We start from the raw sequence: 56,893 nt of genomic DNA on the forward strand, positions 1-56,893 counted from the left end.
TCCATTAACCACCTATTATTCCCCTATTAACCACCCCATTATTCCCCATTAACCACCCATTAAACCCATTAACCAATCTATTATACTCCCCATTAACCACCCCATTATTCATTAACCACCCCATTATTCCCCATAACCACCCCACACCCCATTAACCACCCCATTATTCCCTTTAACCACCCCATTACCTCTATTAACCACCCCATTATTCCCCATTAACCACCCCATTATTTCATTAACCAACCATTATTCCCCATTAACCACCCATTATTCCCCATTAACCACCCCATTATTCCCCATTAACCACCCCATTATTCCATTAACCATCCCATTATTTCCATTAAACCCCATTATTCCATTAACCACCCCATTATTCCATTAACCACCCCATTATCCCCATTAACCACCCCATTAACAAAACAATGACTTGAGAAGAAAACAAACTTGGCTCACAGTTAAAATTATTAACACAAAAAGAAGAAAGTTTAGAAAGTAATGAATTGTAGAGAGAATACAGGTACAGGTAACGAGCTACAGTATACAGGTAACGACACAGATACAGAACGTTACAGTATACAGGTAACGAGCTACAGTATACAGGTAACGAGCTACAAAATAACACTAGTACAGGTAACACGTATACAGGTACAGGTAACGACTACAGTATCGATACAGGTAACGAGCTACAATATACAGTACAGGTAACAGCTACAGTATAGGTAACGAGCTACAGTATAAGAATGCAGTAAGGCTACAGTATACAGGTACAGGTAACGAGCTACAGTATACAGGTAACGGGCTACAGTATACAGGTAACAAGCTACAGTATACAGGTAAACGAGCTACAGTATACGGGTAACAGGCTACATGCACGAGTAAACGAGCCACAGTATCGGTACAGTGCGCACAATGGGGCACGTATACGAGAGCTCACAGTAACGGGCTACAGATACATACAACTCGGTATACATAACAGCTACGGTATACGGTAACGAGCTACATATCAGGTATATAACGAGCTACAGTATGCAGGTACAGGTAACGAGCTACAGTATAGAATTAACGAGCTACAGTATAAAGGTAACGTGCTACAGTATACAGGTAACGAGGCTACAGTATACAGGTAACGAGCCACAGTATCAGGTAACGAGCTACGGTACATACGTAATACGGTAACAGCTACAGTATACAGGTAACGAGCACATATACGGTAACAGGCTGTATACAGGTGAGACAGTATACAGAGCTACATTACGGTAACGGCTACATATACGGTAACGAGCTACTACAATACAGCTACATTATACGGTAACGACGTATACGGTAACGAGCTACGTATACAGTAACGAGCTACGTTACAGAACAGACGTATACGGTAACAGCTACGTATACAGAGGAGCTACAGTATACAGGTAACGAGCTACGTATCACAGATACAGCTACATATACGGTAACAGTACTACAGTACACTACGTATACGGTAACGAGCTACATAATGTAACGAGCTACATATATGACTCATATACGTAACAGCTAATGCAGGTATGAAACAGCTGTATACGGTAACACATAAGGTAACAGCTACGGTATACAGGTAACGCACATATACGGTAACAGCTACAGTATACAGGTACGGTAACGGCTACAGGTAACGAGCTACGTATCAGTACGAGCTACAGTATACAGTAACGAGCTACAGTATATAGATGCTAGTATAAAGGTAACAAGCTACAGTATACAGGTAACGAGCTACAGTATACAGGTAACGAGCTACAGTATACGGGTAACAGGCTACAGAATACAGGTAACGAGCTGTAACAGGATGCAGGTAACGAGCTACAGTATACGGCTACCGTAACGAGCTACGTATACGAATAACAGCTACATATACAGGTAACAGCTACGTAAGTACAGTACAGTATACAGTAACACAATATACGGTACAGTAACGAGCTACGTCCACCAACAAAACAAACCAAACCCAACCCAGAGGTAACGCTACGTATACAGGTAACGACTACAGTATACAGGTAACGGCTACAGCATAAAGTTAACGAGCTAGTATACGTAACGAGCTACAGTATACAGGTAACGAGCTACAGTATACAGGTAACGAGCTACAGTATACAGGCTACGTATACCGGATACGTATACGGTACAGGCTACGTATACGGTACGAGCTACAGTATACAGGTAACGAGCTACAGTATACAGGTAACGAGCTACAGTATACAGAGAAACGAACTGATATACAGATAACGAGCTACAGTACGTGCAGGTAACGAGCTACAGTATACAGGTAGCAGCTGGTATACAGGTAACAGGCTACAGTATACAGGTAACGAGCTACAGCTATACAGGTACAGGTAACAGCTACAGTATACAGGTAACGAGCTACAGTATACAGGTAACGACTATAACGGTACGTATTACAGGTAACGAGCTACAGTATACAGGTAACGACTACAGTATACAGGTAACGGCAGCTACGGTATACGGTAAACGAGCTACAGTATACAGGTAACGAGCTACATACAGGTACAGGTAACGAGCTACAGTATACAGGTACAGTATAGGATGCATTAACACAGTACGGTACAGTACGTATACAGGTAACGAGCTACATCAGGTAACAGCTACAGTACAGGTAACGAGCTGCAGTATACAGGTAACGAGCTACAGTATACAGGTAACAAGCTACAGTATACAGGTAACGAGCTACAGTATACAGGTAACGAGCTACAGTATACAGGTAACGAGCTACAGTATACAGGTAACGAGCTACAGTATACAGGTAACGAGCTACAGTATACAGTGACATATACAGGTAACGAGCTACAGTATACAGGTAACGAGCTACAGTATACAGGTACAGGTAACAGCTACAGTATACAGGTAACGGGCTACAGTATACAGTAACAGGCTACAGTATACAGGTAACGGGCTACAGTATACAGTAAAAACGAGCTACAGTATACAGGTGACAGGCTACAGTATACAGGTAACGAGCTACAGTATAGGTACAGGTAACGAGCTACAGTATACAGGTAACGAGCTACAGTATACAGTAACGAGCTGGTATACAGGTAACGAGCTACAGTATACAGAATGATATACAGTATACAGGTACAGATGACATACGTATACAGGTAACGAGCTACTATACAGGTAACGAGCTACATTATCAGGTAACAGGCTACAGTATACAGGTAACGAGCTGCAGTATACGACGACTCATAAAGGTAACGAGCTACAGTATACAGGTAACGAGCTTATACAGATACGGCACAGTAAAGGCTACAGTATACAGGTAACGAGCTACAGTATACAGTAACAGGCTACAGTATACGATCGAGCTACAGTATACAGGTAACGAGCTACAGTATACAGATAACATACTACGCTACGGTAACAGTGTCCAGACGAATCAAGCATAAGGTAACGAGCTACAGTATCAGGTACAGGCTACGGTACAGATACAGCTAACGGTTACAGCACAGTATCAGTAACAGCACAGTATACAGGTAACGAGCTAATATACAGGTAAGGCTACGTATCAGATACAGCTACATATACGTAACGCTCATAGACGATACAGTATACCAGGTAACGAGCTACAGTATACAGGTAACGAGCTACAGTATACAGGTAACGAGCTACAGTATACAGGTAACGAGCTACAGTATACAGGTAACGAGCTACAGTATACAGGTACAGCTACAGTATGCAGGTAACGAGCACGTATACAGGTAACGGCTACAGTATACGGTAACGAGCTACAGTATACAGGTGCAGGTAACGAGCTACAGTATACACAGGTAACGAGCTACAGTACCATACAGGTAACGAGCTACAGTATGCAATACAGGTAACGAGCTACAGTATACAGGCACAGGCTACAGTATACAGGTAACGACTCAGTATACAGGTAACGAGCTACAGTGTACAGGTAACGAGCTGCAGTCATAGGTGGCTACAGTATACAGGTAACAAGCTAGTATGGTGACTACATCATACAATGACAGCTACAGTATACAGGCTGCAGATACAACCAGTAGGTAACCAGCTACAGTACAGTGCACATGGCAGGCTATATACAGGTAACAGGCTACAGTATACAGTACAGGCTACAGTAAACAAGCTACAGTACAGGTGCAGGTAACACTACAGATACAGGTAACGAGCTACAGTATGCAGGTACAGGTACAGATACAAACAGATACAGATACAGGTAACGAGCTACAATTATTCAGAACAGGTAACAAGCTACAGTATACAGATAACGCTACAGTGTATAGAGTAACAGGCTACAGTATACAGGTAACGAGCTACAGTATACAGGTAACGAGCTACAGTATACAGGTAACGAGCTACAGTATACAGGTAACGAGCTACAGTATATAGGTAACGAGCTACAGTATACAGATGACACAGTATAACGAGCTACAGTATACAGGTAACGAGCTACAGTACAGGTAACGAGCTACAGTATACAGTAGGTAACGAGCTACAGTATACAGGTACAGGCAGAATGAGAGCTACAGTATACAGGTAACGAGCTACAGTATACAGGTACAGGTAACGAGCTACAGTATACAGGTACAGGTAACGAGCACAATATACAGGTAACGAGCTACAGTATATAGGTAACGAGCTAAGTATACAGGTACAGGTAACGAGCTACAGTATACAGGTACAGGTAACGAGCTACAGCATATAGGTAACGAGCTACAGTATACAGGTAACGAGCTACAGTATACAGGTAACGAGCTACAGTATACAGGTAACGAGCTACAGTATACAGGTACAGGTAACGAGCTACAGTATACAGGACAGGTAACGAGCTACAGTATACAGAGTAACGAGCTACAGGTAACGAGCTACAGTATACAGGTAACGAGCTACAGAATACAGGTAACGAGCTACAGTAGCACGCTACAGTATACAGGTAACGAGCACAGTATACAGGTATAGGTAACGAGCTACAGCAGGTACAGGTAACGAGCTACAGTATACAGGTAACGAGCTACAGTATACAGGTAACGAGCTACAGTATACAGGTAACGAGCTACAGTATACAGGTAACGAGCTACAATATAAGTAAGGTACAGGTAGAGCTAAGCATACAGGTACAGGTAACGAGCTACAGTATACAGGTAACGAGCTACAGTATACAGGTAACGAGCTACAGTATATAGGTAACGAGCTACAGTATACAGGTAACGAGCTACAGTATACAGGACAGGTAACGAGCTACAGTATACAGGTAACGAGCTACAGTATACAGGTAACGAGCAGTGTATACAGGTATCGAGCTACAGTATACAGGTAACGAGCTACAGTATACAGGTAACGAGCTACAGTATAGGGGTAACGAGCTACAGTATACAGGTAACGAGCTACAGTATACAGGTAACGAGCTACAGTATACAGTAACGAGCTACAGTATACAGTAACGAGCCAAGGTATACAGGTAACGAGCTACAGTATACAGGTACAGGTAACGAGCGCTACAGTATACAGGTAACGAGCTACAGAAGCAGGTACAGGTAACGAGCTACAGACACAGGCACAGGTAACGAGCTACAATATACAGGTACAGGTAACGAGCTGCTGTGTATATAGGTAACGAGCTACAGTATACAGGTACAGGTAACGTGAGCTACAGACAGGCTGGGTAGTGCTGGTGTAACGAGCTGGCTGTGTATATAGGTAACGAGCTACAGCATACAGGTAACGAGCTACAGCATATACAGGTATCGTGCCAGTATACAGGTAACGAGCTGCCAGTATACAGGTACAGGTAACGAGCTACAGACACAGGTACAGGTAACGAGCACAGTATACAGGCACAGGTAACACAGTATACAGGTACAGGTAACGACACAGACAGGTAACGAGCTACAGTATACAGGTAACGAGCTACAGTATATAGGTGCACGAGCTACAGTATACACAGGTAACGAGCTACAGTATACAGGTAACGAGCTACAGCATACAGGTACACGAGCTACAGTATACAGGTACAGGTAACGAGCTACAGTATACAGGTAATAGGTAACGAGCTACAGCATACAGGTAACGAGCTACAGTATACAGTGTAACGAGCTACAGTATATAGGTAACGAGCTACAATATACAGGTAACGAGCCACAGTATACAGGTAACGAGCTACAGTATACAGGTAACGAGCTACAGTATACAGGTAACGCAGTTACAGTATACAGGTAATGTGCTACAGATACACAGGTAACGCATACAGGTAACGAGCTACAGTATACAGGTAACGAGCTACAGTATACAGGCACGAGCTACAGTAACGAGCTGCAGAGGCAGGTAACGGAAAGCAGCATAGCAGGTATGAGCTACATTATACAGATAACGTGCTACAGCAGGTACAGGTAACGTGCTACAGTATACAGGTAACGTGCTAGCAGTATACAGGTAACGAGCTACAGTAGGAGGTAATGAGTTGCCAGGTGACATACAGGTAACGTACTACAGTATACAGGTAATGCATTACAGCATAAAGGTAACGAGCTACAGCATACAGGTAACGAGTTACAGTATACAGGTAATCGCGACACAGCATAAGCAGTAACGAGCTGGCAGTATAAGCAGGCAATTTGTTTCAGTATACAGGTAACGAGCTACAGTATACAGGTAATTTGCATAAGCAGTAACGAGCTACAGCATATGCGTAACGTGCTACAGCATACAGTAACGAGCTGCAGTATACAGGTAAATTGTTTCGGCGGTATACAGGTAACGAGCCAGCAGCATATAACGAGCTGGGCATACAGGTAACGAGCCACAGCATACAGGTAACGAGCCAGCAGTGGCGGCAGGTGTTAGGTAACGTAAGCAGTATACAGGTAAATGAGCAGTATACAGTAACGAGCTACAGTATACAGGTAACGAGCTACAGTATACAGGGGTAACGTGCTACAGTATACAGGTAACGAGCTACAGTATATGGTGCACTGAGCTACAGAATGAGCTACAGTAGGTATGGTGTAATGTGCTACAGTATACAGGTAACGAGCTACAGTATAGCAGGTAACGAGCAGTGGCTATGAGGTAACGAGCTACAGTATACAGGTAACGAGCTACAGTATACAGGTACAGGGTGAATGAGCTACAGTATACAGGTAACGAGCTACAGTATATGGTAAGTAACGAGCAGCATCAGGTAACGAGCCAGCAGTATACAGGCAGGTAACAGAGCTGGCGGCGGCTACAGGTACAGGTAATGATGCCAGCATATGCGGGTAACGAGCTGCTGCGGCGTGGTGCACGCAGAGCTGCAGCATACAGGTACAGGTAACGAGCCACAGTATGCTGGTAACGAGCTGCTGGTATACAGGCAACGCGAGCTGGCTGCATACAGGTAACGCAGCGCTGCTGCGCAAGCAACGAGCTGGGCAGTATACAGGCAACGAGCCAAGCAGCATACAGGTAACGAGCTACAGTATACAGGTAACGAGCTACAGCATACAGGTAACGAGCTACAGTATACAGGTAACGAGCCGTGCATAAGCAGGCACAGGTAACGAGCTACAGTATAAGCAGGTAATGAGCCAGTATACAGGTAACGAGCTACAGCATACAGGCAACGAGCCACAGCATACAGGTACAGGTAACGAGCCAAGGTATACAGGTAACGAGCTGGCAGTATACAGGTAATTGCCGCAGAAAGGTGGTGTAACGAGCCGCAGTGACAGGTAACGAGCTACAGTATACAGGTAACGAGCTGCCAGCATGCGGTGCGTAACGAGCAGCATACAGACAACGTGCCGCGTATGCAGCGCTATGCGTAACGTGCCACAGTATACAGGTAACGTGCTGCGATACAGGTAACGAGCTACAGTATAGAGGCAGTAACGAGCTACAGAGCAAGGTAAGTAACGCAACAGCATGCGCGGCGTACCACAGCATAAAGGTAACGGAGCTACAGTACAAGCAGGCGTAACGAGCTGGCGCATACAGGCAACGCACATGTTAGCAAAGGCAACGAGCTACAGTATACAGCAGTAATGAGCCATAGTACAGGTAACGAGCCACAGTATACAGGTAACGAGCTACAGTATACAGGTAACGAGCTACAGTATACAGGTAACGTGCTACAGCATACAGGTAACGAGCTGCTATATACAGGTAACGAGCCACAGTATACAGGTAACGAGTCACAGAAGGCAGGTGTAACGAGCCAGCATACAGGTAACGGAGCCGCCAGCATACAGGTAACGAGCTGCTGGCGGTGCGTTGCGGTAACGTGCAGAAGGCAGTAACGAGCTACAGTATCAGGTAACGAGCTACAGTGCATAAGGAACGTGAGCTATGGTGTATACAGGTATGAAAATGTGTTGGTTGAAAGATACAGGGTAAATTTGTTTCAGTATAGCAGGTAAGAATGAGCTACAGTATACAGGTAACGAGCCACAGTGTACAGGTGTAGCAGGTAACGCTACAGTATACAGGTAACGAGCTACAGTGCATACAGGTAACGAGCTACAGTATACAGGTATCGAGCTGCTGGTATACAGGTAACGAGCTACAGTATATGAGGTACAGGTAACGAGCTACAGTATACAGGTAACGAGCGCAGTATATAGTAATGTTACAGCATACAGGTAACGAGAGCCACAGTATACAGGTACAGGTAAATTGTTTCTGGCAGTACAGCGGCGCAGGCAACGGTTACAGTATACAGGTAACGAGCCACAGCATACAGGTAACGAGCCACAGTATACAGGTACAGTGTAACGAGCCACAGTATACAGGTAACGAGCCAAGCAGCATACAGGTAACGAGCCGCTGGTATACAGGTAACGAGCTACAGTATACACAGGTAACGGTTTTCACAGCATACAGGCAACGAGCTGCTGGTGCATACAGGTAACGAGCTGCAATGGTTTCGCCAGCAAGGTGTACAGGTAACGAGCTACAGCATACAGTAACGAGCCATGCGGATACAGGTAACGGAGCCATGTATACAGGTAACGAGCTACAGTATACAGGTACAGGTAACGAGCCAGCAGTATACAGGTAACGAGCTACAGTATATAGGTAACGAGCTACAGCATATGGGTAACGAGCTACAGTATACAGCAGTACAGGTAACGAGCCAGCAGTATACAGGCATAGGTAACGAGCTACAGTATACAGGTAACGAGCTACAGTATACAGGTAATCAACGAGCTACAGTATACAGGCACAGGTAACGAGCGCTACAGCATAGGTAACGAGCTACAGTATACAGGTAACGAGCTACAGTATACAGGTACAGGTAACGATACAGCATACAGGTAACGAGCTGGCGGTATACAGGTAACGAGCTATGTGTATATACAGGTACAGGTAACGAGGGTAACGAGCTACAGTATACAGGTAACGAGCTACAGTATACAGGTACAGGTAACGAGCTACAGTATACAGGTACAGGTAACGAGCTACAGTATACAGGTAACGTGCTACAGTATACAGGTAACGAGCCAGTATACAGGTACAGGTAACGAGCTACAGTATACAGGTAACGAGCTACAGTATACAGGTAACGAGCTACAGTATACAGGTACAGGTAACGAGCTACAGTATACAGGTGGTAACGAGCTGCAGTATACAGGTAACGAGCTACAGTATACAGGCAGGTAACGAGCTACAGTATACAGGTAACGAGCTACAGTATACGGACAGGTAACGAGCTACAGTATACAGGTAACGAGCTACAGTATACAGGTACAGGTAACGAGCTACAGTATACAGGTAACGAGCTACAGTATACAGGTACAGGTACAGAGGTACAGTAAACACCCCTCACCGCCATTTTGTAAACCAACATAATCAACAGTAACACAGATGAATGTTTACACGAGCCGACTTACGTACACACACACACACACACACACACACACTTCACTCAAGTCTCTGTGTCATTCATACGCCATTTATAAAGTCGCCATCTGAGTGTATGTTGAGGGGGAGGGAGAGGTGATGAGAGGGATGAAAGAGGATGAGAGGGAAGGGAAAGGTGATGAGATGGAGAGAGGATGAGAGGGAAGGAGAGGTGATGAGATGGAGAGGATGAGAGGGGAAGGAGAGGGATGAGATGGAGAGAGGATGAGAGGGAAGGGAGAGGTGATGAGATGGAGAGAGGATGAGAGGGAAGAAGGTGATGAGATGGAGAGAGGATGAGGAAGGAGAGGTGATGAGATGGAGAGAGGATGAGAGGAAGAGAAAGGTGATGAGATGGGAGAGGATGAGAGGGAAGGAGAGGTGATGAGATGGAGAGAGGATGAGAGGGGAAGGAGAGGTGATGAGATGGAGAGAGGATGAGAGGGAAGGGAGAGGTGGGATGAGATGGGAGAGAGGATGAGAGGGAAGAGAAAGGTGATGAGATGGAGAGAGGATGAGAGGAAGGGAGAGGTGATGAGATGGAGAGAGGATGAGAGGGAAGAGAAAGGTGATGAGATGGAGAGAGGATGAGAGGGGAAGGAGAGGTGATGAGATGAGAGAGGATGAGAGGGAAGAGAAAGGTGATGAGATGGAGAGAGGATGAGAGAAGGGAGAGGATGAGATGGAGAGAGGATGAGAGGGAAGAGAAAGGTGATGAGATGGAGAGAGGATGAGAGGGAAGGAGAGGTGATGAGATGGAGAGAGGGATGAGAGGGAAGAGAAAGGTGATGAGATGGAGAGAGGGATGAGAGGGAAGGAGAGGTGATGAGATGGAGAGAGGATGAGAGGAGAGGAAAGGTGATGAGATGGAGAGAGGATGAGAGGGGAAGGAGAGATTTAGAGACATTGAGAGATAACATTGATGGAGAGACACTTGTCCCCTCACTGATGATGACCCTTAGTGATGACCCTTAGTGATGACTCTTAGTGATGACCCTTGGTGATGACCCTTAGTGATGACCCTTAGTGATGACCCTAGTGATGACCCTTAGTGATGACCCTAGTGATGACCCTTAGTAATGACCCCTTAGTGATGACCCTTAGTGATGACCCTTAGTAATGACTCTTAGTGATGACCCTAGTGATGACTCTTAGTGATGACCCTTGGTGATGACCCTAGTGATGACCCTTAGTGATGACCTGTTTAAGGGTCACTGGTTCACGTCTGGTGACCCCGGCTTCACCCAGTTGGTTATGTGCATTCGACTTTACAGTTGAGTGACAAGAAGACTAGTGCAGTGCTGGCCATGCTGCCTCTTGTGTACGGTCCCTAACTGTAAAAGTATGTATGTATGTATGTATGGATGTATGTATGCATGTATGTACAGTATGTATGTATGTATGTATGTATGTGCACTAACCCAGGGTATGTTTCTGCCACGAATTGAACACGATTAAATTGATTAAGGAGACGTTTAGAACACGTATAGACACGTCTCCAACACGTTCAGAACACGGTGTGGACACGAGGGGCGGCTGGTGTCCACCTTGTCAGGACACGGGGCTGATAAGGGAGCGCGGGTCCATACCCTGACCACCAGACCTGATAACTTACTACTGCGGGTGTCAGCTGATCGGGGGGCGGGGGTGAGGAGAGTGATGAGAGGGAAGGAGAGTGATTGCCAGGTGGAAAGAGGCCGGTTCTCAAAGGCTAGTTTCGTGGCCGGTTCTCGCGCCGGTTTCAGCGGCAGGTTCTGCTGCTATTCAAGTGGCCGGTTCTCAAAGGCCGGTTTCCGAGGCCGGTTCTCAAAGGCCGGTTTCAAGAGGCCGGTTCTCAAAGGCCGGTCAAGAGGCCGGTTCTCGGCTGCCAGTTTCAAGTGGCCGGTTCTCAAAGGCCGGTTTCAAGTGGCCGGTTCTCAAAGGCTTTCAATGGCAGGTTCTCGTGCTGCTGTTTCGCGGCCGGCTCAAAGCTGGTTTCGCGGCCAGTTCTCGTGCCGCCGGTTTCAAGAGGCCGGCTCTCAAAGGCCGGTTTCAAGTGGCCGGTTCTCAAAGGCTGGTTTCAGCGGCCGGTTCTCAAAGGCCGGTTTCAGGTGGCCGGTTCTCAAAGGCTGGTTTCACTGGCCGGTTCCCAAAGGCCGGTTTTAAGTGGTTGATTTCTAAAGGCCGGTTCCAGGTTCTCGTTCCAGAGTTGGTGGTTCCAGGTAACTGATTCTGACAGCCAATCCAGGCAGCCTCGAAAAAATCCTTGACCCTTCCTATATCACTCTTGCGTGTGTGTGTGTGTGTGTGTTTAAAGGTGATGAGGTTCACATGATAAATCTTAAGGTGCAAATGCGCCATAATTGACAGTGTTGCCATGGTAACTGGTCGTTGTCATGGTAACACGTGAGGTAGTTCTGGTGTTAAAGACAACGAGGATACGAGACAGTCTCCAGCGGGGACTATACTAACTCACAGCGTCACCCGGCCATGTGTGTGTGTGTGTGTGTGTGTGTGTGTGTGTGTGTGTGTGTGTGTTTACTTTTAATGGTTTAATTATTTTGTACTACAGGTGTGGAGAATATATAGAGAAATGAGAGCTTACACCTCTCTCTCTCTCTCTCTCTCTCTCTCTCTCTCTGAGCGAATGTGAGCGTCTTCAAGTCTTAAACCAAGACTTTTCGTGGCATTTTTTTACTACATATAGAACGATTTCTGTTTCCCGGTGTGTTTTAAGGTCGGAAGGTCCCCTCGCCCCCCGAACCAGAGGGGAGGATAAGGAGAGGGGATAGGAAGGGGGGTGTTTCCAGACAGCTGGTTTCAAAGAAAGTCACAAACACTGGTGTGGGTCACAGCTGGTGCGTGTTGGGGAGACGTCTGAGAACCATACCACCTGTAGCCACTGTTCATCTCCCTCCCCCCCTGTTCTCAGATCCAGGAGGTGGAGTCTTTTGTGATGGAAACCCCTACCTTTTTCGCTTCACTTTTGAGATAGTGATGTTAACGCCCCCTCTCTCTCTCTCTCACAATATCGACTTCCCTTACAGAGGTTTCTACTCTTCCTCCTCCTCCTCCCTCCTACAAATTCCTCTTTCTTTTCCTCTTTTCCTATCCCTCCATCATCCACTCCTTTCACCCCTCCTCCTAAATGGGGTAGTTGTAAAGCACATTAACCACTACGACTCATCACACGCCTCTAACATACACCGCACTCAGCAGCAGCCAACAGTACCCCCACAGCAGCAGCCAGCAGTACCCTACAGCAGCAGCCAACAGTACCTCACAGCAGCAGCCAACAGTACCCCACAGCAGCAGCCAGCAGTACCTCTACAGCAGCAGCCAACAGTACCCCACAGCAGCAGCCAACAGTACCCCACAGCAGCAGCCAGCAGTACCTCTACAGCAGCAGCCAACAGTACCTCTACAGCAGCAGCCAACAGTACCCCACAGCAGCAGCCAGCAGTACCTCCACAGCAGCAGCCAACAGTACCTCACAGCAGCAGCAGCAGGCAGTACCTCTACAGCAGCAGCCAGCAGTACCCCACAGCAGCAGCCAGCAGTACCCCACAGCAGCAGCCAACAGTACCTCTCACAGCAGCAGCCAACAGTACCTACAGCAGCAGCCAGCAGTACCTCTACAGCAGCAGCCAACAGTACCCCACAGCAGCAGCCAACAGTACCTCTCACAGCAGCAGCCAGCAGTACCTCTACAGCAGCAGCCAACAGTACCCGCCAGCAGCAGCAAGTACCTCTACAGCAGCAGCCAGCAGTACCTCTACAGCAGCAGCCAGCAGTACCTCTTACAGCAGCAGCCAACAGTACCCCACAGCAGCAGCCAACAGTACCTCTACAGCAGCAGCCAGCAGTACCTCTACAGCAGCAGCCAGCAGTACCTCTACAGCAGCAGCCAACAGTACCTCTACAGCAGCAGCCAGCAGTACCTCTACAGCAGCAGCCAATAGTACCTCTACAGCAGCAGCCAACAGTACCTCTACAGCAGCAGCCAACAGTACTCTACAGCAGCAGCCAGCAGTACCTCTACAGCAGCACAACAGTACCTCTACAGCAGCAGCCAACAGTGCACCTCACAGCAGCAGCCAACAGTACCTCTACAGCAGCAGCCAGCAGTACCTATACAGCAGCAGCCAACAGTACCTCACAGCAGCAGCCAGCAGTACCTCTACAGCAGCAGCCAACAGTACCTACAGCAGCAGCCAACAGTACCCTACAGCAGCAGCCAGCAGTACCTCTACAGCAGCAGCCAGCAGTACCCCACAGCAGCAGCCAACAGCACCTCTACAGCAGCAGCCAGCAGTACCTCTACAGCAGCAGCCAACAGTACCCCCACAGCAGCAGCCAACAGTACCCCACAGCAGCAGCCAGTACCTCTACAGCAGCAGCCAGCAGTACCCCACAGCAGCAGCCAACAGTACCCTACAGCAGCAGCCAGCAATACCCCACAGCAGCAACCAACAGTACCTCTACAGCAGCAGCCAACAGTACTCCCACAGCAGCACAGCAGTACCTCTACAGCAGCAGCCAGCAGTACCTCCACAGCAGCAGCCAAAGCGCCTCTACAGCAGCAGCCAGCAGTACCTCTACAGGCAGCCAACAGTACCTCTACAGGCAGCCAACAGTACCTCTACAGCAGCAGCCAGCAGACCTCTACAGCAGCAGCCAGCAGTACCCCCACAGCAGCAGCCAACAGTACCCCCACAGCAGCAGCAGCCAACAGACTCCCACAGCAGCAGCCAACAGTACCTCCACAGCAGCAGCCAACAGTACCCTACAGCAGCAGCCAACAGTACCTCTACAGCAGCAGCAGCCAACAGTACCTCTACAGCAGCAGCCAACAGTACCTCTACAGCAGCAGCCAACAGCACTTACAGCAGCAGAGCCAACAGTACCTCTACAGCAGCAGCCAACAGTACCTCTACAGCAGCCAACAGTACCTCCCCACAGCAGCAGCAGCCAACAGTACCCCTACAGCAGCAGCCAACGCACCTCTACAGCAGCAGCAGCCAACAGTACCTCCACAGCAGCAGCCAACAGTACCCCCTACAGCAGCAGCAGCAGCATGCAGCACCTGTACAGCCAGCAGCACCTCCTACAGCAGCAGCCAACAGTGCCTCACAGCAGCAGCAGCCAGCAGCACCTCTACAGCAGCAGCCAGCAGTTCCTCTACAGCAGCAGCCAGCAGTACCCTACAGCAGCAGCCAACAGTACCTCTACACCAACAGCAGCAGTACCTCTACAGCAGCAGCCAGCAGTACTTCTACAGCAGCAGCCAACAGTACCTCCACAGCAGCAGCAGCCAGCAGTACCTCTACAGCAGCAGCCAGCAGTACCTCCATACAGCAGCAGCCAGCAGGTACCTCTACAGCAGCAGCAACCAACAGTACCCCACAGCAGCAGCCAGCAGTACCTCTACACCACAGCAGCAGCAGCAGCAGCAGCCAGCAGTACCTCTACAGCAGCAGCAGCAGCAGCAGCAGCAGCAGCCAGCACACCCCTACAGCCAGCAGTACCTCCACAGCAGCAGCAGCCAGCAGTACCCCACAGCAGCAGCAGCCAACAGTACCACAGCAGCAGCAGCCAGCAGTACCTCTACAGCAGCAGCCAACAGTACCTCTACAGCAACAGCCAACAGTACCTCTCACAGCAGCAGCAGCCAGCAGTACCTCTACAGCAGCAGCAGCCAGCAGTACCTCTACAGCAGCAGCAGCCAGCAGTACTCCTACAGCAGCAGCCAACAGTACCTCTACAGCAGCAGCCAACAGTACTCTACAGCAGCAGCAGCCAGCAGTACCTCTACAGCAGCAGCCAGCAGTACCTCTACAGCAACAGCAGCCAGCAGTACCTCTACAGCAGCAGCCAGCAGTACCTCTACAGCAACAGCAGCCAGCAGTACCTCTCACAGTAACAGCCAACAGTACTTACAGCAGCAGCAGCCAGCAGTACTCTACAGCAGCAGCCAGCAGTACTTACAGCAACAGCAGCCAAGACCTCTACAGCAGCAGCCAACAGTACCCTCTACAGCAGCAGCCAACAGTACCTCCTCCAGCAACAGCCAACAGTACCTCCCACAGCAGCAGCCAGCAGTACCTCACAGCAGCAGCCAACAGTACCTCACAGCAACAGCCAACAGTACCCCACAGCAACAGCCAACAGTACCCCTACAGCAACAGCCAACAGTACCCCACAGCAGCAGCAGCCAGCAGTACCTCTACAGCAGCAGCAGCCAGCAGGTACCTCTACAGCAGCAGCCAACACCCCACAGCAGCCAACAGTACCTCTACAGCAGCAGCCAACAGTACCTCTACAGCAGTACAACAGTACCTCTACAGCAGCAGCCAGCAGTACCTCTACAGCAGCAGCCAACAGTACCTCTACAGCAGCAGCCAACAGTACCTCTACAGCAGCAGCCAACAGTACCTCTACAGCAGCAGCCAACAGTACCTCTACAGCAGCAGCCAACAGTACCTCTACAGCAGCAGCCAGCAGTACCTCTCACAGCAGCAGCCAACAGTACCTCTACAGCAGCAGCAGCAGGCAGTACCTCACAGCAGCAGCCAGCAGTACTCCTACAGCAGCAGCCAGCAGTACCTCTACAGCAGCAGCCAACAGTACTCTACAGCAGCAGCAGCCAGCAGTACTCTACAGCAGCAGCCAACAGTACCTCTACAGCAGCAGCCAACAGTACCACAGCAGCAGCCAACAGTACCTCTACAGCAGCAGCCAACAGGTCTGTGGTCACGTTCCCTAGGGGTGGTGGTTGAGAAATTGAGAGGGAAGGGAGGTGGGGAGGGGTGACGGGGAGGGGTGAAGGGGAAGGGGAAGGGGAGGGTGACGGGGAGGGGTGAAGGGAAGGGGAAGGGGAGGGGTGAAAAGAGGAAGGAGGTAGCGAGGAGGAGGGTCGGGAGGGGGGGAGGGCTCCTAAACCACCCCACCTCGTCTCCTAATTCTCTTTCTCTCTCATGTTATTGCTTCTGTCTTTTATCATTTCTCTCTTCTAACTTCTTCCCTTATTGTCGCCTCCCTTTCTTATTCTCCCTCACCTCCCCTCTTTCTCATCTCTCTCGCCTTCCTCTTCCTCCATTTTTTCCAATAAACAATATTTTTCCACTCTTCCTTTTCCCTCACACGACTCCTTCATGTTTCCCCTCTTACAGTCCCCTTTCTTTCACCTAATATCTTTTCTCTCACTCAAATAAGACTCCTTCACTCAAGACTTATTTCCCTCACTCAAATAAGACTCCTTTCCCCACTCAAATAAGACTTATTTCCTCACTCAAATAAGACTCTTCCCCACGTCAAGACTTATTTCCCTCATTCAAATAAGACTCCTTCCACTCAAGACTTATTTCCCTCACTCAAGACTCCTTCCCCTCACTCAATAAGACTTTTTCCCTCACTCAAATCAAACACCTACTTGTAATAACCCTTATTCCCTCACTAGGCCCTCCCCTCATTCATACACGACTTACCCTCACTCAAGTGGCTCTCCTCATAAATCCTCTCCTCTTTTCCTCAAACAAGACTTCTTTCGCTGAGAAGGACCGTTTCTCTCTCTCTCTAGTTCACACGCCACCCTCGCCTCCCTCTCTACCCTCCTCCCTCAATTGCTCTATTCAAGTGTTCTTTTCCCTTACTCAAACAAGACCCCTTTCGTCTCACTTAAGGCCTCGTCTTACTAACACAAAGACCCCCACACATTTCCTCACTGATCCCTTCCCTCATTCACAAGCGAGACTTTTCCCCTCATAAGGTCAACTTCTATGGTCAAGTGTTCCTCTCGCTACTCAAACAAAGACCTCCTCCCCACCCCCTCTTTTCTCCCCTCACATGCGCTTTCGCCCTCTCCCCTCACTCAAACACCCCCTCTCCTCACACAGACCGCCCCTCTCCTCACACAGACGGCCCCTCTCCCTCACACAGACGGACCTCTCCCTAACACAGACGGCCCCTCTCCCCTCACATAGACAGGACCTCTCCTCACACAGACAGGACCTCTCCCCTCACACAGACGGCCCCTCTCCCCTCATACAGACAGCCCTCTCCCCTAACACAGACGGCCCCTCTCCCCTCACACAAACCCCTCACCAACACCCCTCCCTCACACAGACGGCCCCTTCCCCTCATACAGACGGCCCTCTCCCCTCACACAGACGGACCCTTCCTCACACAGACGGCCCCTCTCCCTCACAAGACGGGACCTCTCCACACAGACGGGACCTCCCCTACACAGACGGCCCCCTCTCCCTCCACACAGAGACCCTCCTCACACAGACGGCCCTCTCCCCACACACAGAGAGACCCTCTCCTCACACAGGACCCTCTCCCCTCACACAGACGGCCCTCCCTCACACACAGACGCCCCTCTCCTCACATAGACGGACCTCTCCTCACACAGACGGGACCTCTCCCCTCACACAGACGGCCCCTCTCCCTCACACAGACAGACCCTCTCCCTCATACAGACAGAGACCTCTCTAACACAGACGGCCCCTCTCCTCACACACAGACGGCCCTCTCCTCACACAGACGGCCCCTCTCCCTCACACAGACGGACCCTCCCTCACACAGACGGCCCCTTCCCTACACAGACGGCCCCTTCCCCTACACAGACGGCCCCTCTCCTCACAAGACGGACCTCTCACACAGACGGACCTTCCCCTCACACAGACGGCCCTCTCCCCTCACACAGGCCCCTTCCCTCACACAGACGGGACCCTCTCCTCACATAGACGGACCTCCCTCACACAGACGGCCCCTCTCCCTCACACAGACGGACCTCTCCCTCACACAGACGGGACCTTCCTCCACACAGACGGCCCTCTCCCTCACACAGACGGCCCTCTCCCTCACACAGACGGCCCTCCTCACACAGACGGACCTCCCTCACACAGACAGGACCTCTCCCCTAACACAGACGGCCCTCTCCTCACACAGACGGACCTTCTCCCCTAACACAGACGGCCCCTCTCCCTCACACAGACGGACCTTCTCCTCACACAGACGGCCCTCTCCCTCACACAGACGGACCCTCTCCCACACAGACGGACCTCACACAGACGGCCCCTCCTCACACAGACGGCCCCTCTCCTCACACAGACGGCCCCTCTCCCCTCACACAGACGGCCCTCTCCCTCACACAGACGGCCCCTCTCCTCACACAGACGGACCTCCTCACACAGACGGCCCTCTCCCAACACAGACGGCCCTCTCCTCACACAGACGGACCTCTCCCTCACACAGACAGACCTCTCCTCACAGACGGGCCCCTCTCCCTAACACAGACGGCCCCTCTCCCCTCACACAGACGGCCTTCCACACAGACGGCCCCTCTCCCCTAACACAGACGGCCCCCCCTCATAGACGGACCTCTCCTCACACAGACGGACCTCTCCCTCACACAGACGGCCCCTCTCCCTCACATAGACTGACCTCACACAGACGGACCTCTCCTCACACAGACGGCCCCTCTCCCCTCACACAGACGGACCCTTCCTCACACAGACGGCCCCTCTCCCCTCACACAGACGGCCCCTCTCCCCTAACACAGACGGCCCCTCTCCCTCACATAGACGGGACCTCCCTCACACAGACGGGACCCTCTCCTCACACAGACGGACCCTCTCTCACACAGCAGCCCCTCCCCTCACACAGACCCTCTCCCTAACACAGACGGCCCCTTCTCCCTCACATAGACGGGACCTCTCCTCACACAGACGGACCCTCCCCTCACACAGACGGACCCTTCCCTCACACAGACGGCCCCTCTCCCTCACACAGACGGCCCCTCTCCCCTCACACAGACGGACCCTTCCTCCACACAGACGGCCCTTCCCTCCACACAGACGGCCCCTCTCCCTCCACACAGACGGCCCTTCTCCTCACACAGACGGCCCCCTCCCCTCACACAGAGAGACCCTTCCCCTCACACAGACGCCCCTCCTCACATAGACGGACCCCCACACAGACGGGACCTCTCCCCTCACACAGACGGCCCTTCCTCACACAGAAGACCTCTCCCCTCACCAGACCCCCTCTCCCTCACATAGACAGGACCTCCTCACACAGACGGCCCCTCTCCCCTCACACAGACGGCCCTCACACAGACAGACCCTCCCCTCACACAGACGGCCTTCCTCATACAGACAGACCCTCTCCCCTAACACAGACGGCCCTCTCCTCACATAGACGGGACCTCTCTCACACAGACAGGACCTCCCTCACACAGACGGCCCTCTCCCTCACACAGACGGACCCCTCTCCCCACACAGACGGACCCTCTCCTCACACAGACAGCCCTCTCCCTCACACAGCACCCTCTCCCTCACACAGACGGCCTCTCCCCTCACACAGACAGCCCTCTCCTCATATACAGACAGACCCTTCTCCCTAACACAGACGGCCCCTCTCCCCACACAGACGACCCCTCTCCCCTCACTCAGAGCACCTCTCCCTCACACAGACGCCCCTCCCCTCACACAGACGCCCCTCTCCCCTCACACAGACGGCCCCTCTCCCTCACTCAGACGCACCTCTCCCTCACACAGACGCCCCTCCCCTCACACAGACGCCCTCCCCCTCACACAGACGGCCCTCCCCTCACACAGACGCCCCTCCTCACACTGACGGCCCCTCTCCCTCACACAGACGGCCCCTCTCCCCTCACTCAGACGCACCTCTCCCCTCACACAGACGCCCCTCTCCCTCACTCAGACGCCCCCTCTCCCTCACACAGACGGACCCTCTCCTCACACAGACGGCTCTTCACACAGACGGCCCCTCTCCTCTCACACAGACGGCCCCCTCCTCACACAGGCGGCCCCTCTCCCCTCACATAGACCGGACCTCCCCCTCACAGATGGACCTTCCCTCACTCAGACGCCCTCTCCCCTCACACACATAGAGACCTCTCCCTCACACAGGCGGCCCTCTCCTCCATAGACAGGACCTCCCTCACACAGACGGACCTCCCTCACACAGACGCCCCTCTCCCTCACATAGACGGACCTCACACAGACAGGACCTCTCCCCTCACACAGACGGCCCCTCCCTCACATAGACGGACCTCTCCCCTCACACAGACGGGACCTCTCCCCCCACAACCCCTCTCCCCTCACATAGACGGACCTTCCCCTCACACAGACGGCCCCTCCCCTCACATACGGACCTCTCCCCTCACACAGACAGGACCTTCCCCTCACACAGACGCCCCTTCCCTCACATAGACGGACCTCTCCCCTCCACACAGACGGCCCCTTCCCTCACATAGACGGACCTCCCTCACACAGACGGACCTTCCCCTCACACAGACGGCCCCTCCTCACACAGACAGGACCTCTCTCACACAGACAGACCCTTCTCACACACAGACGGCCCTCTCCCCTCATACAGACAGACCTCTCCCTAACACAGACGGCCCTTCTCCTCACACAGACGGACCCTTCTCACACACAAGACCCTTTCCCCTCATACAGACAGACCTCTCCCCTCACACACACAGACGGCCCCTCTCCCTCACAGACGGCCCTCCCCTCATACAGACAGACCCTCTCCTCACACAGACGGCCCCTCCCCTAACACAGACGGCCCCTCTCCCCATACAGACAGACCCTTCCCCTAACACAGACGGCCCTCTCCCCACACAGACGGGCCCCTCTCCCCTCCACACAGACGGCCCCTTCTCCCTCACACAGACGGCCCTCTCCCTCACACAGACGGCCCTCTCCACACCCCCTCACACAGACGGGACCTCTCACACAGACGGCCCCTCTCTCACACAGACAGCCTCCCCTCACACATAGACGGACCTCCCTCCACACAGACGGCCCTCTCCCTCACACATAGACAGGACCTCTCCCTCACACAGACGGACCTCTCCCTCACACAGACGGCCCCTCTCCCTCCACACAGACGGGACCTCTCCCCTCACACAGACAGACCCTCACACAGACGGCCCTCTCCCCTCATACAGACAGACCCTCTCCCCTAACACAGACGGCCCCTCTCCCCTCACAGACGGACCTCTCCCTCCACACAGACGGACCCTCTCACCCCCCTCACACAGACGGACCCTCTCCCTCACACAGACGGCCCTTCCCTCACACAGACGGCCCTCTCCTCACACAGACGGACCTCTCCCCACACAGACGGCCCCTCTCCAGCGCTCCCTCCTCACACAGACGGCCCTCCCTCACACAGACGGCCCCTCTCCCTCACACACAGACGGACCCTCTCCTCACACAGACGGCCCCTCTCCTCACACAGACGGCCCTCTCCTCACACAGACGGCCCCTCACACAGACGACCCTCACACAGACGGACCCTCTCCCTCACTGACGCCCTCTCCCCTCACACAGACGGCCCCTCACACAGACGGACCTTCCCTCACACAGACGCCCTTCCCCCACACAGACGGACCTCACACAGACGGCCCTCTCCCCTCACACAGACGGACCCTTCCCTCACACAGACGGACCCTCTCCCCTCACAGACAGACGGCCCTTCCCCACACACAGGACCTCACACAGACGGCCCCTCACACAGACGGCCCCTCTGCACACAGACGACCCTCTCCCCACACAGACGCACCCTCTCCCCTCACACAGACGGACCCCTCCCCACACAGACGGCCCCCTCTCCCCTGCACACAGACGGACCTCTCCCCCCACACAGACGGCCCCTCTCCCTCACACACAGACGGGCCCCTCTCCCCTCACACAGACGGACCCCTCTCCTCACACAGACGGCCCTCTCCCTCACACAGACGGCCCCTCTCCCCTCCACACAGACGGCCCCTCTCCCCCACACAGACGGACCCTTCCTCACACAGACGGACCCTCTCCTCACACAGACGGCCTCTCCCCCACACAGACGGACCCTCTCCCTCACACAGACACCCTCTCCCCACACAGACGGACCCTTCTCACACAGACGGCCCTTCCTCACAGACGGCCCTCTCCTCACACAGACGGACCTCTCACTCACGCACGACCTCAATAGCTCCTGTTTAAGTGGCCTCAACTTCACCTAAAACAATTCTCTCACCTCAAACACACACCTCATCCTCCACCAATCAAATCACTAGCTGCCTCCCTTTACTTAAAACAATTCCTCTTTCATTACTTAAACAATTAATTTTTTATTACTTACGGTCACTACTTACTTATGTGTTTACCTCTTACTAAACAACCTCTCACCCCTCTACTTTACATATTTTTCTCTTCTTCTTCCTCTCTTCCTCCTCTCCCTCCCTCTCTCTCTCTGTTCCTCCTCCTCCTCCTCCCTCCTCTTGTTCTCCTGTCTCCCTTCCTCACACACACACACACACACACACACACACACACACACACACACACACACACACTAATGAATAAAAATAAAAGAACTTGGTTAATTTTCGTTAAAAGATTAAATTATTTTTTAATTTAGTGGGTGGGCAGGGGTGGCAGAGCAGCAGGTGGGTGGGTGGCAGAGCAGCAGGTGGGTGGGTGGCAGAGCAGCAGGTGGGTGAGTGACAGAGCAACAGGTGGGTGGGGTGGAGAGCAGCAGGTGGGTGGGTGGCAGAGCAGCAGGTGGGTGGGTGGCAGACAGAGCAGCAGGTGGGTGGGTGAGAGCAGCAGGGGCAGAGCAGCAGGTGGGTGGGTGGCAGAGCAGCAGGTGGGTGGGTGGCAGACAGCAGTGGGTGGCAGGGGTGGGTGGACAGAGCAGCAGGTGGGTGGGTGGCAGAGCAGCAGGTGGGTGGGGTGGCAGAGCAGCAGGTGGGTGTGTGGCAGAGCAGCAGGGGTGGGTGGCAGAGCAGCAGGGGAGTGCAGAGCAGCAGGTGGGTGGGTGACAGAGCAGCAGGTGGGTGGGTGGCAGAGCAGCAGGTGGGTGGGTGGCAGAGCAGCAGGTGGGTGGGGTGGCGGCAGGTGGGTGGGTGGCAGAGCAGCAGGTGGGTGGTGGCAGAGCAGCTGTACAGCAGGGTGGGTGGCAGAGCAGCAGGTGGGTGGGAGGCAGAGCAGCAGGTGGGTGGGTGGCAGAGCAGCAGGTGGGGGTGGGGTACAGAGCAGCAGGTGGGTGGGTGACAGAGCAGCAGGTGGGTGGGGTGACAGAGCAGCAGGTGGGTGGCAGAGCAGCAGGGGGTGGCAGAGCAGCAGGTGGGTGGGTGGCAGGTGTAAGGGTTCCAGCGTAGATCACTCCCTACCCCCCTCACTCCCAACATGTTTTTGCCTCGGAGAGATGAGGAGGTGGTAGGTGAGGAGTGGTGAGAGAGGAGGTGGTGAGGTGGTGAGAGGTGGTGTGGGGTGGTGAGGTGAGGGTGGTGAGGGAGGAGATGAAGAAGTGGTGAGGTGGTGAGATGGTGTGGGGTGGTGTGGAGTGGTGAGGAGAGGTGAGAGGTGAGGTGAGGTGGTGAGGGAGGGGTGAGGTGAGGAGGGGGAGGAGGTGAGGGGGAGGGGAGGAGGAGGGGGAGGGAGGTTGGTTCTAGTTCAGGATATCAGAGGGGGAGAGGAGGAGAAGGATGAGGGGGGTGAAGAAATGGGGAGGAGAGGGGAAAGGGGAATGGGATGAAGGTGAAGGAGCAGGGTGTGGTACAATGGAAGGAGGGGTGGAGGAGGAGAGGGGGTGGATTGGAAGGGGAGGAGGAGGAGGTGGGTTGGGAAGGGAGTAGCAGGGAGAGATGGAAGGGTAGAAGGATGGGGGAAAGGGGAGAAGGGATGGGGTTGAGGGAAAGGGAGGGGTTGAATGGATGAAATAAGGGGAAGAAGAGCGTAAGGGGTTAAGGAGGATGAATAGAGGTAATGGGAAAGGGGTTGGGAGTAAAGGGGGAAGGGTTAAGGGATGAGGGAAATGAGAGGAAGAGGGTTAAGGGGGGTTAAGGGTAAGGGAAGAGACGGGGTAAGAGGAAGGAGGAAGGGGGAAGGAGGAAGGGGAAGGAGGAAGGGGAGGAGGAAGGGGGAAGGAGGAAGGGGAAGGGTACAACTGCCATGGATCAATTACCACCCTCCACCACACCTCTACTCGATTCCAGGATTTTCCAATGACCGATTTTCGAGGACTTGACTGTGTTGGTGTAAGGGAGGAGGAGGAGGGGGAGGGAGGAGGAGGAGGAGAGGAGGAGGAGGGAGAGGAAGAGGAGGGAGGAGGAGAGGGAGAGGAGGAGAGGGAGGAAGAGGAGGAGAGGGAGGAGGAGGAGGGAGGAGGAGGAGGAGGAGGGAGAGGGAAGAGGGGAGAGGGGAAGAGGAGAGGGAAGAGGAAGAGGAGGGAGGGAGGGAGAGGGAGAGGAGGAGGGAGGAGGGAGGGAGAGGAAGAGGGAGGAGGAGGGAGGGAAGAGGGGAAGAGGAGGGGGAGGAGGAGGGAAGAGTGAGGGAGGAGAGGAAGAGGGAGTGAGGAGGAGGAGAAGGGAGGAGGAGGAGAGGGAGAGGAGAGGAGGGAGGAGGAGAGGGAGGAAGAGAGGGGAGGAGGAGAGGGAAGAGGAGGGGGGAGGAGGAGGAGAGGGAAGGAGGAGGAGGAGAGGGAGGGAGGAGAGGAGGGGGAGGAGGAGGAGGGGAAGAGGAAGAGGGAGGAGGGAGGGAAGAGAGGGAAGGAGGAGAGGGGAAGAGAGGAAGAGGGAGGAGGAGGAGGAAGAGAGGGAAGGAGGAGGAGGGAGAAGGAGGAGAGGGGGAGGGAGGAAGAGGGAAGGAGGAGGGAGGGGGAGGAGGAAGAGGGTGAGGAGGGAGGAAGAGGGGAGAGAGAGGGAGGAGGAGGGAGGAGGAGGAGGGAAGGAGGAGGAAGGAGAGGTGAGGGAGGAGAAAGAGATGGAGGAGGAGGGAGGAGGGAGGGAAGAGGGGAAGGACGAGGAGGAGAGGGAGGAGGGAAGAGGGGAGGAGGAGGAAGAGGAGAGGGAGGAGGAGGAGGGAGGAGGAGGGGGAGGAAGGTGAGGAGGAGGAGAGGGAGAGGAAGAGGGAAGAGGAGGGAAGAGAATGAGGAGAGGGAAGGGAAGAGTGAGGAGGGAGGAGGGAGGAGGAGAGGGGAGGAGGGGGAGGAGGAGGGGAGGAAGAGGAGAGGGAAGAGGAAGAGTGAGGAGAAGGAGAGGGGAAGAGGGAGGGGAGGGGAGGAGGAGGGAAGAGGAGGAGGGAGAGAGGGAGGAGGGGAAGAGGAAGAGTGAGGAAGAGGGGGAGAGGGGAGAGGAAGAGTGAGGGGGAGGAGGGAAGAGGAAGAGTGAGGAGGAGGAAGGAGGGTGGAGAAGGAGTGTTGGGAGGCAGGGTCGTTGGAGTCGTAGGGAGGAGTTTGAAGGTTACTGGAGGTGTGTAGAGGTTACTGGATAATTGAGGGTCTGGAGGCCTTGGAGGGTTCTGGATGCCTGGAGGGGTCTGGAGGCCTTGAGGGTCTGGAGGTCTTTGGAGGGGTCTGGAGGCCTTTGGAGGGTCTGGAGGTCTTTGGAGGGGCTGGAGGCTGGAGGGGTCTGGAGTCTTTGGAGGGGTCTGGAGGTCTTTGGAGGGGTCTGGAGGTCTTTGGAGGGGTGGAGGTCTTGAGGGTCTGGAGGCCTTTGGAGGGGTCTGGAGGCATTTGGAGGGGTCTGAGGCCTTTGAGGCTCGGAGGCCTTTGGAAGGGTTCCTGAGGCCTTGGAGGAGTGTTGAGGTCACTAGACGTAGTTGGAGGTCGTTGAGGTAGAATTAATGTTCTTGATAATTATTATTGTAATCAGCACCACAAAGGTTCTTCCTTCCCCCTTTCCTTATTCTTCCTCCTCTCCTCCTCCTCCACCCTCTCATCTTCCTCTTCTCCTCCCTCCTCCTCCACCACCCCTCTTTTCTTCCTCTCCTCCACCCACCTCTTCCTCTCCTCCTCCTCCACCCTCTCATCTTCCTCCCCCTCCCCTCCCCACCCCTCTTTCCCTCCTCCACCCATCTCTTCCTCTCCTCCTCCTCCACCCTCTCATCTTCCTCATCTCCTCCTCCCACCTCTCATCTTCTCTTCTCCTCCTCCTCCACCACCCTCTTTTCTTCCTCTCCTCCACCCACCCCTCTTCCTCTCCTCCTCCTCCACCCTCTCATCTTCCTCTTCTCCTCCTCCTCCTCCACCACCCTTTTCTTCCTCTCCTCCACCCACCTCCTCTCCTCCTCCTCCACCCTCTCATCTTCCTTCTCCTCCTCCTCCACCACCCTTTTCTTCCTCTCCTCCACCCACCCTCTCTTCCTCCTCCTCCTCCCAGGCCAGAGGTGAGGCAGCCTCCACTCTTTAATTTATGGAGATGGAGGTTTATCATTACGAGAAAACTACACCTGGAGCACTACACCTGGCACTACACCAGAGCACTCACTGAGCACCACACCTGAGCACTACACCTGAGCCCTACACCTGAGTACTACACCTGAGCACTACACCTGGAGCACTACACCTGGAGCACTACACCTGGAGCACTACACCAGGAGCACTACACCTGAGCACTACACCTGGAGCACTACACCTGAGCACTACACCTGAGCACTACACCTGAGCAGTACACCTGGAGCACTACACCTGGAGCACCACACCTGAGCACTACACCTGGAGCAGTACACCCGGAGCACCACCCGAGCACCACACCTGAGCCCTACACCTGGAGTACCACACCTGGAGCCCCACACCTGGAGCACCACACATGGGAGCACCACACCTGGAGCCCTACACCTGGAGCCCTACACCTGAGCAATTCCACCTGGAGCATTCCACCTGAGCACTACACCTGAGCCCCACATCTGAGCCCTACATCTGGAGCACTACACCTGGCTGCACACCTGAGCACTACACCTGAGCACTACACCTAGCTGCACACTCTGGAGCACTACACCTGGAGCACACATGACACCACACCTGGAGCACCACACCTGGAGCCCTACACCTGAGCACACCTGGAGCACTACATCTGGAGCACTACACATGGGAGCACTACACCTGGAGCCCTACACCTGAGCACTACACATTGGAGCCCCACACCTGAGCACTACACCTGGAGCCCCACACCTGAGCACTACACATTGGAGCCCTACACCTGGAGCACTACACCTGAGCACTACACCTGAGCACTACACACATTGGAGCCCCACACCTGGAGCCCTACACCTGAGCACTACACCTGGAGCCCTACACCTGGGAGCACCACACATTGGAGCCCCACACCTGGAGCACCACACCTGGAGCCCCACACCTGAGGCACACCTGGCCCCACACCTGGAGCACTACACCTGGAGCACTACACCCAGAGCCCTACATCTGGAGCACTACACCTGAGCACTACACCCTGGAGCTGTACACCTGGAGCACTACACCTGGAGCCCCACACCTGAGCCGTACACCTGGGAGCACCACACCTGAGCACTACACCTGTAGCCCCACACCTGAGCACTACACCTGAAGCACTCAAACCTGGAGCCCTACACCTGGAGCACTACACCTGAGCACTACACATTGGAGCCCCACACCTGAGCACACCTGAGCACTACACCTGAGCACTACACATGGGAGCACTACACCTGAGCCCTACACCTGGAGCACTACACCTGGAGCACTACACCTGAGCCCCACCTGGAACACCACACCTGGAGCCCTACACCTGGAGCACTACACCTGGGGCCCTACACCTGGAACACAGCACCTGGAGCCCTACACCTGGAGACTACACCTGGAGCACTACACCTGGAGCCAATTAGCGTCCATCATACCCGCATACAAGTGGATTCTAGCAAACCATCGTGTTACTTAATACTTACAAACACAACCGACTACTTATACCATGTACAGTCACGCGCCATAGTGCACCCTCTACCCCTACTGCTGACTCGATGGAAGTCGTAGCCTCGGCTTAATACCGAACGCCTCACCCACCCCTCGTTCAGTGGTACAATGTGGTAACTCGAAGCTTCGTTGATTGTACGAATAACAGTTCATGATGTAATATTTGAGAGAATATATGCATGATACAGGTTTTTTTAGTAACTTCACAACACTATATTTACCATCACTATACTTAACATCACTATACCAGAGGGATCGTTCGGTTTGCAGCCCTGACTACGACTTCCTCGAGCCAGTAGTAGCGGTAGAGGGTGCGTCAAAACTATGGCGTCAGTCTACTTATACCAAATACACTTTATAAAGACATCACTTAAGAGGTGTATTAAATTTACTTACAAATGGGTTACTTAAACCTGACATGTAATTACTTATACGTAAATATGGCCCCAGTTATAAAATTACTTACAAAAGTTATAAGTAAGGAAAGTTTACTTACAAATACCGAGGAGGAATAAACTTATCATTAATTACTAGATAAAAGTTCACCTACAGAGGTATAAAGTAAAGGGTATTAACTTAAAAACACAAATACTGTACTTACAAAGGTTTAAAGTAAGGGTCATATACTTACAAAAGTGTACTAATGGAAGTGTAAAGTATGGTCATATACTTACAAGTGAACTTAAGGGTAGTGTAAAGGGGTCATATACTTACAAAGTGTACTTAGGGTAGTGTAGTAATCATATACTTACAAAAGTGTACTTAGGGTCAAATATACTTACAAAAGTGTACTTATGGGTAGTGTAAAGTATGGTCATATACTTACAAAAGTGCACTTAAGGGTAGTGTAAAGTAGGGTCATATACTCTACAAAAGTGTACTTAAGGGTAGTGGAAGTATGGGTCATATACTTACAAAAGTGTACTTAGGGTCATATACTTACAAAAGTGCACTTAAGGGTAGTGTAAAGTATGGTCATAACTTACAAAAGTGCACTTAAGGGTAGTGTAGTAAGGGTCATATACTTACAAAAGTGCACTTAAGGGTAGTGGTCCACTGTCCAGACCAGCGAGTAAAAGGATTTACCTGGAAGAGAAAATAATAATTACTAGAAGGGAGGATTAGGAGGAGGAGGAGGAGGAAGAGGAGGACGGAGAGGAGGAGGAAGAATAGAAGAAGAGACAGGAGGGAAGAGTAAGAAGAAGGAGGAAGAGGAGGAGGAAGAGGAGGAGGAAGAAGAGGGGGAAGAGGAGGAGGACGGAGAGGAGGAAGAGTAGGAAGAAGAGGAGCAGGAGGAAGAGTAAGAAGGGAGGAAGAAGAGGAGGAGGAAGAAGAGGAGGAGGAAGAGGAGAAGGAGGGGGAGCAAAAGGAGGAGGAGGAGGAGGAGAAGGAAGAAAAAAGAGGAAGAGGAAGAAGAAACGAAGACAAGAAAAAACTAATAAAAACCAAGAGACAAAAACAAACAAATAAAAAGAATAACAAAACAAGAACAAGAAACAAAAGAAAACAAACACACGAGAGAGAGAGAGAGAGAGAGAGAGAGAGAGAGAGAGAGAGAGAGAGAGAGAGAGAGAGAGAGAGAGGAAAACAAAGAACAGACGACTAACGAAACAAAGAAACAAATAAATGAAAATAAAGGAAGAGGAAAGGAAAGAGGGTGATAACTGAGGGAATAGGAGAGACAGATAAACCAGAGATGAAAGAGAAAGGGAGATATTGATGAGGGAATCAAAGGGAGGAAGATTGAGAGAGGAGGAGAGAGAGAGAGAGACTCACGTTACCACTAACAATATAATAACACAAATACCCCAATAAATAAATGAATGTGTCTTACAATATCAATCACGCAATCACTATAATATATTCTCGAAAAAAAAATCACCCACCTTAAATACTTTGTGTACAGATCTAACCTAACCTAACCTGGAACTAACCTGACCTATAACCTGACCTGACCTGACCTGACCTATAACCTGACCTGACCCTCATAACCTGAACTGACCTATAACCCATAACCTGACCTGACCTGACCTTCAACTTTTACAAATTCCTAAAGTCACTTCTTTAAGAACTTGATTTTTTGGATTTAAATTTGACGAGCCAAAGTTTGTGTCGAAAAAGTGTAAATATTTTTTGTATTTTGGTGATGAAAAAATATATAGTTTTAAATAGTTACTGTGTGTGTGTGTGTGTGTGTGTGTGTGTGTGTGTGTGTGTGTGTGTGTGTGTGTGTGTTGTGTGTGTGTGTGTGTGTGTGTGTGTGTGTGTGTGTGTGTGTGTGTGTTCTGTGTGTGTGTGTGTGTGTGTGTGTGTGTGTGATGGAATAACTTACCTGGATGCACCTGTTATTATTATTATTTATTTTCAATTCTCTCATTTCTCATCATTATTTTATTCCCTCTTATTAAATCTTTCTATTCTTCACACCTTCCTCTGTCTCTTTTATCCTCCTTCTCCAACCTCTTATTTTCTTATGCCCTTCATTCCCTCTTTATCTCTCCCTCCCATTCTTCTCTTATCGTTTCCTATTCCTTTACTTGGCTTTTTCTACTGATTACGATGGGTTCCCCTATTAATAATAATAATACCGAACCAACCTAACCTAGCATGTGTTAACTGCCAGCATCCTAGCACAAAACCCCAGCATCGCGTCCTAGCTGTCAAGAGTACGGACCCTTGCTCAGGGCGTGCTAGCCAGGAGGTCACCCGGGATCATAGCAAGAGTACGTCCCAGCATCGTCGCCAGCAGAGTACATTCACCAGCAGCCCAGCAGAGTATATTCCCAGCAGAGTACGGCCCCAGCAGAGTACGCCCCCAGCAGTCCCAGTGAGGACCCCAGCAGAGCACGGCCCCAGCAGAGTACAGTCCCCAGCAGAGTACAGCCCCAGCAGAGTACAGTCCCCAGCAGAGTACAGTCCCCAAGCGGCCCGAGCAGAGTACAGTCCCCAGCAGAGTACAGTCCCCAGCAGAGTACAGTCCCCAGCAGAGTACAGTCCCCAGCAGAGTACAGTCCCCAGCAGAGTACAGTCCCAAACAAGAAGCAGAAAGACATGTTATTGTTGTGAGTATGATGCCATGATGTGTCCCCAGTACAGTGTCACGAGGACGTTACCAGACAGTGCCGAGGACGTTACCAGTACAGTGCCACGAGGACGTTACCAGCACAGTGCCACGAGGACGTTACTAGCACAGTGCCACGAGGACCTTACCAGCACAGTGCCACGAGGACGTTACCAGTACAGTGCCACGAGGACGTTACCAGCACAGTGCCACGAGGACCTACCAGCACAGCCACGAGGACGTTACCAGCACAGTGCCACGAGGACGTTACCACAGTGCCACGAGGACGTTACTAGCACAGTGCCACGAGGACGTTACCAGCACAGTGCCACGAGGACGTTACCAGCACAGTGCCACGAGGACGTTACCAGTACAGTGCCACGAGGACGTTACCAGTACAGTGCCACGAGGACGTTACTACACAGTGCCACGAGGACGTTACCAGTACAGTGCCACGAGGACGTTACCAGTCCAGTGCCACGAGGACGTTACCAGTACAGTGCCACGAGGACGTTACTAGCACAGTGCCACGAGGACGTTACAGCACAGTGCCACGAGGACGCTTACCAGCACAGTGCCACGAGGACGTTACCAGTACAGTGCCACGAGGACGTTACAGTACAGTGCCACGAGGATGCCACGTACAGTGCCACGAGGACGTTACCAGCACAGTGCCACGAGGACGTTACCAGCAGCCATGAGGACGTTACCAGTAGTGCCACGAGGACGTTACCAGTACAGTGCCACGAGGACGTTACCAGTAGTGCCACGAGGACGCTGCCAGCACAGTGCCACGAGGACGTTACCAGTACAGTGCCACGAGGACGTTACAGCACAGTGCCACGAGGACATTACCAGCACAGTGCCACGAGGACGTTACCAGTACAGTGCCACGAGGACGTTACTAGCACAGTTCCACGAGGACGTTACCAGTACAGTGCCACGAGGACGTTACTAGCATGCCACAGGACGTTACCAGCACAGTGCCACGAGGACGTTACCAGCACAGTGCCACGAGGACGTCACCAGTACAGTGCCACGAGGACGTTACCAGTACAGTGCCACGAGGATTAAGTACAGTGCCACGAGGACGTTAAGCACAGTGCCACGAGGACGTTACCAGTACACTGCCGAGTACAGCCCAGTGCCACGAGGATACCAGTACAGTGCCACGAGGACGTTACCAGTACAGTGCCACGAGGACGTGCAACAGTATGCTGCCCGAGGACGTTACCAGCACAGTGCCACGAGGACGTTACCAGTACAGTGCCACGAGGACGTTACGCAGAAAGCCGCCGAGGACGTTACCAGCACAGTGCCACGAGGACGTTACCAGTACAGTGCCACGAGGACGATTACAGCACAGTGCCACGAGGACGTTACTAGCACAGTGCCACGAGGACGATAAGTACAGTGCCACGAGGACGTTACCAGTACAGTGCCACGAGGACGTTACCAGTACAGTGCCACGAGGACGTCAAAGCATTAGCACAGTGCCACGAGGACGTTACCAGTACAGTGCCACGAGGACGTTACCAGCAGTGCCACGAGGACGTTGACAGCGTACAGTAACGAGGACGTTACCAGCACAGTGCCACGAGGACGCTAGCAGCAGTGCCACGAGGACGTTCCAGCACAGTGCCACGAGGACGTTACCAGTACAGTGCCACGAGGACGTTACCAGTACAGTGCCACACGAGGACGTTACCAGCACAGTGCCACGAGGACGTTACCAGCACAGTGCCACGAGCGTTACCAGCACGGTGCCACGAGGACGTTACAGCACAGTGCCACGAGGACGAAGACAGTACAGCAGCCACGAGGACGTTACCAGTACAGTGCCACGAGGACGTTACCAGCACAGTGCCACGAGGACGTTACCAGTACAGTGTCACGAGGACGTTACTTAGCACAGTGCGTCACGAGGACGTTACCAGTACAGTGTCACGAGGACGTTACAGCACAGTGTCACGAGGACGTTACCAGTACAGTGTCACGAGGACGTTACCAGCACAGTGCCACGAGGACGTTACCAGCAGTACAGTGCCACGAGGACGTACCAGCACAGTGCCACGAGGACGTTACCAGTACCGAGGACGCTGGCACAGTACCACGAGTACCTTACCAGTACAGTGCCACGAGGACGTTACTAGCACAGTGCCACGAGGACCTTACCAGTACAGTGCCACGAGGACGACATAGCACAGTGCCACGAGACATTACCAGTACAGTGCCACGAGGACGCCAGTACAGTGCCACGAGGACGTTACCAGCAGTGCCACGAGCGTTACCAGCATAGTGCCACGAGGACGCACAGCACAGCGCCACGAGGACGTTACCAGTACACGCCACGAGGACGCTACAGCACAGTGCCACGAGGACCTTCACAGCACAGTGCCACGAGGACGTTACCAGCACAGTGCCAAGGACGTTACAGTACAGTGCCACGAGGACCTTACCAGTACAGTGCCACGAGGACGCCACCAGCACAGTGCCACGAGGACGTTACAGGTACAGTACCACGAGGACCTTACCAGTACAGTGCCACGAGGACGACAGCACACCACGAGGATTACCAGCACGCGTGCCACGAGGAATTAATGCGCATGGTGCCACGAGGACGTTACCAGTACAGTCGAGGACGTTACCAGCAGTGCCACGAGGATTCACCAGTACAGTGCCACGAGGACATTACAGTACAGTGCCACGAGGACGCTACCAGCACAGTGCCACGAGACGCATTGCACAGATGCCACGAGGACCGTACGTGCCACGAGGACTTTACCAGTGCCGAGGATGTGTACAGTGCCACGAGGACGCTAGGCACAGTACCACGAGGAATTACCAGCGGCCACGAGGACGTTACATTAGCACAGTGCCGAGGGACAGTACAGTGCCAACGAGGATCAGCTGTTCGAGACGTTACGCACAGTGCCACGAGGACTGCTACAGTGCCAACGAGGACGCTACAGGTAACAGCACCACGAGGATCTCGACGGCGGTAGCGCCACGAGGACGTTACCAGCACAGTGCCACGAGGACGATACGCAGCAAAGTACCACGAGATCCACAGTGCCACGCACAGCCAACCAGGACGATACCACAGTGCCACGACGATACCAGCCAGTGCCACCGATACCAGCACAGCCACGAGGACGCATACAGTGCCACGAGACGCCGGCAAAGACCACGAGGACGTTACCAGCACAGTGCCACGAGGACGCCACTGGTACTGTGCACCACGATCTGAAACAGTGCCACGAAGGCTACCCCTGTACAGTGCCACGAGCCGGCACGGTAGGAACCATGTGGGGCTTGGTCGCGGAGGAGGAGGAGGAGGAGGAGGAGGGTTGAGTGCGGCGGCAACCGGCAGACACGACGCGATCAATAGCGTGTACTGGACCAACTCCACGCCACGCCTCTGAGTTATACCCGCCGCCCAATGTCTCTCACACACACGCCCGCTCGCCCTCACGCCCATAACGTCTCCCATCAGGCCTCACTATAAACCCCATCATCTTGAAAATTTAGTTTTTTGTGTAGGCGTGAGGCGTGATGGCGGAGGTGAGGGATCTCAACAGCATCCCTGAGCACGGCCATGATGCCTCACCAGGACGGGTGAGGGGTGAGGGGTGAAGCCAGTTCTTGTCTTACCTTGCTGGAAGGAGGAGGGGTGGTGGTGGAGCAGCAGTGTAGAGATGGTGGGCGGGGGAGGCTGCAGAGCCGCCGTCAATACAGACAACACCACCACTAACTAACACACCCTACACCTAGGGAGAGGCACAAACTCACACTTGAACAACACCTACAACCTGTCGTGTATCACAACCTGAGTCAGCTTCCACAACTCTTGAATACAACCTTGTCTCGCCTCTGTACACCGACAACAACCTTGTTGAGCACGCGCTGTGGCGCCCGCTGCCCCTGCTGCTGCTTTGGTGAAGGGCGGCACTGTTGAGGGTGGAACTGGTGGAGGGCGGCACTAGTGGAGGCGGCACTAGTGGAAGGTGGCACAGGTGGAGGGCATGCCATGGGTGGCACTGGTGGAAGTGCACGGGTGGCACAGGTGGAGGCACTGGTGGAGGGTGGCACTGGTGGAGGGCACTAGTGACGGCGGCACTAGTGGAAGGTGGGTGGAGGGGCACTGTTGGAGGGTGGCACTGGTGGAGGCGGCACTAGGGAAGGTGGCACAGGTGGAGGGCGCACTGTTGGAGGGTGGCACTGGTGGAGGGCGGCACTAGTGGAGGCAGCACTAGTGGAAGGTGGCACAGGTGGAGGGCAGCACTGTTGGAGGGTACTGGTGGAGGGCGCACTAGGAAGGTGGCACAGGTGGAGGAGCACAGCTGGAGGGTGGCACTGGTGGAGGCAGCACTGATGGAGGCGAGCACTGGTGGAGGTGCACGTGGAGGGCGGCACTAGTGGAAGGTAAGGCGGTGAGGCACAGCTGGAGGGCACTGATGAAGGGCACCTGCTGAAGGGTGGAACTGGTGGAGGCAGCACTAGTGGAAGGTGCACAGGTGGAGGTGGCATTGCTGGGAGGCGGCACTGGAAGGTGGCACAGGTGGAGGGCGGCACAGCTGGAGGGTGGCACTGATGGAGGCGGTACTGTTGAAGGGTGGCACTGGTGGAGGGCGCACTGGTGGAGGGTGGCACTGGTGGAGGGCGGCACTAGTGGAAGGTGGCACAGGAGTGGGCGGCACAGCTGGAGGGTGGTGCACTGATGGGAGAGCACTGTTGAAGGTGGCACTGGTGGAGGGGCACTAGTGGAAGGTGGCACAGGTGGAGGGTGGCATTGCTAGAGGGGCGGCACTGGTGGAAGGTGGCACAGGTGGAGGGCGGCACAGCTGGAGGGCGGCACTGGTGGAGGGCGGCACTGTTGAAGGGTGGCACTGATGGAGGGTGGCACTGATGGAGGGTGGCACTGGTGGAGGGTGGCACTGATGGAGGGTGGCACTGATGGAGGGCTGCACTGATGGAGGGTGCACTGGTGGAGGGCACTGATGGAGGGGTGGCACTGGTGGAGGTGGCACTGATGGAGGGCATGGTGGAGGTGGCAATGATGGAGGGTGGTACTAATGGGGGTGGCACTGGTGGAGGGCTGCACTGATGGAGGGTGGCACTGGTGGAAGGTGGCACTGGTGGAGGTGGCACTGATGGAGGGTGGCACTGATGGAGAGTGGCAAATGGTGGAAGGTGCACTGGTGGAGGGCTGCACTGATGGAGGGTGGCACTGGTGGAAGGTGGCACTGGGGAGGGTGGCACTGGTGAGGGGTGGCACTGATGGAGGGTGGCACTGGTGGGGTGGCACTGGTGGAGGTTGGCACTGGTGGAGGTGGCACTGATGAGGGGTGGCACTGATGGAGGGTGGCACTGATGGAAGGTGGCACTGATGGAGGGTGGCACTGGTAGGTGGCACTGATGGAGGCTGCACTGATGGAGGTGCACTGGTGGAAGGTGGCACTGGTGGAGGGTGGCACTGGTGGAGGGTGGCAATTGATGGAGGGTGGCACTGATGGAGGTGGCACTGTGGAGGGCTGCACGCACAGAGGTGGCACTGGTGGTGGCACTGGTGGAGGTGGCACTGGGGGAGGGGGCACTGGTGGTGGCACTGGTGGAGGGCGGCACTGATGGAGGGTGGCACTGGTGGGAGGGGCTGCACTGATGGAAGGTGGCACTGGTGGGAGGGTGGCACTGATGGAGGGCGGCACTGATGGAGGGCGGGCACTGGTGGAAGGTGGCACTGGTGGAGGGCGGCACTGGTGGAGGCACTGGTGAGGGGTGGCACTAGTGAATGGCACTGGTGAGGGCGGCACTGATGGAGGGTGGCACTGGTGGAGGGCGGCAATGATGGAAGGTGGCACTGGTGGAGGGCTGCACTGAGGGTGGCACTGGGAAGGTGGTGACTGGTGGAGGGCGCACTGGTGGGAGGGCGGCACTGGTGGAAGGGCACTGGTGGAGGTGGCACTGGTGGAGGTGGCAGGATGAGGGCGCACGGTGGAGTGTCGCAATGATGAGGGCGGCACTGACGGAGGGTGGCACTGGTGGAGGGGCGGCACTGATGGAAGGTGGCACGGCGGAGGGATGCACTGATGGAGGGTGCACTGGTGGAAGGTGGCACTGGTGGAGTGGCGCACTGGTGATGGGCACTGGTGGAAGGTGGCACCTGGTGAGGGTGGCACTGGTGGAGGGTGGCACTGATGGAGGGCGGCACTGGTGGAGGGCTGCACTATGGAGGGTGGCACTGGTAGGGCAGTAATTGAGAGGTGGCACTGGTGGAGGGCACACGATGGAAGGTGGCACTGGTGGAGGGTGGCACTGATGGAGGGCGCACTGGTGAGGGGCACTGGTGAAGGTGGCACTGGTGGAGGGCGGCACTGGTGAGTGGGTGGCACTGGTGGAGGGCGGGTACCCAGGGTGGCACTGTGGCGGCACCTGATGGAGGGTGGCACTGGTGGAGGGCTGCACCTGATGGAAGGCGGCACTGGTGGAGGGCTGCACTGGTGGAGGGCGGCACTGATGAAGGTGGCACTGGTGGAGGCGGCACTGCATGGAAGGTGGCACTGGTGGAAGCGGCACCGATGGAAGGTGGCACTGGTGGAGGCTTCACCGATGGAGGGTGGCACTGGGAGTGGCGGCACTGGTGAGGGCGGCAACTGGTGAAGGTGGCACTGGTGAGGGTGGCACTGGTGGAGGTGGCACTGATGGAGGGCGGCACTGGTGGAGGGCTGCACCGGATGGAGGCACTGGTGGAGGGCGGCACCGATGGAAGGTACCTGTGGAGGCTGCACTGGATGGAGGGTTGCACGGGCAGGCACTGGTGGAGGCCGCACCGAAGTGGAGGCGCGGCACTGGTAGCGTGGCACCGCGGAGGGCGGCACTGGTGGAGCGGCACCGGTGAAGGTGGCACTGGCTGAGTGGAGCGGCACAGGAGGCGGCACTGGGGAAGGTGTAACTGGTGGAGGTGGCACCGGTGGAAGTGGCACTGGTGGAGGTTGCAACCACTGAAGGGCAACGGTGGAGGCGGCACTGATGGAGGCGGCACCGGGAGAGGCCGCACCATGAGGGGTGGCACTGGTGGAAGGTGGCACTGGTGGAGGGCCACCTGACGGAGGGCGGCACTGGTGGAGGGCGGCACTGGTGGAGGGGCGTGGAGGGCGGCACGGAGGGCGGCACCACGTGGAGTGGCGGCAAACGGTGAAAAATGCACCATGGAGGGTGGCACAGGTGGCACTGGTGAAGGTGGCACTGGTGGAGGGCTGCAACTGATGGAGGCGGCACCGGTGGAAGGTGGCACTGGTGAGGGCAGCACTGAGGGCAACCGGTGGAGGCGTCACTGGATGGAGGGCGGCACTGGTGGGGAAGCACTGGTGGAACCCGGCACTGGAGGAGGGGCCGGTGGAGGCGTAACCGAAGGCGGCACCGATGAAGCGGCACTTCAAAGAGGCACCTGATGGAAGGTGGCACAGGGAGGTCACCGATGGAGGGCGGCACCTGCGGAAAGCGCACTGGTGGAGGCCACCGATGAGGTGGCACTGGCGGAGGGCTGCACTGGTGGGCGGCACCAGCTGAGGCATGCACTGGTGGAGGCGGCACTGAGGAGGGGTGACACTGTGAGGCTGCAACTGGTGAGGGCGGCACTGGTGAGTGTGGCACTGGTGAGGCGCACTGGTGGAGGGCGCACTGGCGGAAGGTGACACTGGTTGAGGCTGCACTGGTGGAAGCGCGGCACTGGAAGCGCGGCACTGGTGGAGGCCGGCACCGGTGGAGGCACTGATGGAGGGTGGAACTGATGAGGGTGGCACTGTGAGGGCTGCAATGGTGAGGGCGGCACCGGTGGAAGGTGGCACGGTGGAGGCGGCACTGTGGAGGTGGCAACTGGCGGAGGGCGGCACTGGTGGAGGCACTCAAAGGTGAAGCCAGGGCACTGGTGAGTGGCGCACCGGTGAGGGCAGGCACTGTGGAGGCGGCACTGGAGGGCACACAGGCAATGGGAGGGGGCACTGGCGGGAAGGTGCGCACTGGTGGAGGCCGCACTGCGTGAGGCAGCACTGGTGGAGGCTGGGCGGAGGCGCACTGGTGAGGGGCAAGTCCGGTGAAGGTGGCAACTGGTGGAGGGCGGCACTGGTGAAGGTGCGCACTGGTGGAGGGCGGCACTGGTGAAGGCACAAGGCACTGGTGGAGGCGGCACTGGTGGAGGCGGCACGGATGAGGGCGGCACGCGAGCGCACTGGTGGAGCGGCACTGGTGGAGTGGCGGCACTGGTGGAAGCGTGCACTGTGGAGGGCGCACTGATGAGGGCGGCGCTGATGAGGGTGGCAACTGATGAGGGCACCGGTGGAGGCGGCACTAGTGGAGGGCGGCACCGATGGAAAAGCGGCACCGATGGAGAAGGGCACAATGGAGGGTTGGCACTGGTGGAGGCAGCACCTGTGAGGGCGGCACCGATGGAGGGTGGCACTGGTGAAGGCGGCACTTGTGAGAGGGCGGCACTGGATGAGGCACCGATGATGGCACTGGGGCAAGCGGCACTGGTGGAGGCTGCACTGATGGAGGTGGCACTGCAGCGGGGTGGCACTGTGAGTGCGCACTGATGGAGGTGGCACTGGTGGAGGCGGCACCGATGGAGGGATGCACTGATGGAGGGTGCACCAGTGGAGGGCGGCAACTGGTGAAGGCGGCACCGATGTAGGGCGGCACTGATGGAGTGGTGGCACCTGACGGAGGGCGGCACTGTGGGAAGTGCAGCACTGAAAATGCAAATTGATGGAGGGTGCACTGGGGAAGTGGCACTGGTGGAGGCTGCACCGATGGAGGCGGCACCGGGGAAGTGGCACTGGTGGAAGGTTGCACTGATGGAAAGTGGCACTGGGGAAGCGGCACTGGGGAAGGCGGGCACTGGTGGAGGGCTGCACTGATGGAGGGTGGCAATTAGCGGAGGGCGGCACTGTGAAGTGGCACTGAAGTGGAGTGGCTGCACTGATGGAGGGCACTGGTGAAGGTGGCACGGGTGAGTCGCACTGATGAGGCACCTGGGGAAGCGTGGCGCTCTGGTGGAGGGGCTGCACTGATGGAGGTGGCACCTGTGAAGGTGGCACTGGTGGAGGCCAAATTGATGGAGGCGGTGGAGGGCGGCATCTGATGGGAGGCGGTACTGGGGCGCGGTAATTGATGGAGGCGTTCGGGTAAAGGTGTACTGGTGGAGTGGCGGTACTGATGGAGGGTGGGCACTGGGGAGGTGGCACTGGTGGAGGGCTGCACTGGCGGAGGTGGCACTAGTGCGCAATTGATGGAGTGCGCTACTGGTGGAGGGCGGCACTGGTAGCGTAGTAGCGCTCGATGGATGGCGGCACTGGTGGCACTGGTGGAGGGCGCACTTACTTTTTGCGGTGGCATTGGGGGGGGCGCGGCACTGTGAGGTCACTGATGGAGGGTGGTACCTAGTGGAGGGCGCACTGATGGAGTGGGTGCAACCTGCAAAACTGGTGAAGGGCACTGGTGAAGGCACCGACGGAAAAGGGCACCAGCGGAGGGCGGCACTGGGGAAGGTGGCACTGGTGAAGGCAGCACTGGTAGCGGCGCACTGATGGAGGTGGCACAGTTGAGGGCGCACTGGTGGAAAATTGGCACTGATTGAGGGCGGCACTGGTGGAAGGTGGCACTGGTGGACGGCACTGATGGGAGGGTAGCACTGGGAAGGTGGCACTGGTGGAGGCTGCACTGATGGAGGGTGGCACTAGTGGAGGGCGGCACTGATGAGGGGTGGCACTGGGAAAGTGCAACAAGTGAAAAACGGCAACAAGTAAGGCGGAACTGATGGAGGTGGCACTAAAGTGGAGGGCGGCACTGGGAAGGTGGCACTAGTGGAGGCTGCACTGATGGAGGTAGCACTGGTGGAAAGGTGGCACCGGTGGAGGCTGCACTGATGGAGGTGGCACTGGGAAGGCACGGTGGAGGCCGCACTGATGGAGGGCGGCACTGGGGAAGGTGGCACTGGTGGAGGGCACCTGATAGGGGTAAACAGCTGGAGTAGGCAGCACTGGTGAAGCGGCCTCATGGAGGGCAGCACTGCTAAGGGCAGCACTGATGGAGGGCGGCACTGGTGAATGGGCAACTGATGGAGGGCGCACTGATGGAGGGTGTAATGATTGAATATCAGACCAAAAGCTTACAGCCCAAAATTACATCACACACAAAGCAGTACGTACAGACAGACCGCGTGGTACCTAACACATCAGGCCTGACACACCGCAGGTCAAGACCTAACCCTGCCTAAATTTGCGTAACCCTACGATATAACTGTAAGAGAAAACACACCTGGCACCCACCCGCGGCAATAATTACAAAGCACTACTGTCCTGCGACATACCCTCACCTGGGCAAACAACCCTGGACCAGACCTGACGGGACAAGCGACCCACCAATGCCAGCACTGCCACCCGGCTCTCAACAGGGGATGGAGCCTCACCAGAGTCTGATAACGGCAGGCCAGCACCACGCCCTGTCCCGCCCATCAAAGAATCCGTCACTAAAGGCAACGAGAACAACGTAAGAACATAAGAAAGCGGGATACTGCAGGAGGCTGACTGGCCATATACAGATCTTTCACACCATCCCAACACTCCATGTGCTTTCAGTCTTGAAGCTCCCTAACCCCCGATCCTACTATAGCACTCGGTAGCCTATTCCACATATCCACAACTCTACTACCAAAACCAGTGTCGCCTATCCTTCTCTGAATCAATTTATCTAACGGCGCTTCATTTGTCTAGTTATTCGTTGCCACGGGAGCTCAAAACATCTTCCATTTTACCCTTGTTTCACTTCTTACCCACTTTGCACACCTCATCATATTCCCTAACTCTACGCCTCTAATGAATGTAAGCTCAAGCTTTTCAGTCTTCATATGGAGGCTGTTTCAATATTATGGATCATTTTGTCATTCTTTGCAATTCCGCGCCACCCGCGTCCACTTATGCAATGGCGACACCCGGTGAACTGGAATCAGCATAATCCTGCTGTGTACCGCCCTGGTCGCCAGGTGTTTCTGGCGATAACGTCAGCAGTTCCGGTGACGATATGGAACCCAAGAATCCGGTTTGTTTGCCGCGAACGCTAATATTACTGTTTCGGTTGCTCGTCGTCGCTAACAAATTACACCCAGATCTTTCACAAACTGAGTTTCTATCTGTGTTAATCTAGTTTATACTTAACGTTTGTATTCGTCTTCCATCTGTAATAATTCATTGACGGTATTAAAATTCATTTGCTGCCTTACTGACTACGCGGCAGTATTCAGATCTCGGAAGGTGTCTGTTACTGTCTGGAATGACGCCTGGCTTTGCATTATTCAAATTTATTTTAATGGGCTTAGTTATGTCAACAAGATTGTTAATATAACAAAATGTTGGGGGAAATTTCATCAGTAATTTCAGTCTGGACTTTTAAATTCATTTTGACTTTTGTTTTACCAGTTACCTAATCTATTTTAATACTGATCTTAATTTATTCCATGCTTCTACCTTCCTTATCAACAATAATCTCATGAGGGACTCTATCGAATGCTTCACTGAATCTAAATAAATTATATCATATGACTTATTCGCCATCTTTACCGCCCAAATACTTCTGGCGCGTACCTGGTGGCGGCTGCCAGCCCTGGGTGAAACTCCGTGCTGAGAAGAAATTTAAATTAAGTTGAATTGCTCTAAGGTGGCTTTGATTTTGCAGCAACACTGGTTCAGCACCGCCTATGACGATGTGGAGACTAATGGGGAGGCAATTTGATGCGCTGACTTATCACTTTTCGGAAAAATCGGAACTACATTTGCAGTCGCTTCCTGGCACTCCAGGCCCGACTCTAATGACTTATTAAATAAAACGCTAATGGATTACCAATCTCTACATTCTTTTAATATTCTGCATGGCACCTCGCCTGAATCTGCGCTGACGGCGAGGCTCAGCTGTTAACTACTTTTAAGCGCCATCGCTATTTTTAGCAATATTGATGACCACCAGAATACCGTCGTTATGACAATCTTATAACCCGAACCGGTGCAGTTTTTCATTTGGTAATACGGACAAAATGACTATTTTAACGCATACATTTCTAACTCATCATCAGCCATTCCTGTCAAGTTTTAAGGGGACCTTATTGTATCTCTAACCTTTGATTTCGAGCAAGCAGTTGATAAAGCTTTTGGGGGTTATTTTATTCGCTTGCTACCTTGATTTGGCAATTTTATTTCCTACTTGTTTTTTAATTGTCTTGTTAGGTTCCATAGTAAATCAAGTAAGTGATTTTCGCCTTTCTTAACTTCTATACCTTTTCCTACATCTGTTCATTATTCAATCATTTTGCTGGTTCCAGATCGCATCTGAATTTTCTTTTGTGGGATGTAATTATTTTCGGCATTATTGATTGGTTCAACAAACTGTCCACAAAGCAGCCGCTAACCAACTGGGTTCAAGCCGGATGTGCCTGGAGGTGTGGGGACACCTTTGGACCTAGGTCATCTTTTGTCTTTGCTACCGCGAATTAGCTCTTCCTAAAATCTGGACTGGCGCCGAATTTCCTGGCTATCCATATTATGTTAAATATATGGCTGCGATCACTGTTTCAGTTCGTTCTTAATCTCTAAATATCTTTATTAGATTTTCATTATTACTGAGAACCTGAGATATTATTTTAGTGGCGAGGCGAATTGATATAAAAACTATCTTGTACTACTTCTAGAAAATCTTCGCATTCATTATCGCTGCTGATTTCAATCCATGCCCGAAAGTGCTGAAATCGCCGTAATCCATCTGGCCGCCTAATTCAACGCATAACAGTAAGTGCTGGCCGTGCAGTGATCTCGATCAACGATCGACTCAGCGGAAATGCCCATTCTTAATTGTGCTGGCGTCGAACATATCAGTCTATCAGCACCAGGTAATGAATTCCCCATTAATTCCCCGCGCAATTGAAATAAAGCTAAATAAGTAGTTGTGTTTTATATACTATACTTGTAATTGAGCCTGGTTAATATAGTTTCTCACACCTCGAGACACGCTACCAAACTTCCTGTCTTTTACATCTCCTACTATAAATATTCTACCAGTATAAGTAATACCCTTCTGGTGAGTCTTGTCACACAGCGGCACTGGTGAGAAGGCGGTACTCTGGTGAAGGTGGCACTGGTGGAGGGCACTGGTGGAGGGCGCGAATCTTGAAGGGGTGGCACTGGTGGAGGGCGGCACTGGTGAGTGGCACCAGTGAGGCGGCACTGGTGAAGGTGGCACTGGTGAGGGCGGCACTGGTGGAGGCGCACTGGTGAGGGCGGCAAATTGGTGAAGGGTGGCACTGTGAGGCGGTAACAGTGGAGGGCGAGCACTGGGTGAGGGCGGCACTGGTGGAGGGCGGCACTGGAGGGCGGCACTGAAAGGGCACTGGTGAGGGGCGGCAATTGGTGAAGGTGGTACTGTGGAGGGCGGCACTGGTGGAGGTGGCACTGGTGAAGGTGGTAACTGGTGAGTGGGCGTACCGAAGTGAAGGGTGGCACTGTGAAGGTACTGGTGAGGGCGGCACTGTGAAGTGCGGCACTGGTGATGGGGTGGCACTGGTGAAGGTGGCACCTGGTGAAGGCGCACTGTGAAGGGTGGCACTGGTGAAGGGTGGCACTGGGAAGGGTGGCACTGGTGAAGGGTGGCACTGGTGAAGGTGCGCACTACGGAGGGCGGCACTGGTGAAGGGTGGCACTGGTGAAGGGTGGCACTGGTGAAGAGGCGGCACTGGTGGCGGTGGCGTACTGGTGAAGGGCGAATACCCATGGAGGGCGGCACCTGGTGGGTGGCACTTGTGAAGGTGGCAATTGTGGAGTGCACTTGATGGAGGGGCACTGTGGAAGGGTGGTGAATGGTGGTGGTACCTGTGGAGGGTGGTAACTGGTAAGGTGGCACTGGTGGAAGGCTGCACTGGAGGGTGATGAGCGCACCTAGTGAGTGCGAAGCAGCGGAAGGTGGCTGTGGTACTAAAAGGGGCACCGGGGGGCGGCACCAGCAAGTGCACCTTGAAGGGCACCTAGCGCAAAGGCACTGGTGAGGCAACCTGTGAGTGTCACGGTTAGCGCACTGGTGGAAGGGCGGCACTGGTGAAGTGCCACTGGTGGAAGGTGGTAACTGTGGAAAGGGCCACTGGTGAAGGTGGGTAACCTGGTGGCTGGCACTGGCGGAGAGGCTGCACTGGTGGCACGGTGGAGGCGTAACAAGTAAGGCACGCTTAGTGGGGCACCAGGAGGGGTGGCACTGGTGGAAGGCGGCACTGGTGAAGGTGGCACTGTGGAGGGGTGGTAACTGGTGGAGGGCCTGGCACAGCAGTGAAGGGTGGGCACCGCGAGGTGGTAATTGGCAAAGGCAAAGCGCACGGCAAGGCACGGGTAAGGCACTGGGAAGGCACCTGGGCGGCACATGGTGGTGGCACATGCAAGGGTGGTCACTGGTGAGGGCGCAAGACTTGTGAAGGGTATAACTGGGCGTGAAGGCACTGGTGAAGGGCGCACTGGTGAAGGTGGCACCAGGAGGTGGCACTGGTGAAGGGCGCACGGTGAAGGTGCACTGGTGAAGGGTGGCACCGGTGAAGGCGGCACTGGTGAAGGGTGGCACTGGTGAAGGTGGCACTGTGGAAGGGCACGGCACTGGTGAAGTGCGGCACTGGTGAAGGGTGGCACTGGTGAGGCACCGGTAGCGTGGCACTGTGAAGGCACCGGCGTGAAGGGCGGCACTGCGAAGGGTGGCACTGGCGGGAGGTGGCACTGGTGAAGGTGGCACTGGTGAAGGGTGCAGAACTTAAGGGTGGCACTGAGTGAGGCACTGGTGAAGGCGGCAACTGGTGGAGGTGGCACTGGTGAGGGTGGCACTGGTGAAGGGTACCTGGTGAAGGGCACTGGTGAAGGGTGGCACTGGTAAGGGTGGTACTGGTGGAGTGGGCAATGGTAAAGGCGCACTGGTGTATGGGGTGGTACCTGTGGAGGGCGGCACTGGTGAAGGGCACTGGTGGAGGGCGCACTGGTGAAGGTGGCACTGGTGAAGGTGGCACTGGTGAAGGGTGGCACTGTGAGGGTGTACCTGGCAAGGGGCGGCACGTGAGGGTGGCACTGGTGGAGGTGCACTGGTAGCGGTCGTACGAAAGAGTGGCAACGGTGGAGGGTGGCACTGGTGAAGGGTGTCGGTGAAGTGCGGCACTGGTGAAGGGGTGGCACTGGTGAAGGCGGCACGAAGTGCGCACTGGTGAAGGTGGGCACTGGGAAGGTGGTACTGGTGGAGGGCGGCACTGGTGAAGGGTGGCACTGGTGAAGGGGTGGCACTGGTGAATGGCACTGTGAAGTGGCAACAGTGAAGGGTGGTACTGGGCGGAGGAGCACCTGAAGGGCGGCACTGGTGGGCGTGGCACTGGTGAAAGGGCGGCACTTGTGAAGGGTGGCACTGGTGGAGGGCACTGGGTAAAGGGCACCGAGTGGTGGAATGCAGGGCGGCACTGGTGAAGGGTGGCACTCAGCAGCGCGTACTGGTGAAGGGTGGTACCTGTGAGGTACCCAGTAGCGTCGCACTGGTGAGGCGGCACCCGGTAGCGGGTGAAGGTGAAGTACCTGGTGGAGGGCGGTACTGGTGAAGATGCACCGGTGAGGTGGTACTGGTGAGGGTGGCACTGGTGAAGGGCGGCACTGGTGAAGGCACTGGCAATATACTGGTGAGGGTAGGAACGGTGAAGAGCGGCACTGGTGAAGGGTGGCACTGGCAACTGGAGGCACTATGAGGTGGCACAGTTAAGCACCAGTGGAGGCACCTGATGAAGGGCGTGGCACTGGTGGAGGGGTACCGGCAATGGATGGTACTGGTGAAGGGTGGCACCATGGAAGGGCGCACTGGTGGAAGGAACGGTGGCGTGGGCACTGGTGAGGCGGCACTGGTGAAGGTGGTACCTGGTGAAGGAGGTACCCTGCGGAGAGAATTTGGTGAAGGCACCTGGTGAAGGGTGGCACTGGTGGAAGGGTACTGGTGAAGGCGCACTGGTGGAGGGTGAAACTGGTGGGAGGGCGGCACCGTGGAGGGCGGCACCGGTAGCGGCACAGTGAGGGCGGTACTGGTGAAGGGTGGTGTGGTGAGGCACTGGTGGCATGGCACTGGTGAAGGGATGGAACGGTGGAGGGCGGCACTGGTGGAGGTACCAGTGAGGGCGGCACTGACAGTGCTAGGCGGAAGGGTGGCACTGGTGAAGGAGTGGAGGCACTGGTGAAGGGGTGGCAATTGGGTGGCGGCACTGGCGAAGGTACTTGGTGGAGGTGGCACTGGTGGAGGGCGGCACTGTGGTGAGTGGGAAGTGGCACTGGTGAAGGGTGGCACTGGTGGAGTGGGCACTGGTGAGGCACCAGTGGAGGGTACTGGTGGAGGTGGAACCGGTGGAGGGTGGCACTGGAAGGGTGGCACTGGTGGAGGGCACGGCGAGGCACTAAGAAGGCACTGGTGAAGGCAAGCACTGGGTGGGCCAAGTACAGTGGATGGTACTGGCAGAGGTGGTAACCTGGGTGTGGCACTGGTGGAGGGCAGCACTGGGGCGGAGGAACTAGTGGGCGGTGTAACGGAGGAGTGGCGAACTGGGTGAAGGATGTTCGGTGGAGGCGGCACTGGTAAAGTGGCAACTGGCGGAAGGGAAGTACTGGTGGAGAGGCTGCAGGAGGCACCGCGATGGCAAGTACCGGTAGGTGGTAATTGGTGAAGGCTACTGGTGAAGTGGCGGCACTGGTGGAGGGTGGCACTGGTGGAGGGCGGCACTGGTGGATGGGTGGCACTGGTGGAGGGGAGCACTGGTGAAGGGTGGCACCGGTTTAGGATGGCACTGGTGAAGGGCACCTGCACGGTGGAGGTGGCACGTAAGGCACTGGTGAAGGGCACGGGCGGAGGGTGAGTGGAGGCACGGTGGAGGCACTGGGCGAGGGCACCGGCGAAGGGGTGGCACTGTGAGGCGGCACTGGTGAAGGTGGCACTGGTGAAGCGTGGCACTGGTGAAGAGTGGCACTGGGGTGAGGCACTGGGTGAAGGGGTGGTACTGGAAGAGGCGGCACTGGTGAGGGTGGCACTGCTGAGGGTGCGTGAAGTGGGTACTGGTGAAGGCGGCACCGGCGGAGGGAAGGTACTGGTGGAGGGTGGGTACTGGTGAAGGCACCGGAGGCACAATGGTGCACCAAGAAGGCACTGGTGGAAGGCGGCACTGGTGAAGTGGAACTGGTGAAGGGGTGGTACTGGTGAGGTAACCGGCGGTAAGGCACTGGTGAAGGCTGGTACATGGAGGTACTGGTGAAGGGGTGCCACTGGTGAAAGGTGGCACGGTGAGGGCAAGCACTGTAGTAGCGGTAGTGAGGGCGGCACAATTTGGTGGAGTGCGGCACCAGTAAAGGCACCGTGAAGGTTGATAATGGGAGGAGGTACGGTGAGGAGTACTGGTGAAGGGCGCAAGAATTGAAGAGGTGGTACTGGTGAAGGCGGTACTGGTGGAGGCGGTACTGGTGAAGGGTGTGGGTACTGGTGAAGGGCACTGGTGGAGGTGGCACTGGTGAGGCACTGGTGAGGGGTGGTACTGGTGAGGGTAGGCAACTGGTGAAGGCGCACTGGTGGAGGGGCAACGTGAAGGTGGCACTGGTGAAGGAGGTGCACTGGTGAAGGTGGCACTGGTGAAGGGCGTACCGCGGAGGGTGGTACTGGGCGGAGGCACTGGTGTGGAGGGGCAGTACTGGTGGAGTGCACTGGTGAAGGCACTGGTGAAGGGCACTGGTGGAGGCGGCACCTGGTGAAGTGGGTGGTGGCAAGGCAACTGGTGAAGGGTGAAGCACTGGTGAGGGCGGCACAGATGGAGATGGCACTGGTGGAGGCACGCTGGAAGGCGGGAACTGGTGAAGGGCACTGGCTGGGGTGGTACCTGAAGTGAAGGGCGGCACTGGTGGAGGGTGGCACTGGTGGCACCGGTGAAGGGGCGCACTGGTGAAGGGGTGGCATGGTGGAGGGTGGCACTGCAGGAAGGGCACCGGGGCGGGCGCACTGGCGGAAGGGTGGCACTGGTGAAGGCACTGGCGAAGTGCGGCACAAGCGCGGCACTGGTGAAGGGTGGCACTGGTGAGGTGGTACTGGTGGAGGCACCTGGCAACTGGTGAAGGGCGGCAATGGTGAAGGGTGCACTGGTGAAGGGTGGAAGCGGCACTGGTAGGGTGCACTGGTGAAGGTGGCACTGGTGGAGGGCGGCACTGGTGAAGGGTGTAGGGGTACTTGTGAAGGGGTGCACTGGTGAAAGGCACTGGTGGAGGGTGGTACGAGTAGGTGGCACTGGTGGAGGCACCGGTGAGGGTGGCACTGGTGGGAGGGTGGCACTGGTGAAGGGTGAACTGGTGATGGTGGCACTGGTGGAGGTGGCACTGGTGAAGGGTGGCACTGGTGGATGGCACTGGTGAAGGTGGCACTGGTGAAGGGGGCACTGGAAGTGGCTGGGCGGCACTGGTGGGGATGGCACTGGTAGGGGGGTACTGTGGAGTGGGCGCACTGGTGAAGGGTGGCACTGGTGAAGGGTGGTACTGGTGAAGGGCGGCACTGGTGGTGGCACTGGTGGAGTGGTGTACTGGTGAGGGCAAGACACTGGTGAAGGGTGGCACTGGTGAAGGGTGGTACTGGTGAAGGGCGCACCGGTAGGGTGGCACTGGTGGAGGTGGCACTGGTGAAGGTGGCACTGGTGAAAGGGCGGCACTGGTGAAGGTGGCACTGGTGAAGGGTGGCACTGGTGAGGGGTGGCACTGGTGGGTGGTGCACTGGTGAAGGCATGAAGGTGGCACTGGTGGAGGGTAACTGGTGAAGGGTGGCACTGGTGGTAGGTGGCACTGGTGGAGTGGCACTGGTGAAGGGTGGCACTGAAGGGTGGTGGTACTGGTGAAGGGTGGCACTGGTGGAGGTGGCACTGGTGAGGGGGAAATGGAAGGTGGCAGGCGGCACTGGGAAGGTGGTACTGGTGAAGGTGGCACTGGTGGAGGGTGTCACTGGTGAAGGGTGGTGCTGTGAAGGTGGCACTGGAGGGCGGCACTGGTGAAGTGGCACTGGTGGAGGCGGCACTGGTGAAGGGTGGTACTGGGAAGGCAGTAACTGGTGTGAAGGCACTGGTGGAGGCGAAGTGGGTGCACTGGGTGGAGGGTAAACGGTGGAGGGTGGCACTGGTGAAGGGCGCACTGGTGGATGGGTGGCACTGGTGGAGGTGGCACTGGTGAAGGTGGCACTGGTGAAGGGTGCACTGGTGAAGGGTGTGCACTGGTGAAGGGCGGCAATCGGTGAAGGGCGGCACTGGTGAAGGGTGGCACTGGTGAAGGGTGGCACTGGTGGAGGGCGGCACTGGTGAAGGGTGGCACTGGTGAAGGTGGTGGCACTGGTGAAGGGGCGGCACTGGTGAAGGGGTGGCACTGGTGGGAGGCGGTGCCTGTGAGGGCGGCACTGGTGAAGGTGGCACGTGGGGTGGCACTGTAGGTGGGGCACAAGTGAAGGGTGGCACTGGTGGAGGGTGGTACTGGTGAAAGGGTGGCACTGGGAAGTGAGTACTGGTGAAGGCGATTGTGAAGGGTGGCACTGGTGAAGGGTGGCACTGGTGAAGGGTGGCACTGGTGGAAGTGAACTGGTGAAGGCGGCACTGGTGGAGGGTGGCACTGGTGGAGGGTGGCACTGGTGAAGGGTGGCACTGGTGGAGGGTGGTAATGGAATGAGGCACCGTGGAGGGTGGTACTGGTGGAGGTGGCACTGGTGAAGGGCGCCTGGTAAGGGTGGCACTGGTGAAGGATGGTACTGGTGGAGGGTGTACCTGGTGAAGGGCGGCACTGGTGAAGGGTACTGTGAAGGGTGGCACTGGTGAAGGGGTGGCACTGGGAGGGGTGGCAATGGTGAAGGGCGGCACTGGTGGAGGGTGGCACTGTGAAGGTGGCACTGGTGAAGGTGGCACTGGTGAGGGTGGTACTGGTGAAGGATGGTACTGGTGGAGGGTGGCACTGGTGAAGGGCGCACTGGTGAAGGTGGCACTGGTGAAGGGTGGCACTGGTGAGGGCGGCACTGGTGAAGGTGGCACTGGTGAAGGGTGGCACTGGTGGAGGTGGCACTGGTGAAGGGCGGCACTGGGGGAGGTGGCACTGGTGAAGGGCGGCACTGGTGAAGGGTGGCACTGGTGGAGTGGGTGGTACTGGTGGAGGCGTACTGGTGGAGGGCGGCACTGGTGAAGGGTGGCACTGGTGAGGGCGGTACTGGTGAAGGGTGGCACTGGTGAGGCGGCACTGGTGAGATGGCACTGGTGAAGGTGGTACTGGTGAGGGCGGCACTGTGAGGGTGGTACTGGTGAGGCGGCACTGGTGGAGGGCGGTACTGGTGAAGGGTACAGGGAGGCGGCACTGGTGAGGGTGGCACTGGTGAAGGGTGGCACTGGTGAAGGGGTGGCACTGGTGAGGGGTGGTACTGGTGGAGGGCGGCACTGGTGGAGGGCGGCACTGGTGGAGGGTACTGGTGGGAGGGCGGCACTGGTGAAGGGGTGGCACTGGTGGAGGGCGCACTGGTGGAGGTGGCACTGGTGGAGGGTGGCACTGGTGGAGGGTGGTACTGTGGAGGGCGGCACTGGTGAAGGGTGGCACTGGTGGAGGGCGGCACTGGTGGAGGGGTGGCACTGGTGAAGGGTACTGGTGAAGGGTGGCACTGGTGAGGCGGCACTGGTGAAGGATGGTACTGGTGGGGTGGCACTGGTGAGGGCGGCACTGGTGGAGGGTGGCAACTGGTGAAGGGTGGCACTGGTGAAGGGTGGCACGGGAGGGCGGCACTGGTGAAGGATGGTACTGGTGGAGGGTGGCACTGGTGAAGGGGTGGCACTGGTGAAGGTGGTACTGGTGAGGGCGCACTGGTGGGAGGGCGGCACTGGTGAGGGTGGCACTGGTGAAGGGCGGCACTGGTGAAGGGTGGCACTGGTGAAGGGTGGTACTGGTGGGAGGCAGCACTGGTGGAGGGCGGCACTGGTGAAGGGTGGTACTGGTGGAGGCGGTACTGGTGAAGGTACTGGTGAAGGATGGTACTGGTGGAGGGCGGCACTGGTGAAGGGTACTGGTGAAGGGTGGTACTGGTGAAGGTGGTACTGGTGGAGGGTGGTACTGGTGAAGGTGGTACTGGTGAAGGGGCGCACTGGTGGAGGGGTGGTACTGGTGAGGGCGGCACTGGTGGAGGGTGGCACTGGTGGAGGGGTGGGTACTGGTGAAGGTGGTACTGGTGGAGGGTGGCACTGGTGAAGGGTGGCACTGGTGAAGGGTGTACTGGTGAAGGATGGTACTGGTGGAGGCGGCACTGGTGAGGGTGGTACTGGTGGAGGGCGGCACTGGTGGAGGGTGGTACTGTGAGGTACGGGGGAGGTGGCACTGGTGAAGGGTGGTACTGGTGGAGGGCGGCACTGGTGGAGGGTGGTACTGGTGAAGGGTGGCACTGGTGAAGGGTGGCACGTGAAGGGTGGCACTGGTGAAGGGTGGCACTGGTGAAGGTGGTACTGGTGAAGGGTGGTACTGGTGAAGGGTGGTACCGGGAGGGTGGCACTGGTGGAGGGCGGCACTGGTGAAGGGTGGTACTGGTGGAGGGTGGTACTGGTGAAGGGTGGTACTGGTGAAGGATGGCACTGGTGGAGGGCACTGGTGAAGGGTGGTACTGGTGGAGGGTGGTACTGGTGAAGGGTACTGGTGGAGGGGTGGTACTGGTGAAGGGTACTGGTGAAGGATGGTACTGGTGGAGGGGGCACTGGTGGAGGGCGGCACTGGTGGAGGGCGGCACTGGTGAAGGGTGGTACTGGTGAAGGGTAAGGTGGAGGGTGGTGACTGGTGAAGGGTACTGGTGAAGGGGCGGCACTGGTGAGGGTGGTACTGGTGGAGGGCGGCACTGGTGGAGTGGGTACTGGTGGAGGTGGCACTGGTGAAGGGTGGTACTGTGAGGGTGGCACTGGTGAAGGGTGGCACTGGTGAAGGGTGGTACGGTGAAGGAGTGCAGCCTGGTGGAGGGGTGGCACTGGGGAGGGTGCACTGGGGAGGGCGGCACTGTGGAGGTGGTACCAGAGGTGGCAACTGGTGTGAAGGGGCAACAGAAGGGTGGCACGGTGAGGCAACTGTGGGAGGTGGTACTGGTGAAGGGTGGCACTGGTGAAGGGTGGCACTGGTGGAGGGCGGCACTGGTGGAAGGTGACACTGGTGAGGGCTGCACTGGTGGAAGGTGGCACTGGTGAAGGGCGGCACTGGTGGAGGGCGGCACTGGTGGAGGGTGGCACTGATGGAGGGTGGCACTGATGGAGGGTGGCACTGGTGGAGGGCTGCACTGGTGGAGGGCGGCACTGGTGGAAGGTGGCACTGGTGGAGTAGGCACTGTGGGAGGGTGGCACTGGTGGAGGGCGGCACTGGTGAGGGCGGCACTGGTGGAAGGTGGCACTGGTGAGGCGGCACTGGTGGAGGGCGGCACTGGTGAAGGTGGCACTGGTGGAGGGCGGCACTGGAGGGCGGCACTGATGGAAGGTGGCACTGGTGGAGGGGTGGACTGGTGGAGGGTGGCACTGGTGGAAGGTACTGGTGAGGGCGGCACTGGTGGGGTGGCACTGGTGAGGGTGGCACTGGTGAGGGGCGGCACTGGTGGAAGGTGGCACTGGTGGAGGGCGGCACTGGTGGAGGGCGGCACTGGTGGAGGGGCGGCACTGGTGGAAGGTGGCACCTGATGGGAGGTGGCACTGGTGAGGGTGGCACTGGTGAGGGCGGCACTGGTGGAGGGCGGCACTGGGTGAGGCGCACTGGTGGAGGGCGGCACTGGTGGAGGGCGGCACTGGTGGAAGGTGGCACTGGTGGAGGCGGCACTGATGGAGGGCGGCGCGAGGAGGCACTGGATGGAGGGTGGCACTGGTGAGGGCGGCACTGGTGAGTGGCGGCACTGATGGAGGGCACATGGAGTGGCGGCACTGGGAGGAGGGCACTGGTGAGGGGCAGCACTGGTGAGGGCGGCACTGGATGGAGGTGGCACTGGTGAGGGCGGCACTTGTGGAGGGCGGCACTGATGGAGGGCGGCACTGGGAGGATGGCACTGGGGGAAGGTGGCACTGGTGGGAGGGCTGCACTGATGGAGGTGGCACTGTGGAAGGTGGCACTGGTGAGGGCGGCACTGATGGAGGGTGGCACTGGTGGAGGGCGGCACTGATGGAGGGATGCATTGATGAGAGGGTGGCACTAGTGGAGGGCGGCACTGGTGAAGGGCGGCACTGATGTAGGGCGGCACTGATGGGAGGGTGGCACTGATGGAGGGCGGCAATTGTGGAAGGTGGCACTGGAGGCTGCACTGATGGAGGGTGGCACTGGGGAAGGTGACACTGGTGGAGGGCTGCACTGATGGAGGGGTGGCACTGGGGGAAGGTGGCACTGGTGGAGGAGGCTGCACTGGATGGAGGGTGGCACTGGGGAAGGTGCACGGGAAGGTGGCACTGGTGGAGGGCTGCACTGATGGAGGGGCACCAGTGGAGGGCGGCACTGGGGGAAGTGGCACTGGTGGAGGGCTGCACTGATGGAGGTGGCACTGGTGAAGGTGGCACTGGTGGAGGTACTGATGGAGGGTGGCACTGGGAAGGTGGCACTGGTGGAGGGCGTACCTGATGGAGGGTGGCACTGGGGAAGGTGGCACTGGTGGAGGGCTGCACTGGATGGAGGTGGCACTAGGTGGGAGGCACTGATGGGGGGCGGCACTGGAAGGCGGCACTGATGGAGGGCGGCACTGGTGAAGGTGGCACTGGTGGAGGGGCGGCACTGATGAGGGTGGCACTGGGGGAAGGTGGCACTGGTGGAGGGCTGCACTGATGGAGGTGGCACTAGTGGAGGGCGGCACTGATGGAGGTGTTACTGGTGGAGGGCGGCACTGGTGGAAGGTGGCACTGATGGAGGGCGGCACTGGTGGAAGGTGGCACTGGTGGAGGGCGGCACGATGGAGGGTGGCACTGGGGGAAGGTACTGGTGAGGCTGCACTGATGGAGGGTGGCACTAGTGAGGGCGGCACTGATGAGGGTGGCACTGGGGAAGGTGGCACTGGTGAAGGGCGGCACTGGTGAAGGGCGGCACTGATGGAGGGTGGCACTAGGTGGAGGGCGGCACTGGGGAAGGTGGCACTGGTGAAGGGCGGCACTGGTGAAGGGCGGCACTGGATGGAATGGTGAGTGAGGCACTGGTGGAAGGTGGCACTGATGGAGGCGGCACTGGTGAAGGTGGCACTGGTGGAGGGCGGCACTGATGGAGGTGGCACTGGGGAAGGTGGCACTGGTGAGGCTGCACTGATGGAGGGGTGGCACTAGTGGAGGGCGGCACTGATGGAGGGTGCACTGGGGAAGGTGGCACTGGTGAAGGGCGGCAATGGTGAAGGGCGGCACTGATGGAGGGTGGCACTAGTGGAGGGCGGCACTGGGGAAGGTGGCACGGTGGAGGGCTGCACGATGGAGGGTGGCACTGGTGGAAGGTGGCACTGGTGGGCTGCACTGATGGAGGTGGCACTGGGGAAGGTGGCACCTGTGAGGGCTGCACTGGATGAGGGTGGCACGTGGGAAAGGCTGGTGAGGCTGCACTGATGGAGAGGGTGGCACCAGTGGAGGGCGGCACTGGTGGAAGGTGGCACTGATGGAGGGCGGCACTGGTGAAGGGCGGCACTGATGGAGGGCGGCACTGGTGAAGGGCGGCACTGGATGGGCGGCACTGATGGAGGGCGGTAATGATTGAATATCAGACCAAAGCTACAGCCCAGAATTACATCCACATAACAAAGTACAGTACAGACCGCGTGGTACCTTAACACATCAGGTTGACACACCGCAGGTCAAGACCTGACCCGGCTTGGCATTTGCGGTAACCCTACGATATAACCGTAAGGAAACCACACCTGGCCAAGACCACCAGGCGGTAATAATAATTACAGCACTACTGTCTGCGACATGACCTCACCTGGGCAAACAACTGTCCAGACCTGACCCAAGGGAGATCAGGACCTGCTATCGCCAGCACCCTGTTACCAACCCGGTCCTCCAATATATAGATGGAGCCCTCACCAGAGAGTCTGATAAATCAAGGAGGGCTAGCAACCACGTTCTGTCCTGCTTATCAAAGAAGTCCGTCACTAAAGGCAACGAGAACATAAGAA

The 56,893-nt window shown here is 55.9% G+C and overlaps 1 protein-coding gene across 1 annotated transcript; it reads right to left on the reverse strand.

Moving 5' to 3' along the window:
• Positions 1-26,160: 26,160 nt before the first annotated feature.
• LOC121858188 (mucin-5AC-like) lies at positions 26,161-49,950 on the reverse strand (the record flags this gene model as incomplete). The annotated part of the gene is made up of 14 exons (XM_042354404.1): positions 26,161-26,460; positions 34,467-34,953; positions 35,474-35,721; positions 38,455-38,783; positions 38,889-39,556; positions 39,820-41,261; positions 41,587-41,807; positions 42,054-42,206; positions 44,794-44,990; positions 45,704-46,632; positions 47,240-47,838; positions 47,989-48,383; positions 48,537-49,273; positions 49,397-49,950. Coding segments are annotated over 14 exons (7,259 nt in total), but the record flags the coding sequence as incomplete, so codon positions are not given.
• Between the last annotated feature and the right edge of the window lie 6,943 nt (positions 49,951-56,893).

The sequence above is a fragment of the Homarus americanus genome, unplaced genomic scaffold (genome assembly GCF_018991925.1).
Source record: "Homarus americanus isolate GMGI-L3 unplaced genomic scaffold, GMGI_Hamer_2.0 scaffold34752, whole genome shotgun sequence".
Classification (NCBI taxonomy): Eukaryota; Metazoa; Arthropoda; class Malacostraca; order Decapoda; family Nephropidae; genus Homarus; species Homarus americanus.